General features: G+C 46.7%; 2 protein-coding genes and 1 long non-coding RNA gene across 4 annotated transcripts in view; all 3 read right to left on the bottom strand.

The window, feature by feature from the left end:
• Positions 1 to 12,055: 12,055 nt before the first annotated feature.
• LOC142591020 (uncharacterized) lies at positions 12,056 to 15,317 on the bottom strand. The gene is made up of 3 exons (XR_012830304.1): positions 14,989 to 15,317; positions 12,981 to 13,190; positions 12,056 to 12,147 (listed from the first exon to the last, which is right to left on the bottom strand). It is a non-coding gene; the product is annotated as an uncharacterized LOC142591020 (long non-coding RNA).
• Positions 15,318 to 22,951: 7,634 nt separating this feature from the next.
• Positions 22,952 to 41,500, bottom strand: LOC142590204 (uncharacterized). 2 transcript variants are annotated; one of them, XM_075702115.1, is made up of 10 exons: positions 41,316 to 41,500; positions 40,644 to 40,690; positions 39,881 to 39,919; positions 35,024 to 35,062; positions 33,627 to 33,723; positions 30,092 to 30,258; positions 29,554 to 29,601; positions 28,250 to 28,285; positions 25,708 to 25,870; positions 22,952 to 23,093 (listed from the first exon to the last, which is right to left on the bottom strand). In XM_075702115.1, exons 1-10 carry the CDS (start codon positions 41,386 to 41,388, stop codon positions 23,062 to 23,064), a joined length of 741 nt encoding a protein of 246 aa, XP_075558230.1. In that variant the 5' UTR covers positions 41,389 to 41,500; the 3' UTR covers positions 22,952 to 23,061. The 2 variants fall into 2 exon arrangements, with proteins under 2 accessions (XP_075558230.1, XP_075558231.1); XM_075702116.1 differs by having other exon boundaries at positions 30,092 to 30,225; positions 41,316 to 41,499.
• Positions 41,501 to 55,969: 14,469 nt separating this feature from the next.
• LOC142590203 (uncharacterized) overlaps positions 55,970 to 71,852 on the bottom strand; it is a 43,930-nt gene continuing 28,047 nt past the window's right edge. The window contains exons 2-6 of the mRNA XM_075702114.1: positions 69,568 to 69,786; positions 64,778 to 65,031; positions 62,496 to 62,663; positions 60,596 to 60,791; positions 55,970 to 59,745 (exon numbers count right to left, since the gene is read on the bottom strand). Coding sequence (XP_075558229.1) covers positions 59,289 to 59,745; positions 60,596 to 60,791; positions 62,496 to 62,663; positions 64,778 to 65,031; positions 69,568 to 69,786 — 1,294 coding nt within the window. The 3' untranslated portion in view covers positions 55,970 to 59,288. The remainder of the gene's footprint in view (positions 59,746 to 60,595; positions 60,792 to 62,495; positions 62,664 to 64,777; positions 65,032 to 69,567; positions 69,787 to 71,852) is intronic.

The following is a 71,852-nucleotide window of genomic DNA, read 5'->3' as shown; positions in this document are numbered from 1 at the left end:
TGGCCGCTCATAGAGAGTCAAAAATAAAGCCATCCGCTCAAAAGTAACCCGAATAATGACTATATACTATAGCAATCGTGTCTTCGGAATGCAATTGTGGGGTTTTCTCTATATTCTTCGATTTTTATTCTGTATCCCTTTAAGGCCTACCCGTTCGTCGCTTTGTGCAACACCTTTGTGTCTACACGACTAGCCCACTGCGGAATTTTCCTTGATGAAACCGAACGCTTCATTCATGTTGGCGAATACAATGCGCCTTTGAACGCAACCAGCGTTAGAGGGGTTGAAAGAGGCAAGCTGACTTTCTGTACCATTTGTTTGGAGCACCCGACCTCCCCTTGGAGGCGCAGACGCGAGCGTCCACCAGGTTGTCAAGTGGCAATCCATTTTCTCCGGGGCCGTTTCTCCCTTATCATCGCGGATCTCCGCGTTGCGGCCCCCACGCCCTGTCTACCAGCGTGCGCAGACCGGCTCCCCGATTCTACTGGCTTGAACTGCTGCGGACGTGGCCTCCGAGATCACACGCGAGCGGGCGTGATCTCTGAGGCCATGCTGCATGCGAGGTAGTGCGAGCTATCTTTCCTGGATGGCGCCGCCGTCTCGACCCCCCCCCCCCCCCGAGTGTGAGCTATTTGGCGACAATGCACGAGCAGCAGCAGTAGCAGGCAGCCGCGGCCAACAAGAAAGACACGGGGGCAGGGGGCTCGCAAAGAAAACTTCGCTTTAATAAACGAAAGAGGAATGGTAGGAGGAAAGAAGCCGAAGAAAAAAATTCACCCACGATTACGGTACTCCCTAATGCGAAATTTGAGAGCAGCACTATACGTGTTTTCATTTCGCAATGTATTAGTGTGTTCGGACAACCTGTATCGTGAGTCACGTTGCAAACGGAGCGAAGTGAGGCTCGACTGCCTCGCACATCGGGAGATCGCGACACGCAGCGCGGAGGTGACGCGTACGTGGGCGCGATTCGCATGAACCGCCGCAGAGAGACCTCCGCTCATGCAGTGCTTTGTTTCCATATGTCTGACGCGCGCTACTCTGGCGCCACCTCGTAGCCATCGTCGCCGCGGAGCCCGTCTTGGGCGGCGCTACGCTTTCCTTCTCATTCTTTCGCCTTACCCCCCTTCCTCCGCTTTCCGCATCGTGGTTCCGCTGCACCCTGCTCTTCCGGTTTCCTCCTCGCGCTCCCTTCGCTATAGCCGTCGTTCATCTTCCGCTGCGTTCCGCGCTCGCTTTTCATCCTTCGCTGTGCTCGTTCGCTCGGTTAAGAGGGACGACGCTAACGCTCGCCGCAGGAACGGGTACCTAAGAGCTGCGTCCTAAAAGCTTACCGACAGAGCATTTGGAACATCTGGGCGCTGCCCCTTTGCCTTGGCTGTGAAAATTCTCCGCAAAACGCGAAATAAGAAGCCAATGCGCACGTTAAGGCCTCGCGCGGTCTGCCTTCTGCCGCGGTCTCCGATGGCGCCGTATGGATAGATGGATGGATGTTATGAGCGTCCCCTTTGGAAGGGGGCGGTTTTTTGCGGCACCACCCTCTTGTTATTTTATTGAATAATGTCTGATCTATGTTAAAAAAGACAAAAGAAAAAAAGAACATCCGGTGCACACCCAAGCCAAAGATTCTGAACCCCTATTGTGAACTTTGTTTTTGTGTGCCTCCATTGTTTGTCGTTTCCCTACTTTCACCAACCTTCCAATCGCCTCTTACTAATCTCTATTGCGAGCATGTTTACTTTCCCCCTGCTCTCGCTGAAACAAAGTGCTTATAGGAGGCCAGTGATTCCTAAATCGATCACTGGGCAGATATCTTCAAGTTCTAATAAAACATGCTCCATCGTTTCCCTAGCTTTACCGCAACAAGCACATGCTTCTTTTTCCTTTTCATACCTCGCTTTGTAATTGCCTGTTCTAAAACATTCTGATCTCGCTTCGAAAAGTAATGAGCTTCCCTTTGAGTTATCATAAATTGTTTTTTTTTTCCTGATTTCGTTTGTCCTCTTAAGTAGCTACTCATGGCAGGTTTCTTTTCCGTTGCCGCCACGCATGAGATTATCTCACCCTCTCTGACTTTGCGCTTGACGTTCTTTGTTGCTGTGTTGCTCACCTTACAGGCCGCATACTTGCTGGTAAGCTTCCCAGTTCTTTTCCTCCTCTGGGAATCAATGTTGTTCCGGTACAGATACGTCAACACTCTCCCAGCCCATTTACTTTCTTCTATATTACTTAGTCGTTCTTCATAATCAATTTTACTGTGAGCTTCCGTCCCTTCAAAGCTTGTCCAGCCAATATCACCCTGCACAGCTTCATTTGCAGTCTTCCCGTGTGCGCCCAACGCGAGGCGTCCCACTGATTTTTAGTTGTCATCGAGTCCTGATTGTAGCCCTCATTTCAAGCAAACGACCGCATTTCCAAAAGTAAGTGCTGGAACCATTACACCTTTCCTCATACCCAGGAGCACCTCGTACCTATTGTATCCCCATAGCTCTCTGTGTTTCATCATGGCCACATTTCTCTTCGCCTTTACTGTTACTGGCTTTTTTCCCTGTGTTTCCATATATCTATTGGTTTCGTTTAACCATATACCAAGGTATTTATATTCTTTTACGCGAGGTATTTCCTTGCCGTGTATATTCAATGTCTATTGGCGCTGTTTTCATTGAATACCATAACACCTGATTTTTTAACGCTGAATTTCATACCTACCTTATCGCCTTCCTGTCCACAGACGTTGAATATCACGTTGACTGCTGGCTAGCAATAAAATGTCGTCCGCATAAAACAAACCTGGAAGCTGCTGCTCCACTGATGTGCCAACCTGTTTGTAGGAGAGATTAAACCCGATATTACTTCCTTCTAGCGCCTTCTCAATCTCCACTATGTACATCATAAACAGCAGTGGGGATGAAGGGCACCCCTGCCTCAGTCCCTCGTTGAGATCAACTTTATCCTCGCTGCTCATCCCTTCCCATTCAACGCAAACGGTATTTTCTATGAAAATCTCTCTCAAGAGTTGTAGACAATCGTCGCCTAAGCCTCCCCTTTGCAGAATATCCAACAAAATGTTGCGGTCTACGTTGTCATACGCTCCTGTAATGTCTAAAAAGTTGTAATGTTAGCCTTACTTCTCGGCTAACAGCGCCCTCTAGGGGTAGCCGGGCGCGCGCGCCGCATTTACACTTTTTGGCTGTGGAGCGCGGCGAATGGGACAGCTGGAGCAAAACCACTCCGAGCGCGCAAATCTCGGAGGCCATGGCCGTGTTTGTCTGGTCGAGCTCGGTGCCACCAGGTGGCGCCACCAATCCCACCGCTCACTCTTACGCCTCCTGCAGCCCGGTACCTCGCAAGTGGTAAGAAAAGTTTGCGGACAAACTAAAGCTCCCCATTACGCCCTGCCCATGGTATTTGGCTGGCATATTCCCTCTTACAAACAACTCTGTAACGTCGCAACCTTTTTTTTGTTGTTTTTAGAAAACGGGCCCGGTGTGCCTGCCGCCTCCGTTTGCCGATTTGCACAGCTCGCGACACTCCCCCCACGCAGGGCGAGTTCTGGTTCTGCGTCTGGTGGTGGTGCCTTATCGCCGTGCCCTGCGCTCTCGCTGCCCTGGCTCTCTCCACGTACTACGGCAGAACGTCGCCACACGTGACCAGCAGAGAGTGAGCGCGCTGGGCGTTCACAGGGGAGGGGGGGAGGGGCTGCCATGTTACGTCTCTGTGAACCCGTAACTTATATCCTCCTAAGACCACTTGTACACTGTTTCACACATCGTCTTCAATAGAGGGTTTTAGGTTAGGGGCCGCAAGCGGCTTGCGTACGCAGGAACTAGGGGCGACTGTACTGCGCATGCGCACACCGCTGACGCAAGGGCATGCGCATGCGCACTACCGCGGCCCCTAGTTCTTGCGTACGCAAACTACTTGCGTCCCCTAATCTAAAACTCTCTAATCTTGCTTTTTTTTTGCCAGATTTTCTGAGCAGCGATTTCTGAAAATATGCATCCAGGTTATAAATTGCGCTGCTTGTGGAACTAACCGCACGGAAGTGGTTTACTCATATTCTTCTCCTCCGTCCTGAAAAAAAAAAATGGCACTTAATCGATTACGCTTCTGTGTTGCTACAGACGGCGGAAAGCAACCTTGAAGTATTGTTTCGAATTCCAGGAGATCGCTTAAAAAATCCGCGGTGTAGCATCAATGTGGCAGTGAACTGCACATAGTTTCATCTTCATCTCTGCTTTTCGGCAATCAAATACAGCTTTTTTAACATGTCAAACATGACGAGATGGTTACTTCTTCAAGGTAAACGAAGATGCACATCTTGCTGTATAACTGCGGAACTTAAATAGAATAGAGAACACCTTTCACGTTCGTAAAAAGAAAAAAGCTTGAAAAGCGATTATGTCCCATAGCTGTATTCGGGTCTCAGGAGGATATATATATCGAAGTGGTCGAAACGGTAACGTCACCGCAATCCGTAATGCTAAAGGAAGACAGCTGGGCCGTAGTTTGTAGGAATATCTATGGCACTGAAGGACAAGCATGTTTCCTATTTCTGTGTGTGATTGTTTACCGCTTCGATACCAAGAATTCCTTCATTCCAACACTCTGTGGTAAACTCGTGATCAGTGAGTATATAGACTCTGGCATAACACTCGTGAACGTTTCAATGATTTCGCGTAAGCTCTGAACTCATTAGTCATGTTGGTCGCGTCCGCGACAGATGCTGTAACAGATAAGATTGACGCAGCTCCCCGGTATCTCATTTTTTTCGTGTAGTGACAAATTTTCAAACTGTGTGCTTTAGTTTTTCTAAATTTGTCAAATTGTGGCAATTTTTGTTAAACGTTCGAGGCCCTAAATGAAACGTGTGCTGCCACAGTTGGTATTCAAGCAGAACTTTTTGTCGGGCTAGTTGGTGCATGTTACTTAAGTACTAAAGTGCCTAATAGACGACACAAGAAGAGACACGGGCGAGTGCTTCGTCCGTGTCTCTTCTTGTGTCGTCTGTTTGGCGCATTAGTACTTCAGTACAGTTAGTATGACTGCGATTTCTCTCTTAAATGCGACAAATTTCATTCGAATAGGTACAGTGATAATTACAGCATTCCTGCGTCTTGCGCGTAATTGAATAGGCATTGACTCCAAGATAGTTTCCTCATAACCGCAACCGCTGAACTTTCCAATTACGGTTTCGGAAAAAGAGAAACTTCTGTAACGCATATAAAACGTATAAGGTAGGACGCCCGAAGCGGAGACAACTCACAGAAGATGCAGCTACTGGAAATATATGATTAATGTGTAGCGTTGACATATGCAAGACTTACGTAAGTAACTAAATATCTGGTTTATACTCTGTGATAATATTTAATATTTTCACTTGTAGGCACTCTGATGAGTGGGCTCTGCAGAATGTTTTTAGTTGGAGTTCAGGTGTAAATCAGGTGTAAAAGACTTGACTACCAGTCAAACATTTCATGCGAGCTGCTGGTCGAGCTTCTTTTGTTCTCGTAGCTAGAACACGTTTAACTACAATCACATCAATGGCTGCACAATAAGATCATTTATGAGTGTTACGTGTGGAATGAAATCAAACGGGCTCCGAGCTAAACATTTATTTAAGATGGCGCTTTAGTTAGAGGCAAACACGGATGTGCCTTCTTAAACAAATGTGAAAACAAAAACAAGAATGCTCTTATGGGACAGGCGCTGGGCCGATTTGAATGACACCTCTTGCATTTGAGACATAGTTAAATTCAAGCACCTGTAGGAAGCAGACACATGGTTGAAGACCTCATTGGTTTTGCAAAGATTGCCGGTAACCCGCACGTTGAAAAAAAATGGAAGAGCGAATTCACATTTCCGCGACTCTGCGCTAAACACAGATATTACACTTCTGTATACACTGGTATGGTAACAAATACTTCCTTCTTCCTTCTCAGTGGCGTCAACGAGGGTGATGCGTGAAGACCGTGTCGACTCCGACTTCGCCGTCGAAGGACGTCGCTCGTAGTCCTCATTTTCAGCGACGTCAGGAGTCCTGCCGAGACCTACTCTGGCAGATACCTGACGCTGCAAGGATGCGACGGCGTGGGGAGACCGATGACGCGTTTTGTCATGTTAATGGTTATTCTGTTGTGTGGTTATTAGTTAAAGACGACACGCACGCATCTGTTTCTATATACTTAAGTGCCCTCCGAACTGCCAGTGGTCTTTCAACATCCGTTTCCGGCGAGGACAGTGCGAAACGCACCGTATAGTATATTTACTCGTGTTTTATCCAGTGTAGTAGCTGCGATGCGTCCCGTATTTTTTTTTATTTAGTTCATATAGTGAGTTCTCCCTGGGGATAGAGCTTGTATTTATCGCGTTCGAGCTATGACGAGACGGTACGTCTGGACGCTATGGTGTTACGAAGACTGTGCAGGTACTTCCCTGCTTACACGCTGTAATTATCAAGCGATACGCGTGTACATTGGACCGTTCACAATACATGACGATCGTTTTGAAACCACGTTTTCTTTTTCTTTTCCTCCGCGTAGCAATGTGCGAACGAGTGGACTTTATGAAATATCTGGGGCAAGTATGCGGCGAGTCAACTGTTCTTTTAGTATGCAGCTGCGTTTCAGAATAGGAAATATTGTGTGTGTGTTCTTTTCTTGCCCGTACCGGTGTTTAATGGTCGCTCAGTGAGGATAAATAAATAAGTATATAAACGAGATTCCCCTGTTTTGAATTCGTCAGTTAAGTTGGATGAAGGTTGTACAAGATGGACATGCTCGAATCTTCAGTCTCATATTATCATGGCCAGAGCTTGAAGTAGAAAGAAAGAAAAAAAAAGGGGGGGGTGCAGGAAACACACTAGCTGGAACCGGCAACCAGCGAAGCTTTCGGGAAACGTTTCATTAAACTGCTCTGCAAATTGAGACGCACGACGTTCGCCGTTGTAGTTAATCTCCAGCTGCCCGCAAGGGGCACTGTTTACATTCTTTTTCCAGTCGCACAAGTCCCGTGTCACTTCGCTATGCGGTAACGCGCATGTTAGTGTTCTGCACCGCGTTTTTTTGCAGCATAGCGATTACTTAGTGTGAAGTGCACATGTCCAGAGTGGTCGAGCGAGCGCCTGCGATCTGCGCCATCACCACCTAGCGGTATAGCTTCTGGGTTTGAAACCTGTTTACGCTACCCGCTCTGTTTACGCTACTGACCCTGTTTACGCTGCTAACCCTGTTTACGCTACCAACCCAGTTTACGCTACTATGTTTAGGCTACTAACCCTGTTTACGGTACCCACCCTGTTTACGCTCTAACGCTGTTTACGCTCTAACACTGTTTACGCTACTAACACTGTTTACGCTACTAGCCCAGTTTACGCTACTAACCCTGTTTACGCAAGTAACCATGTTTACGCTACTAACCCTGTTTACGGTACCCACCCTGTTTACACTCTAACGCTGTTTACGCTACCCACTCTGTTTACGCTACCAACACTCTTTACGCTACTAACCCTGTTTACGCTATATCCCAGCCAAGCACCCACTCAACCGCAGAGACTCTCACCACGTGGCCAACCCTACCGCGGGTCTACGAGATACAGTCTCCGAGATCGACAGAACTTCCTGTATCACGGTATAAGGAAACAACTCAGCTTTTCTTTCACCACCTTTATGATAGGTCTAGCTTATTTGGCTTGAAATCAACCCAGCAGCCCCGCCAGAACCCGGGGAGGTGTGTTTCTTTCTTTCTGGTGTGTGTCTATATAGCAGTGTTGTAGCCTCAAATGTAACTTTTTATTTTTTATTGGGCCTGGTTGGACTACAGGTCTCGCGCGTAATTGTAAGGTTTAAGAAAATATGCGCTCGAAGGATGATATTCGTTGTACAGGAAATTTTTGGTGCCGTTAATTGGTTGTTTCAGCGCATAATTACATGAAGTGTAGAACCCGGCACGTCTGGAGGGCCAGCATAGCTGGATGTACAAGTCTCAATTCGTCAGTCTCTCCACCGCTCCGGCGTCTGTTCGGCGGCTAACACCACCACTGGGACGGCTGGCGCTGCCGTCGTCGTGACGTCGTATGAAGGATCACGTGGTTAGAGCTGCCGCGCGGTCCACATAGACGTGAATTAGGGTTGTGGACCCGCGAATTAAGGTTTTAAACCCCGCCGTGTGACCCTAGCGTTGCCGTGGTTCTCCGCGCAGCTCTGGCCGGATGGACGCTTTCGCTAAACGATCAACTATTATGTCCAGTCAAACGCTCGTATGCGGTCACCTAAAACACAGATAATGGCGTATATACGCATAGTACCGCGTGTTAGTGCCAGGTGCAGCCTTTAAGCCCTTGCGGCTTTGGCTGGTCTCATATCTGTACCGCTGCCCCAATTGGAAATAAGGATGTGTCTATGCAATGTATATATGTAATGACGAAAAAGGAAACTGCGCAAAATACTGGACAAGAGTGGACAAAATTGCGCTTCGTTTTCTCGGCTTCCTATTTTGCCAATGTTGTGTCTCATTTTTCGGAAAGAGGTTGTGCCAGCGATACCTAATTTAAAACAATTGTTAATTATGACAAGTTCTTAATGTCATCTTAAAACGTCTTTGTCGAGCTTCTTCAGGTCGGTTATTTGAAGATGCCGGCACGACTGCCACGAAAAATGGCACTGTACTAGTATCTAATAAAAATGTTCAAAGAACTTTTCATTGCTGTAATCGTGTTACGAATTGGAAAAGAAAAAGAAATCCGACAGAACACATCTCACGATGGCTGCCGACGGTAATGCGATGTTAGCATTTGAGTGATGTAGAGGCACAACGGATTGATGATTCTGAGACTTTATTTGCTTAGCGTATATGCGCATAAACATTTCCCAGGTTTCGGCCAACAAGCTGTGGCAATCGCTAGCCAATGTCGGCCGGGAACGTGTGGCTTAACGGCGACGATTTAACGATGAGAGTAGAATGACGAAGACGGAATGATGTCGATGGAACGACGAAGGCGCTATGACGGTGACAGCGTGAGAACAATGACATGAGGGTATGACGACGATGGAGGGAAGACGACTTTATCACGGATGCTGACTTGAAGACGTCACAGCGACGTCATTGTGACAATGGTACGACGAATGTGTGATGGCGATAGCGGACGGCGACGGTATGGCGAGAGTTGGATGACGAAGCTAGAACGATGATTGTGGAGCGACCAGGATGGCAGCATGACGGCAGTATCACAACGAATGCACGACGATGACTGTATGACGATGGCGCATTTACGACGATGGTATGAAAACGGTATCAGGTCAAAAAGATGGTAAGGATATGAGGATAATGTGACGACGACTGTAAAGACCATGACGTGACGATAACGACATGACGGGAATCGGATGATGCAGCTAGAGTTATGTCGATGGAACGACCACGATAGCATGACAACGACGGTAAGGCAGCACATGCATGGCTACGGCGATGGCGTGACGACGGCGAGACGAGAACTTGATGACAAAACTGGAGTGACGATGACGTAGTGGCGGAGAGAATGGCCATGACGCCATCACGAGGATGCCATGACAATAAATGCATGACGACGGGGGCATGGCGACGACGACATGAGAATAATCGGATGGCAAAGCTGGAGTGACGATGCCGCGACGACGATGTAACAACCACGATGGTATTCTACAAAGGTATGACACGGAATGTATCGTGACTGTGGCGATGGTGTGACGAAGACGGTATGAGGAGATGAGGAAGGTTTTATGACGAAGATGGAATGACCCCGATGCAGCCACGACGGCATCACAAGAAGCCCCCACCCCATGCCCCTAGAAGTGCTGGCATTAAGTCAAGTTGGTTCATTGTGTGGGCGTGAACAGTTTGACGTCGACGTGACGAAAGCCACGACGAAGCTATAATGAGACGAGTGAAATGACCGCGAGGTTATAAAATCCGCGAGCAGATACTTATTGGCCCAAGCTGTCAGACAACTTGTTTCACTGGGTCGGCGTGGAAGACTTGAAGACTGCATAAGGAAAGAGAGACAACGAAGCTAGAATGAAGATGACAGAATGACCACGGCGCCATCGTCACCGAGAGCACATGCCTATAGGGGTGCAAGCTGGTTGACAACTTGGGTCACTGGGTCGGCATAAGAGGGTAAATGGGCTCAAAGCACCTGGAGTAGACAAAGAATACTAATGAAATATTGAAATTGAGTAGCAGTCAAGGCAATGCTGCTTAGCTGGAATCAGAAGACGAGCGACACTTCTGTCGCATCTATCCCTAAAGGAACTGACTATAATGAGGGGGCCCTTCAATACCATTATATCGTCGGGTAGCGGCAACCGATGCAGCAACTGTGTAATGTTATAGTGTACTAGGATATACTAGTAATCTCTCAGTATACTTAATATTTTTCTAAGTAGTACACTAGTATTCTTTTAGTGCACTTAGTACACTCATATCTGATGCTATAACTTCTTCAACCTGTAATGTTTTGTGCCTAAAAAAGCATTCATCTCCCCTAAACCCATGGCTAACTCCAGATCTTATACGTTTACGAAAAAAAAAAAGACAACCAGTACAGAAAATCGAAGAAAAAGCCTTTTAATCTGTGTTTAAAAGAGCGATGCAAAAAATATACCAATACGTTAACCCTACTATTAAGAAAAGTGAAACGGGATTACTAGGGACAAGTAATAATTAAAGCCCGCAAGAATACAGGAAAGCAGGGGCGTATAGTAAATTCATTTCTAAATAAAGCTAGCTCTGTAACTCGTACTGCTGAAATTTGTCATCATGGAAACAACTTTCGCACTGCTGATAGCATTGCAAGTGCCTTCAGCGAATATTTTTCTAGTCTCGCAACACAATCTAGGCACTGTTACTCTAGTGACAGTCGTCGTTCTTTGCAATCGTTTCATCTTTTCCCAACGACTCCCACTGATGTTCGCAATACGTTCTTGAATCTTAAGACAACTGGCGCTGTACTTGACAATATACTCGCTAGGCAAATAAAAGAAATTGTCAATGTCATCGCTCCTATCTTTACTCATATCGTCAATTTAATATTTAAGCACTCTACTGAAGAAAAAGAAGAAAATACCTATTTTTTAGAAAAAGCGATAGATCAGCCATAAATAATTATAGGCCTATCGCTATTCCTTATTTTTTTAGAAAGGTTCTTGAAAGGTTACTCTCCACACGTCTTTAGAGAGCATTTAAACTACTATCGCCACATCAGTTTGGATTTCGCCAGCAGCTATCCACTAATCTCGCGTTGGGTGCACTTGCAGAAAACATCGGAAACACAATTGACGACAGCAAGTTCCTTGGATCAGTCTTCATTGACTTTCGCGTCCTCCCCGTTAAGACGGCTGAACAGAAACGAAATTTTACGCTGGAATGATGAGCGGTGTAACGGAGCCACCTGTAGACCCTTACAAAAATTTTTAGTAACATTTTATAAACAGTCTTTAGACAAATGTTACTAGAACCTATCGACATTCTATAAACCGTCTTTAGACACCGTAACAACTTCCTAGTAACCTCCTACCGACTATTGGCCACCGATATTGAATTGAAAGTATAGATATAAAATGTCGATAGAATTCTTATCGACTGCTTATTATCTTACGTCGGTAGAAAGTGTCAACTGTGAAGCGACTATTTATTGACTACCTTTATACATCCTAACAACATGCTAGTAACATCCTGTCGACTATTCGCCACAGACAAATAGTTGACAGGATGTTAGTAGGAAGTCGTTAGGATGTATAAATGTGGTTAATAAACAGTCGCTTCACAATTTTTAGGAAGTACATAAAATTTTATTCAGAGGTAATTACTTTTGCAATTATATATTGCAAAAATAAGCTTTCATTATCTCTGAATAAAATTTTTATGTACTTCCTAAAAACTGTGAAGCGACTGTTTATTAACCACCTTTATACATCCTAACGACTTCCTAGTAACATCCTGTCAACTATCTGTCCGTGGCGAATAGTGATTTCCAAGTGCCTAGGTGTGACATGCAACAGAAGAAGACAGGTTTACATTTGTGCTTGAACACATCCATTTAATATCCCCGGGCTAGTAATGAGGACGAGTTCTCCAGCTGCCCTGAAAGTAGGCTGAAATGTTGCGTTGTGTAGTCTAGAAAAGAGAAGAAAAAAGGCAATATATTAGTTTTGCTGCAGTGACATTGCAACACACCATGCATCTGATTCTTAAAAAGGAAAGGCACAAGACACAAGTTTTCAACCCTGTGATCTCTAAACATCTCCACCTGTTTTGTGCAAAGTCCTAAAATGCATGAAATGACTGAATTAGTGCATTAGAGCTGGGAGCGTGATGGATGTGCGTAACACCAACAGATGCATGACACATAAGCTCTATCATACCAATTGTCATCTACAAACAAAAGCTGTAAATCAACTTCAGTTTAATGAACTTCGATATTCGTATTGTGACCAGTACATGGAAGTTTCATGTGTGAATTATCTTAGGAAAGGCAAGGTGCCAGTCAGAACTGTGCTGCAGCTTTGCTTGGGCACAGGTACATAGAAGAGTTGACTTTTGTGTTGCACTTAAGAACCACGAAATGATACAAGCAACATGTAAGCAGTTGAACAGGCATTATGGACGTTCTACAGCAAGATTAGAAAATGCCTTTGCTGTGCAGGCAGACATTGTCAAAGCGAGCTTGTTACTAAACATGTTAGCTTTCCACAAGAAAGGATATTATATTATCAGGGCATTCATATGACCAGGGCCTCTATCACAAAAATACATATGCCAACAGTAATGACAATTTTCTAGTTATGGTGGCAAAGCTTGCATTATAATATGCTATTATAATCAGGTTAATAGCTATTTTAGCAGGAAAGAAAGGAGTATACCCTAAAATAGCACTGAAATTGCCATGAAAGGAGTTTTGTTGAAAACTGCACAAAGAATATCAAGATGCTTTTTTGTGACATACACACCTAGTATGGTGTTGACCTTCTTGGAATCCAACGGATCCTTCTGTGGAAGGCATTTGACAGTTGCCCAAAGAAGGACCTCCCTTCAATGTCTTCTATTGAAAAAGGGGCTTTAAGGAGGCGCTCCGCGAAGTGAAAGGCTGAGTTGTTAGCATCCAGGCACAGCCTCTTCAGCAGACCCTTTTCAACATATACACCGCCACCAATGTCTACCTGTGAAACAATACAACAAGCACAGATTCATTTTATACACGTATGATCAAGGAATGGTTAGGAAATAGGGTAAGGTTTGCAAAAACAGAAGTAGCTGCTCTTGTTGATTGGGTTTAAAGAACAAAGCAGCCTTACGTATACCATACATGCATTGTACTGAGCTATGTACTTTTACGTAAGACTAGAAAGTACTGCGAACTTCAATGCGAAAGAAAGACATGCATCTGCCTAGAACTAAGCAAATGTGTGCCACCCCTTGACACAGAGTGAGATCTGGTGCTGTTTTAGTGATTAGCAGACATTGAAAGCTTCAAGCCTCATCGAGTATTGGGCCAAGCTGTGCTCGATTAGTGACACACAAGTACTCGAGAACTATCAAACAAGATGCAATTGTCTTCAAATACAATTCTGACTTCCCCTTGCAGACATGCAGTTCTCAATTTACTGACTGCACTTAGGTGTAAAGATTTTGTCTGACAGAGTGAATAAACCACATACACAAGCAGCATTTTCATAGTTAGCATAGTCTTTAATAGGTACTGATACCTTCAATTTAGAAAGCCCTCTATATTGGGCCTCATCAAAGTAATTTCATAAAAGGTTTGTCAAGGTAGAAGCATAGAACTTTAGTCATTAGAAGACAGGTGAAAGGAGTTAATTATTGCAATGATTACTGAAAATTAAATTTTAGACAGCTCATCCCTATGAGAAATTGATGCAAGCAGTTTGTACATGTCACATAAGCATTTAGATATCAAAAATAGGGATTAGAGAAAACCCTCCCTTGGAGGTTCATTAGTGCAAGCAGCCATGCCCTCGAAGAGACATAACTTCTTTTTCTGTAGGCAGAAAGAGGCTTGAGTATTTTATTGACACATATATGTGCCCATGCATATATGTTGTCTCTGTTGTAAACTTTTTTTTTCATGTACATGCAAGGTGTGTTTATAACATCTCATTGTGCACAAAATTTGCGTAATAATTTAAAGACCGCGATTTTGTAGCGATGCTATTCCTTTTCGCTATTCGTTAGTGGGCTGACCGACGCCCCGGCCCGTGCTACGTACTGCAGCTGCCGGCCGTTAGCGGTGGGCGAGAAGAGTGATACAGAATCGAGGGGTAAGTAACGCTACAAAATCGCAGTCTTTAAACTATTACGCACTGCCGTAACCTACGATTGCAAGAGCTGACATCTCGTTATTAAGATTTGGTTGGTCTGTGTTTCTTAAAGGCCGGCGTTTGATTGAAATGTCTAGATTAAAAATAAACCTCGTTATTGTAATATCGGCCTATATCCGCTCTGTAACATAGAAGACAAATACGCGAAGACACTCAAGAACATAAACAATACACACAGGTTCTCGCGACGCGGACCTCCAAACCGAACTGTATACATACAAAAACCTTCATACAAGCTTCTATCTGCTTAAGCGTCAAACATAGCAATCGTGTGTCAACGCGCAAAGCCCATGATACATCGACGTATACATTACACATGTACTGTACTTGCGGGAATGCCTATATAGCGAATAACTTCTTGCCAGGAAACTACCGAACGAACACCACCTTTCAATGTGTTTTCATAATTGTGTGCCCATTCAGGCATTGCAATCAAGGCGGGTAGCAGAATGCAAGTACGCTGTAACATCAGAGGAAGCTTTCGTGAAATTGCTTGCTAAATGTGCACAGCAACATGGCTAACATACGATAGGAAAGCGCTTTGCTCTAGCTAGTTACACAACGCTCATTACGTAAATCATAAGCTTCAAGAATGCGCGCAAGCGCCAAACTTGCTTACCTTTCAAGACTTGGCAAACGCTCCTTCGTCTAACAGGTACAGAGGCACCGACGTTTCTCTGGCGCAAGCACTGTAGAACTTGCGATGAACTCCAGCTCCACAAAAGCACAACCTTCAACAGTCTTCCATACACTACGATTCGAAGCCCCAGTGCCAGACTTTTTCACGAGAGCGCGGGCAGGCAGCTCGGCAGAACAAAGGCAGCTCGGACGGGCGCTGTACTAGGGCACTCATTGTCGACACTGGTGGATCGCTCGAAACACACGGCGAACTAATGGCGTTACACGAGTCCGGAGGGTTTGGGATGGTTACTGCACACGACAAGGAGCACATTTCGTCTAGGCACTTCTAAAATATAACTCAAATACCACCTAAATGCAAGGAGCATTCACTACAACTCTGCTACAACCAACGTGGTGTGTCGACCAAACAAATACTGCCGTAGCGCCACTCTGCGGTTTTTAGAAAAATGTATATTAAATAAAAAAATTGCGTGTTTTTTCCTAATAACATTTCGTAGGGTCTTTTAATAGATTTTTTGGGTCCAAAAGTGTGTATATTGTACTTTGTGATACGAAGTTTAAGGAAATGTATATATAATAAAAACGAAGCGGATGTTGCCTTCAAGATTCGCAATTGCTTCAGGTGCATGCAGCTTGCAAAAGCACGGCCTTCGAGATCAGACTGTCACTCAACGGAAGCCGTAGCTGGGAGGCGGACAGGCATTTAGGCCCCAATCGTTGGGTTTACAGTGTCTAGGTAGGCTTCCTTATTTATAAAGAATATACAGGGACTTAAGCCGAACCATGAGCGAGCTATACAGACACACGCGGTACGATTCGGTGTCTGATCCGACGTGCGGCGCTGCATGCTCCGGCGATTCGGGGGGGCACACGGTGCGTGCACATGTGCGCATGGCGTGCATCCAAAAGATTGAGCGGCGCGTAAGCTCCGCCCACATCCAGCTCCCCAGCTTGAGCTCATATCCACGTCGAGAAACGCAATATAAACAGCTCTGCACAACACTGCTTCGCTTTACGCGAACACTGTCGATAAAATTATCCCCCTGCGAGTAACAGAACACTTCACGACGGCGCGTTGTCCACTGACGGCTCTACTAAAGCCAGCGATAGGGCCGGTAGGCATAGCTAGGCGGACGCTGCGGCCGACGGCGCTTGCGATCCAGCCCGAGCTCGTCGAGGAGTGCTTATTTTTGCCAAAACAATTAACACTGTACACATTTGGTCGGTCGTAATTAAATACAATTGGTTTACTCGACGCAGTCGTTACGAAGGGCAAACGTGCAAGCGAAGCGAGCGGCCTCGCTCAGACGGTCGGTGTGTGATGTCTGCCCGCGAAATGCCCTCGCGTCGCGGCTCCCGATCTCGCCAGTAGCTTAGTGCTAGTGTACTAGGCGCTGGTTTGCATAACAGGCACACGTTCGATATAATTTTACTGAACTGGTAACTATTTCATGTCGGAAACAAACTGCAGCAGGCAAAGAAAAAAAAACTGCGAGAAACCGGCCAGCCAGCACCGCCTCCGTTGGACGATGAAAATCTGCCCGGTTTGTCGCACGCCGGACGTCCGATCCGGCGCTTCGGCACGGCAAAACACCTCGATTCGGGCTGCCGTTTCGGCGCGTCGGACGCCGGGTCGGACACCGAATCGGACCGTGTGTCTCCCGTTTTGGTTGGCGAACACGAGCCGATCAGCGGCGCGTCCGTGCAGCTCCGTCTGCTTGCAATGGTGCATGGCCTACGGACTTCTTTGACACCTACTGAGCACGAATTCATGATCACCGCTCACATGCACGCTTCCCATGGCGCTAGCTGTCGTGTTTTCGAGAATACGTGCCCTCATGTTGAATTGGTGCGACCATATTTCCTCTTAGCGTCCGGTATTAGAAGCAATTTTTTTCTATGAACATTCTACTATCATCTGTTACTAGGAAGTTGATTAAAAATTAGGAAAACAGTTACTGTGCAAAAAAGCATTTTTTTTAAAGCAGCCAGTCTGCATATTCATTTATAGTTGAGATTACGTTATCTGTTCATTTTTCACTAAATAATTTTTAACAACTTTCTAGTAACCAGTGTTACTAGAAAGTTGATTGAAAATTGAGGAAATTTACACCTGTGCATGAAACAAGACTGTCTTGCACCAGCCATGTCCACTGAATAATTATAACCTTATTTAATAATATTCATGCATGTTTTGTAACTTGGGTTATGTACTTTAAGAACATAATTATTTTTATTGACTTCCTATTGAATGGTGTTTCTAAAAAGTTAAAATAGTGTGTCTTAACTTTCTAGTAACTTTCTTTTTACATACTGAAGTTAGAAAAGAAGCAACCAACTTTCTTTTGACAAACGTTACTAAAAAGTAAAAGTCAATAGGATGTTACTAAAGTTGATAGGAAGTTGATAAAAGTTCTAAAGAAAGTAAGGAAGCATTTTTGTATGGGGAAGAAGACAATGACGACGAACGCTGCAGCAGAAACACGAGCGCGTTCGCGCCGAAGGGCGCCAACTAGTCAGCTGTACATGAAGACGACACTCGAGCCATTGCTGGTGATGATAGCTTTAGCGAACTCCTACAACGACAGCACAGAGTTCGTATAAACAGCTTCACTGTAAAATATTATTCTGTGTAAACAGTATTTTGGCCGGCTTCATTGTTTCAACATGCTTACAGAGTACTGGCTGCACTTAAAATTAACATGATTGGGGACATTAAGCGGAAGTTGCAAGAACGACGACGAAGAAGAAAGAGCGCAGCTTTCGTGGCGGTTCGGGTTACCCGTAGGTCGTAACTACTCAACGCCCTGGCGCTTCTTCGCCGCAGATTTAGCCATTACCCTCGAGCAGGTCTACAGGTGGAGTGGGCCGCTCAAGCAACGACCGAGCTGTACCTCAGCGTCTGGGAGCACTGTTGTACAAAAGGGTACGCGCAACCATCGCTGCAATGCCTCCTCGGGACTGGGAGATATATCGTGGTCATGTACACCCTGTAGTCGGGGCGGCCGAGATCGAGCTTGCTTGGATCCATGCTTCGAATCAGTCGGCCGAAGTGAACGGACGTGTCGTCGGCGCGCTCCGCAACCACCGAGACTGCGCGACCTTCACCGACCGCCCTTGACCGCCCTTGCCCGGGCCGCTTTCGCCGGGAGTCATATGGGTAGCGGCTTTCTCGCCGTTTCCCACCGACCGCCTTTTCTTCCCGGGACTTTTTTTGCCGCTCCCCGCGCCCCTACAGCACTGAAGCAGTTCGAACGCGGCTGCCCCTGCCGGGGCCATAGCTGCCTTGGCGTGTTTTCTACACCAGGAACCAAGAGCGCCAAGCGACCAGCTCTTCCAAGGCCCATGTTCTAAACGGGCGTGCAAAGGGCTTTCGACCAATTCACCGCTCTGTTTCGATGGAGCATTTATCTACCGCAACGTCATTTTCTAACGAGCAGAAGACGCAATCGGCGACGGAGACCACCGCGCGTTCCTCGACAACAACGAAGACGCCCGAGGTGGATACCGCGGGAGTGGCCGCCGATCCCCATCGTCGCCAATTTTCCCTCCCAACAACGAGAGGTAGACCCTCCGACCGGGGAAAGGATGGAGCAAGATGCTACCCCGAACATTTACGACTACAAAACTGACGACGACATAGGCGGCTGTTGGCAGTCATACATAAGCGACGCATCCGTGAAACGCACGCTAAGACGCAACCCTTCGAGAACATCTTGGGCATTCCGGACGCCTCCCAGCCTACCGTACGCAAGCGCAGTCGGAATCAGAACCTGCCTCAACTTCCTTTGCACGATGAAAAGATGTTTCTGCGGCCTCACGGAGGACTTTGCCTCGATAAGTGGACGCGCCCAGAACTCGCCAGTGCTATATGGAGTGCAGCCGGCTTGACCACCGACGATCGTCAGGACATCATATTCCGACTGCGACCTCAGCAGAACTTGGCAATCATCAGCACACCCCAGTCACACGTAGCCGGCGCATTGTACAAGGTGAGGGAGCTGAACCTTGGTTAGCGGGTCTATCCCATCACAACATATTTTGCGGCCCCAGACAACTCATGCAAGGGAATTGTTCCTGGTCTTTTGCCCGGTACACAGTCTTCCAAGCTAGTGGATGAGCTTTTGGCTCCTGGAACTCAAATACTTCAAGCACGAATGATGGGTCAAACCAACGTTGCGTTGGTAACATTTGAAGGACTTAAAGTGCCTCGCTATGTGCGTTTCTATGGTGCAGAACTCCGCTGCTAGCCCCATCGACTCCGCCAACTGGTCTGCAAGATATGTCACAAGCTCGAGATCCCGTCGAGATCCCGTCGCAAGTTCTGGACCCGCTCCAAGTCTCGGTCCCGATCCCGCGAGGCATCGGTGTGCCTCCCAGAGAGGCGCCCTCCTTCCCCATCTTCCCACAACCCTCCAAGAAGGCCCTGCAGACCAACGCCCCAGCCAAGGCGACCCTGGTTCCTTCAGGGGTGCAGGGGACCCCGGAGAAGAAAACAGCAATGGAGGCGCCTCGGGAGGTATAGGTCGGGCGGAGGGTCCCCCACGGCTCGCTCTGCCCCGTACATCTCTCTCTACCCCTTCCCCTATTACCAATTCGTTATCAAATCCCGATCCTCTAATAGAAATAACCCGCCTACGTCGTGACATGGAGGTGCGCTCTGAGCGCCTGCAAAAACAAATGGACGCGCTAGTGGCAGACATGAGCACTAGTATGAAGGCGGCTCTGGACAGGATGGAACGCCAAATGGAGGCCCTCCAAATAGGGATTACGGAGCAAGTGAAATCATGTATAGAGCGCACTTTCGCACGCATGCAAGTTCATGAGCTTAGCGGTAACAACGAAAGCGCGCTTTCCGACCAAGGCTCTCGGCCGCAACCTTCATATGTGGGCACCCGGCGCCCGCATCCCTATGCACGACCGCCTGCTTCCTCTCGCGATGATGATGGCGCCGCGTAACGCGGAGCAACTAGTGGTGTGGCAGTGGAATTGTAGGGGATTCCGCCGAAAACCAGGTTCCCTACAGCAGTATGTCGCCACATCCACGAACCCTACCGATGCCATCCTCTTACAGGAAGTCAATTGCACCCTTTTTTTATCCGGCTACAGCACGCTCTCGGGTATCTCTCCTCTTGTGGGAGCCTTAGTTTCGAAACATGTTACATGTCGCATGCATACCACTAACATTGACATTACTCACCAAATATTGGAAATAATTACGCAAGGTAAACGCAGCGAGAGTCTATTTATACTCAATGCATACAGTTCCCCCCGCTCGCGAACGCACTGTTTTCAGCACCTACTAACAGAATTTGGTAGGTTTGGACGGGTTTGTGTGGTGGCCGGCGACTTTAACGCTCCGCATACTGCATGGGGTTACGTTAAATCGCAGGCTAAAGGGACCCACTTATGGAATGATGCCATCTGTAACATGAGATACACACTACTTACCGACCTAGAGCACCCCACTCGGATAGGCAACAGCGTATCTCGTGACACCTGCCCTGACCTTAACTTCGTGCGCAATACTGGCCCAGTCATTGCGCACGGGCTTTTAGAGGAGCACCTTGGTAGTGACCACTACATTGTGACGACCACCTTGTCATTACGGGGTGCGCGCAGGCCCGAGCGAAATGTGCGTATAACGGACTGGGCGAAATTCAGGGAACGTCGCCAGGACCCACCTGAGCGCCAAGAGTACGAACGCTGGCTTGACTCTCTCGCACAAGATCTAGACGCCACCACGAGCACACTGCGCACCACAACCGAGACACCAGACATAGAGCCGCATTTACTTCATCTTTGGAACGCCCGCAGAGGGTTGACACGACGATGGAAACGACAACGCCTCAACCGCAAACTTAGGAAACGTATAGATCAAATTACACGGGAATCCCAGGAGTATGCAGAGATCCTTACGAGGAATAACTGGCGAGGATTTTGCGATCGCATCTCAGGCACATTGAGCACAGCAAAAACGTGGTCGATTCTTCGCTCACTCACAGATCCCACCACAACAAAGGAAAAAAAAAACATTTCAACAGCTGCACATCCTAATGCACGAGTACAGGGACGATGTCTCGACACTCCTCAGAGAGCTAGAGAAGCATTTCATATCCACAGGCCCGCCGCCGCAGTACTCTGACTATGCGCTCTGGTTCAGATTCCTCGGCGTCGGCTCGGTGGGTCAAATTTCGAGGCACCTGATTGGCGACCTCGTTGCCAGGAATGCCGTGTTCAGCTGGCGCCCAGGTGACCATGACTGATCTCGTTGGCGGCTTTTGATTGATGATCTTGAGCGTAGAGGTATGAATTCTGCCGCCAGCAAAGTTGCATCACGCCTGTTGGGAGTCGGTCACGATGACTTCAGCCTCTGTTTGGGAGAGCGCGACGGCTATGGCCGCTTCCTCAGCTTGGAGGGGATTGTTTCGGTTGAGCGAAATGCTGCTCCGATGTTTTTTGTTGACGACTACGGTGGCTGTTGTGGCTGCGCGTCTGCGGTAAGACCCTCCATCCGTGTATGCTGTAGAGGGTAAAGTTCCGTATCGCTTGTGTATGGCCAAGGCGCGGGCCTCCCTTCGCTGTGCGTGGTGCACTGGGTGCATGTTGCGAGGTAGAGGATGTACGGTGATGTTGCTCCGGATGGCATGATGACTGTTTCACAGTCTGAGGCGGCGGTTGGCTGAGAAGGGCAGGGAGCCCCACGCGTAAGAGGATGGACCTCACCGCTTCCGTAACCGTCAGCCTTGTTCACTGACTGGATAAATGTGCCTCGATCAGCTCCTCGGCCATGTTGTGCACTCCTAGTCGTAGTAGGCGTTCTGTGGACGTACGGGTCAGCAGGCCTATCGCCTGCTTATATGCCCTTCTGATCATTGTGTTGATTTTCTTGAATTCCGTCGCGTTGAGTAGTGCGTATGGAATAGCGTAAGTTATTCGAGACACGACGAAGGCTTGGACAAGCCGAAGCGTGTCCACCTCCCCCATGCCTTGGTTGTTATTCGCCGGATCATGTGGGTAACTTGTCCTGTTGTGTTCTTAAGCTTGTGAATTAATATTGCAATGGTGCGATCCGACTGGAAAACCAGACCCATTATCTTTACGCTCTGAGACGGGACGATGGTGCGTCCTTCCAGTTGTATATTGATTGTGGGTGAGTCGGATGCGTGCTTCTTTCGAGGTTGAGACCATAAGTAGCTCCGACTTTGGGGTCGGGAAGCGTACTGTCTTCCGCTTCGGGTACGAGCATTAAGCGCACAAGTATAAAGAAGACCTAACGAAAACCTTCTTGCACAAACACAAACGTTCCCCCTATTCCATTGTGCGCACAGCATGTAGTTGCGCGCATATATTATGGCACTTTAACTTAAAGCTATTGCAATCTGTTTCTATACGGTTTCAGTCATTAGCCCTCAGAAACTGGTTCAAAATTTTCGCTCCATGCCCACTTCGACCGTCGGTCACGCCACGTCACCAAAAAACATGAAAGCTCTCCATTTGGAAATTACTTGAACGCAATGAATTTCCACGAAGAAACCGAACAAAAGATGCGAAAAAAATGGATTTACGATTCTACACCTTTGTCGCCATTAGCCCTCCGCTATTATTGATCATACTTTTTCGGGCCGTGCCTACTTCGTCTGCCTGTCACGCAACGTCACAATTCTGCCAAAACTAACCACGTAAAAGTGACGTGTACGCACTAAAGATGTATTACTATTGCAAACGAGACTGGATTTTTTTTATAGCCGGAGACTGTGCAATTACGAAAGGAATAGCAGACTGCTTCCAGGCGATCCCTATTGTCCTGGATACTCGGAGCCGGCTATGCTCATGTCCACTGCGCAGAAAAAAAAACGGTACACAATGATGTGAGTGTGCTCAGGGGGTCTTGTACAGGTAGTGGCGTACTTATGACTGCTGAATAAATAAACAACAAATTGAGAGAGATGTTGAATTTTTATTACTAAGACAAAAAAAAGGTGCTTCATTTCCCATGATCGTCGTGCGTGTCCTGTCGTGTGTTGATTGTTGTTTCTGAAGCGTGTCATCAGCCAATGGGCAGGCTCGGAAGCGTAGGGCCTGGAAACGGAAGGAAGCAAAACATCGATTCACGCAAAACATTTGCTAGTCAGTTGGGTTAGATGCAAGAGTTTCTGCTGGGCGTGCTGTAACACGAAATTTACGGAGAGCTAGACGACATTCTTTTTAGCATTCATTGCAGAAAACATCCGTCCGATTCTTAGCTGATATAACCTAGTGGGTAACGCGCCACAGTTTTTGAAGTCCTCATTGTCATGATCATCAGCAGCAGCCGCAAGAAATAATATGTAACCCTCACCCTCTGCGTGAATAGCGTGGTGACGCTGAGACTAATGGTCAGTGTTATTTCGTCGTTGTTTTTTGTATCGAGAGGAAGCCTTAGCTCGAGGGTTCCGATCTGAATGCAAGGAAAAGGAGAAATCGTTTTTCTCGGCAACCACTGCATCAATTTTTCTTTAGATTTGTTGTATTTAAAGAAAAGTAGAAACCCAGTGACTGTTGGAAGCGGATTCTTTTTATTTAGGCCGTTAATTTTTTTAGAAACATTGTCGGAAATCGCGTATTTTCAGAAAACGAAACTACAATGTTTACAACTCTAACTCGGCAATGAGAAATGATATCAAAATTCTGTCAATTGTATTGAATAGTACATCTAAAGCGGACAGAATGAAGATGTTACACACGGCTTGGGAGCATACCATGGTTATGTGAGTATGCCTTTTGCAGAACCCTGGTAAACTTTGTAACAAATTCACGTAAGCGCTATATTTATATATCAAATTATCCGCTTTAGATTCTCTAGCGGATGTAATTGACAGTACAACGATAAATTTTTTGATGCGGAGGAACAGAGTTATAAGCTTCGGGCTTCCATTGTTCTTTAAGTTTTTTCTACGATGCAACACATTTCAACAAAAGGGGCCCAGGGGCCATCCCAGAAACACATTCCTGCGTTTTTCATGTATTTGAATAGGCGGCATCGGAGTTGGACCCGAGCTCAGGCTTCCTCTTAAAGAATATTTTGAAAGTTCCCATTTGTTGGGAATAGGTTGAACGTTTTTAATCGTGACATTCTTTCCGTGGTAACCCACCGCTAAATTTCATAGGGATGCTATCAGGGAACGTCCATGTTTCAGGGTGGTTTCTTTGCTAAAATTCAGTACATTGTGTTATGTTCCATTGATTTATTGCTTTTCATATCTTACCTAAGTATTTAGCTGGCCTTCAAGACAGGAACATTTGTTTTTTCCCTCTAATTTTATCGGAATCCAGGCCAATTCCACACTGTAGGTGCGCGCCATGTTTTAGCGGAAAACGAAATCAAATAGATTACGCGAACTACGTCTTCGAGTGTGACTGTGTGCTGGGATATAGACTATAGTGGGCGGGCTGACACCTTCGCAACCTTATCGCCCGTTCGACTGCTTCCTGCCGCTGTTCCAGCTTTGTTCACTGATCGATGGGGGAAGGTCTCTCTCGAGACTGGAGCCAGAAGAAGCCTACTCCAGCCGAACGTTCAGCAGCTCCCGCAGAGCATTCGAGGAGCCACGTGATCTAGATTCTGTCACATGTTGGTTGTATTCCCAGCTCGAAGGTTAGTGCGCCTCCGAGTACTCTGAGTTGGTGGGTGGCGCTCAGAACGAAGCAGGCGAAGGGGTTCCGAGCGCCGAATTTCCTTCCAGCCGAAGGCAAACCACGGCGCGATCGAGAGCGTGCCAGAGTGCTCGAAGGCGACGAGTCGATTGGACCATTAGGGATACACACAGAAAGGCCACGTCATGATTGATTGATTGATTGATTGATCGATTGATTGATTGATATCTGGGTTTGAACGCCGGAACGCAACAGTTGTGTTTACGAGAGACATTCACCCTGGTGTCTCAGGGGCCACGACGTTCTACTACTCAGAACGAGGTCGCTGGTTCGAATGGCGGCCGCCGCCGCCACATTGCGATGGGGGCCGAATGCAGAAAGGTGTAGTTTTGTGTACTTAGATTCAGATTCACGCAAAGCAACCCCGGGTGGCCTAAATTAATCCAGTATGCTATGTCTCGCATTTCAGCGTGCTGAATTTGGGCGTTAAACACAGTAATTTAACGCCGTAATTAACACCGTCCTCCTGCATTTCTTATGTGTTTGCTATTTCTACACATGTTACTTCCGTATATATTTATTGGCTGTTTGTTTATATGTGCCTTCTCGTAACAATGATATTGCTTTTTCCCCTGCGATTCTAAGTGTGTATCTTTATTATCTCTTGTGTTCTTTGATTTGACACTCTTGTATGCAATCTTTATTATCACTGCTCTCAAGCAGATGGTCAGTGGACGCAGTTAAGCCCTATCTTGAGGCTTTTTGTCCGCTGTCCGCAGTATCACTGCCTGTAGACGTTGATGTTGTAATAAACCGAACTTCAACTTGAATTCGATTACGACAGGCACTCAAACTCACGCGCCTTTAGATACATACTCAAAGAAACACACACACACACGCACGCGAACTGGGTCTCATTGGTATGAGGTTTAGGCGATAAACTCAGCACTGAAATGAAAAGCAAAAAAAAAAAGAAAACATTAGTTGCGCACAGAAGAGCTGTAACGCGGGCAAGACCAAGGCTCTAAGTTTTGCCTCTGTCTCGACAGAGCAGACTCACACTGAATGTCGAGCGTCGACTGGAACGTGGACCGAATGCCCATCAGAGCCACTTGAAGCGCCAGGTTGCCCTGTGCAGCCGTGTTCACGGCTTGCAGCAGAAGGCAGCCGATGCCCTGGAATGCTGTGACGAGCTGGCTCCCGGGAAGTTGACGCAGGAGGCACTGGGGCGTACGAAGGTGGCGAAATGGTTAACATCGTATTCGTAACTGCTACAGCTATTGGGGATTTCGTCGCTCTCCGGCAATGCTGGTTACCTTGCTTTTATCGAGCGTGACTTCTCATGCATGCGGCTTTAATAGCATCTTCCCCCATGATTCTGTCTCTCTCTCTCTCTCTCTCTTTCTCGCTTTATGCTGTCTGCTTAGACCCTTGTACCCTCTCCGTTTCTCCCTCTCTTTCTCCCTCTTTTTTCCCTACCAGAACGTTTTATTCTATTGTCACTAATAGGAAATATGACGCTTTATTCGTTAAACAAGCGTCGAATCGATGGAGAATGCATACATTTCTCTGCAATATGTAATTGCAGAGAAATTTAGAGAAAGCTTTATCTTGGGGGTTCCAACCTAAATATACGGGAAAGCAAAAATCGTTTTTGTCGGCAATCGCGGTGCCGAATTCAGTGAGGTTTGTTGCACTTGAATGACAAAGTTAATATCTAGTGACTGTTGGTGGCGAATGTTTTATTTAGGCCGTCAATATATTGATAAACATTGTTGAAAATTGTAAATTTTTCAGAAAACGAAAATATCAAGTTTACATCTCTGTCACTCCGCAAGAAAAAAAGTATCACAATTCTGTAAATTGCATCTAATAGTACATCTAAAGCGGACGAAAGTGATGTATTGTACATGGCTGCCAAATAGCACTAATGTCGAAGAGCACTAATGTGTGAGTAAAACCTTTACAAAACGCTTCCAAACAACCTAACAAATTGACGTAAGATATAAATTGATATGCGATGTCTTAGTGCAGAACTACGAACTTATAAACGTCGTGGTTCTATTAACGCGATAGCGTTGAGGGCCCCGTGTCCCGGAAAATACGGCGTTGGTGACGCCGTCGGCGCCGGTGGCGATGTCCGTATGCGAAAAGTGATCCTGAACCGCGCATACCGATTCACGCGGGCCCTCCGTGTGGAGCAGAGTCGTTACTGAACTAATTGAATCTCTGGAAGTAAAATTCGTCAGATGATTCGTAAAGTACGACTTTCACACGACGTACACGCATGACAGCGTCGGACTGTAATTTGAGTATACGAGAAAACATAATTTTGTCACTCGGGAACTCAAGCACAAACCCCTTTTCTTAGTAGGAGCGGCGTGCTTCGCTCAGTTCCTTGCAATCCCATCCAGATGGCGCTCGCTTACGCACGTCCGCGGCAGCGGCGGCGCCCGCCGTGGGGGTGGAGGAAACAAAGAAAGGAACCAGAAAGCTCGCCTTCGTGCATAGCGTTCGCCGCCAGCGTTTCCAGGAGAACATTACGGTTACATAAGCTGCAGTTGCCGGTAAGCATGAGAAGCAGTCAGGGATCGTCGAATGCTATCGTGTTCCACTCATAAATGCTAAGCTTAAGCGCCCTCCAAATATTTCTTTAAAAGTTACCGATATTTGAAAGCTGCTTTTAAAGACGTCTGGCCTTCAGTCACCATTCCGCTTCCAACCGTCAGTAGAATTTACCTTCCTATCTCAAGTGCAACAAATTACATTAACATCAGTCGAGTGGTTATTTCAGAAAAGCGTTTCTGCGTTATACATGCATTTGAACACGCGGCATCGGCTTAGGGACTGAGCTACAGCTTTCTCTTAAGAGTAACTGTCAAAAAACCTTCTCTCACTTTTTTTTTAAAGGAAGCTATCTCTTGCCCCTTCCCCCAACTTTCCGGATTCTGGCTTCTTCTGCGTTGTCGAGAAGACAACTTGTGCAACCGGCTGTGTGCCTATTCTTGATCAGTGCCCGAGAAAGGGTATGTGCTGCTGAGAAACGAGGGGTATGTAGACTTAAGTGTAATTAGATTAGCGTCGGACTTCTCAGAGCGTACGCCTCTCATTAACATCCTTCCTTCAACAATCATCGTACATCTCGTTCGTCTACGTGGCGTAAACAGCCAACAACTGCAGGAGACGAGGATCGCGCCACCGGTCAACTGCTGCTAGCTTGCTAAATCAAAGAAGTTCGCGGCATTTGCATTCCAACATTACGTTAGATCTGCGTGATTTTTGTAAAAAAAAAAGATGTTTGTTGCCTTCTGGGGCAGCCGTTTACTCCGAACTTACTGCATGAAGCCGTAAAGTCCTTCGAGGGAACAACAAAAAAATTATTTCGCGTTATTTCGCGCGCTTTAAAATCCGCGCCAAGTGCAGCGCGGTTTCGAACATTAAGCTCGAGACTAACATACTTCGCGTAAACACAAAGTTGACGCGTGAACAGCAGTTACGTTTTATGCGTTGCAAACAGCAACAATAGTGCTGTGAGCGGGTATAAGAGGCTGTGAGCTTTGAGAGCAGTCTGAAGGGGTGCAATTGAAAACCAGTTCACTTACAGCGAGGACTTGGAACTCGGACAGCATCATGTTTGTCTGCAAGAGAAACCGTTTAGCATGAATACATACACTGTAAGTTGGAGTGTACTAAAAAAACAACAAACGAAGTGACGTCAGCGCTGATTTGTATTGACTGCGACGCAAGGTAGCTCGCACGTGCGGGCAGCCCATGAATGGCCATTTGCATATGTGGTGGAGCTCCCACAGTAGCCAACGGTTACGCAATAGCCTCAATGCGCAACGAACCGATCTTAGAACAAACACGGAAACACGTGGCATCAACAACGTCACGCGTGTTTTTGGAGAAGTGTGTTACTCAAAAACAGCGCAACCGAAAGGGGACAATGAGACCTGGAACACAAACGGTGCTGTGTGTCCCCGTGCTGTTTGTGCTGTGCGAGGGACTCTGTCTTTAAGTAATATGGAAAACCATGAAATCGCCCAATCCTCCGCTCTTCAGTCCACGTAAATATAGGTGTTGGTTGCTGCTAAAATATTTTTACTCGCCCTCGACCTGGTACACATGGCGTTACTTTGTGCCTTCAACAGTGTGCTACATATGTATCCTCTTTTTTTTTTACAAATGACAACAGGTAATTTAATGGAGGACGGAGGCTCGTTATGCAACACAAAAGTGGCACGGCAAAGAGAACGAATGGGTGGATGGGGAGGGAGGGGCGAGGCCACTTCTTATGTGCCCACGTTGCGTCATCATGACGTCATGGCTGCAGCAACGTCCAGCCTGCGGGGTAGCCAGCTCTCGACAATTGGGCCTTACACTTAATTTGCAGACTTCTTTTTTAATGCACACTGGTGGACCGATACTCGCGAGCCATGAGCATGGAACGGAATCCGCGGTTTCCACACAATGGAATCAGCTGCGCGGATGTTTCTGCACGAGAGACAAATATGAAGTTCCACTTTGACTTTCTGTGTCCTTTTTTGTTTCTGTTCTTTTTTTCCCTTCAGCGAGCAAACAGTGGTTATCGTTTAGCAGCGGCATGGGAACACGACAGATTTAAAAATAAATAAATAATAAAAAGGGACAGCACTCAGTGCTGTGTGTTTTGCCTTCACTTTCTGTGTTGTGGACCCATCGCGGTGCTGCAATTATACACGTACGCTAGTTGGTATTCTTTTACATTGCCTCGCTGTAACCGACGTTGATCGGAACATGTGCGGAGAAAACTTGCTAAGAGTTCACTTGCATAGCGAGCCCCCGTCCCCCCTTGGCAGTACTGCATCAGTAAACCTAAAATTTCGTCACGACACGTGATCCATGTAGAACAAGCTCGGCAGCTTACCGTAGTCGGCGATCCAGCCGTGCACATCATCAACACGTCTCCAGAGCACTGGAAACATCAGAAGCAAGAGAGAAAAGTTCGCGTGAGTAATATTCTAAATTTACCGATTTATTCTGACACAAGCACTCACGCACTTGGTCTTCTCGAGTGACCATCGAAGGAAGAATAGAACTGTAGCTGACACCTATGAAAAATTTGGCTATAAATGTTTTAGGACGACTGAGTTAAGCATTTATGTCGAAATAATGTGCCAGCTGCGGCCGTCTATATCCTATAACCTTCTTCTTTTTTTTTTTTTTTACAGTGTGTGCGCATATGGGCAAACACGCTATTGCACTGCGTAACCCGGAGTGTCAAAATCTTTGTCGTCTGCACTCCGTTTGAGAGCGCATAAGTGTGGAAAGCAACGTTTTCCCACCGTTTTCTCAGCTAAATTGAAGGAATATTAGAGCAGTTTTAAGGCTATGCAACATGTCTCTCTGTTTAGAGCCACTTTACGTCGAAAGGTAACCACTGTACGTATCTCGCCGAGACCTACGTTGCCTATGTTGCCCATGGCAGGCAGGCCGATGTTGATGGAGCCATTGCAGGAGTCGTTCCTGATGAGGGAAGCCATGTTCAGCCCGCCCATGTTGAGGCCACCGAGGTTCAAAGCACCAAGGTTCAGCCCACCTAGGAAAGGAATGTTTAAGCCTGATGACATGTCTGTCATAAAAGAAAAAAAAAGAAGGAAAGGGGAAGGAAGGTGTCGTACAGATAATAATTTACATTAAAGACATTAAAAGCCATTTGTCTAACGGACAACAAGCCAACTACAGTAATCCAGCGCTCTCTGACATGGTTACAACCAACAAAGGAGCGCCTCAAGATTCAATACTCGGCCCTCTATTATTCTTACTTTATATACGTGGCCTCCCTAGCTGCCTTACTGACACTGAAGCTTTCTCATACGCAGACGACACATCACAATCCTTGCTACCGACTATCTATTATTTGACTACTAAATTAAAAGGTGTAAATAATATTTAAACTGGTGCCGACGTAACTCTCTTGATATTTACCCTTCTGAAACGTCATTCATGTGGTTTATTCCAGCCAAAATCCCCGCGATCCACTCCATCAAATAATTTCAACCACCACGTTGTTTAGGCTGTTTCTGAATGCTAATTTCTGGAGGTAACATTGGGCTCGAACTTAGCATACGCAAGTCATATCAGTAATTTAAAACGTATACCTTAGTCCCTGGCATCGGAATATTACTGGTTTGATAGCGTTTTAATACATCAACTTTCTTTACACTCTACTACGCATTTATTCAAACCCTCGTTAATTACTGTATAACAACATGGGGGAATACTTATCTGATACTTTTAACTCTACTACAACCTTTACGAAAGCAAGCTGATAAAATCTTAACCCATTACGTAGTTATGTTTCTGGGCTGCTTCGTGAACAGAGACTATGGTGTTAAGCTCGTAAATTAACCACGTAAATTATAATCTTTTGATAACCTTGGTCAAGGCACTTGGCGACCACTTTCCTGTAAATATCTTCTACAAGACATCTCTCGTTAATACAAATCATACTGGATTCGCTGCTCATAACAATTATTTTACTGATGATTGAAACTAATTACAAAAAACACTGCATACCTTGCAGCATTATCCTTTTGAAATAACCTACCGTTAAATATTAGGTTGTCCCCATCGTTACGGGCTTTTAAACAAGAAATATTTCTTTCTTTTCTGTTATATAGCTAGCCTGCGATATATGGTGCGTTAGATACTAATTCTATTTGCCAGCATTGCCATTTGTTGGGCGTGTTGGTAAACTGAAAGCATATTTAGCGCGAGCAAACAAGGACGGAAGGGAGACGACATTGTGGTGTCGTCTCCCTTCCGTCCTTGTTTGCTCGCGCTAAATATGCTTTCTATTTGCCAGATTCACGCTTGTAAGCTGTTGGTTTAGGTTGATTTTACAGCTTGTACTTTGCGGGTTACTTATGCATGAAGGGTTGCATTCTTTTTTTTTTAATGTATTACTTGTGGTTGAAAACCTAGTTGCTATTGTTGCTTTTCGTGTTGTGTGTTTTTGTGCATTATCTGCGTAGCTTTCATGCTGTCGCGGCTATGGAGCCTAGAACGTCTTGTAAAAAGGGTCAATGCGCTAGTCAGGGGCCATGAGACACTTTACTCCTGCACCCGTTGGTGTTCCTTGGAGGCAGGAAGACCAAGAACTGTGGCAAAAAAAAAAAAAGAAACAGAGTTGCAAAGCCGGCCCTTGTCAGACTTCCAAAGGGTGTGAGTTGTCCCTTATACAGAGCTGCTGTCTTCGAAGTGCGAGTTGCTCTAACTGGCGTGCATTTTGCGAATCTGTGTGCTGCTTTTCTTTTGCAGCGTCAGCTGTTCCTTTCAATTTTCACGCGTCTGTGTCTGACATAACCAAAAGATTCAAGGAATTTGAAGAGTTAAAGAAATTTCGGCGATGTATTGGAATTGAGACGGAAGTAGGATATCAAAAAGGGGGCGGGTACGCAAGTTAACCAAAAAAAGAGTCCCGTTGGCTACCCTACATACGAGCAGTGTTGTTAAAGAAGGAGCATCCATCACGAAAGAGCTTAACAGGGTACCGAGCTGAAAGCTCGGAGCAGATACCGCAGCAAAGGAAAGCGCAAAGTTGGAAGCGGATTAGGTGGGCTGACAAAATTAGGAAATTTGCGGGCACCAGGTGGGGTCATCTGGCGCCCGCAGGGTCAGTTTGAGATCGCTGTGAGAAGCCTTCTTCTTGCAGTGAACATAACTAGGATGATGATTAAAAAAGTGCCAAAGGAATGTCCTTCTATGTAACAAAACAAGAAAATAACACGGTAATGTTGATGCGAATTCTTGAATTGATTGGCACTAGGCCAAGAACGGGCGCCCTAGACTTGAGCCGCTTCAACAAGGGGTATTCTTTCCTGATGAAGACAAACTCCTTGCCTTGCGAATTCCTGGCGTCCCTTTGCGATCTCCAGTTACCCCTGTTTTGTGTCAGCTGACCCCATCATGTGCCCGCAATTCATCACGCCACCTAATTCTCTGCAGTTCTTGATTCGCTTCTTTTCCCTTGGTACTGATTCTGTACCTCTAATCGACCACCAATTATCTTCAGTAACAATTACGTGTCCCGCCCACTTCATTTCTTCTCATGAGCATGTTTTTTTTGCGAGTAATCAGCCGCGATAAGCGTAATCTTGTACAGACTCTAAAGCTGAGTGAAAATTATGAATCCTCTTTTCCTTGACGATATATTGACGATTACCTTTGCCTTCTATATGTGATTCTTCGGCCCTACTCTTGGACTTTGTCGGCGAAAGCTCTGAATTCTTTGTTCCAATCCAAATCTTTCAGACATGGTAGTATAAAATTTTTATAGCTTGACGGAGTAATTTTGCGCATAACTTAGTGACCCGATAAGGCAGGGTGGCAATCACATCACAACTCAATGTTGAAATAACGGAGTGTCCTACAAAAATTACAAGAGAAAACTGGTGCAGCGAATGTTCATCTACCATGGGAATGATTGTTAGTATATGTGTTTGCCTAATCTTAGTTCTTATGGCTTCAACTGTTCTCGTGTTATTCCGACTTATCTTCCTGAAATTACTAAGCATGGATAGCTGGAAAATTATGAATACCTTGGATCCGACGAATATGCGAGACTTGTGGTTATCCTTCATATGTTACCCCACCCTTATGTAATACCTCGAAAGGGGTTCTTTAAGGAAATAAAACGAAACGAAACGAAATTCAGTCACTGCCGGCCTGCGTAATCATTGTTAAGTTTGTTGCAACTTTAACACAATATTTCGTTATAAATTATGAATTTATAACGTCACAAAGTCACAAAGGTGTTTGAAGCCAGAAAGACGAAGCCTAGGCAAATTCAACCATGCCTGCTGGCGGGAGCGCCATAGTTTCAGTTCCCCGGACATTAAATTGCCAGGTCTTCTTCTACACTGTTCTTTTGCAATAAACTCTTTTCTTGAAATGACTTAACGGCAGGACTCAGACGCAAGTCTGGCCCAAGCTTACTCGGAATCTCACGAGACACTGGTATCAGGAGCAGAGGCAACAGGGCAGCGATGATTCCTTGAGGCGACCCATTCCTGTAGATGCCTTGGATGGCACACTGCGTAGTAGACACTGTCAGTATCATAGGCGCTATAACCCGCAACAACCTAAAAATTTGGCAACGAGCACCACGCACAATACCTTGCTGTAACTATTCTTTCTGCCTTTCCGTGCTTGAAACATAGTTGCACAGGGGTGTCTCCAATAATGAAAATTAAAAAAAATACGTCCACCTCTGCTATGATGACACCGAAATCAGCAAAATAATTCGTTATAGCGGATCGTGGGTATGGATTAAGGGCGAATATCGAAAGTTGTGATAAAATTTAAGATGATGTCTTCTACTACTTTGTCTTGTAAGTTTACCATCCGACCGACCGACCGACTGACTTCCTAGGCTTTTCACTTCTGAAAGCAGCGCCTCTCTATGGGAAATGCCGAAGTGTGATTGATGTTCGAGTTGGGAAAGGGGTTGTCCGCTGTTGTATAAAAGCTCGCTATAAATGACGTTCATACATAATGTCACTCTCAGTAGACGAAGACTATCCAAAACATCGCAATATGGTAGCGTTATAAAAAAATATTATTGGTTGCCGAAGTTGTGCACTGCAATTTTCGCATGACGTCATAGCTGTGCTTTAGTTCCTTGACGCTTCACCATTCCCCCCCCCCTTCCCCCCTTCGGCGCGTCTTTCAGTATAGCATCTCCTCGTTCACTTCGAGCGGGTTAGGCTTCCTAGCCTTGTTCCGATGTGTAAGTGCCTTGAAGCGAGTAGGGGGCGCCCAGTCATCGATGACGTCACATTGGGACAGTGGAGTCGCATGGTGTTGCGTTTCATACGAAAATAAGAAAATTAGAGTGTTTTAATAGTCTCTGGTCATCCCGCGACGCCTGAAGGATGACTTGCCCGTTTTGGTTCACATCTGAAAGAACGCGACAGCCTTTATATCTCGTAGGATTTAGAGTACCGACTAACCACCCGTTTGTGGTGTACCTAAATCTCAATACACATGCGTTGTATTTATTCATTTTTTTCACTCAGCCTCCCTTCGAATGAAATCGACGCGGCCGGGTATTGAACACGTGGCCTCATGTCTAGTGGCGTTGGGCTGTTGGATAATATCGGGTGGGTGCAGTGAGAGGGGAAGCAGAAAGTCGATATATGTAGGTAGAACTAACTGGAGTTTTTATAACTTGCGCTGAAAGTGCGCGATATAAACAGTAATGAGAAATAGCCCCCCTACAAAAAGAAAAGCTTTTGCATGCAGTGAAGTTCGCCAAGTCGTCTGTAGTAATGTGAAAAAAGCAAGAAACGTAACAAAGTGTCAGTAAGAAGGAGCGTAGTTGCAGGACTTACTCTGGTTATGGTCGTGATGCCTTGGGTTGTAGAACTTGTCTGAAGCGCAAAAAACATGGCAACAAGAAAATCGAGAACCCATTTGCGGATGTTCAGCGTTTTTGAGATCGTAAGTATAAGACAAAGTTAATACGGAAACGCCGCAACTGAGCAGTGGAGAATGAAAAAAAAATTTCATTCCTGCCTAAGTTTTGACGAATGTGGGAAATACACCACTACATAGATACCGACGTTACCCTGGCTGTCTTTCAAGCCCGAGGTCTTGGGACAGGAAACCCCGTCCAGATTTAGTTACGTGCGATAACTTGCGGCAGTTTCACAAAAGATGATCAATATATTTCCCAGGCTATTCCTGAACTCTACGTGCGCGGACCTTCGTCGTCAGCGAGCTCTCTCATGTGGTTACGAGTTCCCAGACAAGCTGATCTCGCTTCGAGCAGGTTGACATTGCTCTCGAAATTGTCGTAAAATAATGAAATTGTGATTGTCGAACTTTTCTGTTTGACAAACTTTCATAGGTCGCTTCGAACTGCATCGTACGTATCGAGTTAGTGGTCTTGAACTGTCTGACATTTCGTCTTAACAGGAAGCTTTAGCTCGGGTGCTCCTATATAAGTACGTGTAAAACGAGAATTCGCTTTTCTCGGCAACAATAGCACCAAATTTGACGAGCTTTGTTGCATTTAAAAGGAAAACATAAAATCTAGTGACTTTCGGTTTCCAATTTTCGATTTAGATCGTGAATTTTATAAAAAAATTACAAAAATCGAAAATTTTCAGAATACGAAACTATCAAGCTTACAACTCTCTAACTCAGCAAGGAAAAACGATTTCACAATTCTGTGAAGTGCGTCTGATGTACATCTAAAGCGCACAAAATTGATATGTTACACATCCATCTGCGAAAGTTCAGTAATATGAAAACGCAGCTTTCGCCGAAGCTTCGTGCGCGAAGTAATATATTCAGGTAAGATAATGATTGACACATTGAATTTGTCCTCTTTGAATGATCTAATGAATGCGGTTTATAGAACCGTGATATCTGTTTTTGACGCAGAGCTATGAATATCTATTCTTTTTCAAACTATCGAATTTTCGTAACTACTTCTCACAAAATTCAGGCCCTAAATTGAAATTCCGCTTCCAACAGTCACTAGCATTTAACTTTCACTCCCAAATGCAACAAATTTAATTAAGATCGGTTTAGCGGTTACATCAGAAAAAGAGTTTTTGCCTTTTACATGTATTTCAATAGGCCATGTCGGAGTTGGGCCCGAGCTAAAGCTTCTTCTTTACTCCCGCTTCCGTTGCCTCCATACAGTATGGCGCACCGCTTCAGTTCGGAACAGAACACCTCTGGCATGATGCCGCCGTGGGCTTGCAATACGTTACTAGGTTAACAGAATGGGCACCGACAGAAGATCAACACATTCGAAAACGGCACATGCTGAAGTTGTGCGATGAGCATGTATCTGCTTACCAAACAAATGAGTACATATTTACCGTAGAACGAACTTCGCCAAGAGTCCGACAAGCCGTTGAAATATTAACCTATGCGTTTTCAACGTCTGCTCGGACAGACGAAAACGTCTGATGCATCAGATTCGCTTTCAAAGGGTAAAATTTGGAAGAGCCTTCCAGGTAGCATTGTTAATGCAGTAGGTGACCGAATAATTTTCAGACAATTGCTGCAGACACTGTAAACCGATTTACAGCCTAAAGGTGTACATCGTGAAACAACTTAAGGCGTGCAAACGTGGACACAAGCATACGCAAGGACAGCCGTACTTCCTTTCACTAGACGACAGCTGAATAATTTCCAACTTACGCTTAATGGGCAAACTTTGATGTTTGTGAAAGAGCATAAATTCCTTGGAGTGATTCTTGGCCGCCAACTAACATGGGCATCACACATCCGCGCAATTGAAAAGCAGACCAATGCAGTAATAAACGTATTTCGGCGACTCACTGGCACAACGTGGGGGTGGATCAGTCCCTTCACTACAACAAGTTCATAACGCACTCATCAACCAAAGAATTGCTTACTCGGCACCTATTATCCATGGCTTATCACACACTTCTGAGGAACGTCTTCAAAGTTTACTAGCAAGTGGGTTACGAGTGTGTCTTGGGGTCCCGCAGGCTACCTCGAGTTCTTTAGTGATTCCCGAAGCTCGTCACCCACCATTTCCAGTCATACGAACGGTTGAAAAATGCGGACATATTTATCGCATCTTAACCCAACACGAGAAGCATCCATTAAACCTCGCGCTTAGCGAAAGAAACAAAAGCAAAATTCACGATGTGGTGCAAGAACATAAAGCATTATTACCAAGATTTGAATTATGCCAAGTGGATGTTAGTTACCCTCCTTGGATGTTAACAATTCCTAAAATAGAATTATCGGTCGACGGGATTATATCTAAGAGAGACATGTTCATTGTAGCCGCACAGCAACTGGCACTCTTCCAAATTTACTCATTATATCCCCAGTACATCCACGTTTATACAGATGGTTCGTCTCATAAAAATTCCTCGACTTCAGCATTCGTCATTCCACATTTAGCGCTAGAGCAAACATTTAAATTATCCCGAGAGACATCTTCCACCGTTGCCAAACTCTTTGCAATCCTGTGTGCTTTGCGTTTCATAACATCAGAAAAGCATTCGAAAAAATGGGTTATCTTTAGCGATTCGCAAGCCGCTCTCAAATTACTACAGAACAATAGGAAAAATTCTTTGAACACATTTCTATTGTATGAGACGCTCAAAGAACTTACAAAAGCAAGCGCAATGAAGCACGTAATTGCATTTCGGTGGATACCTGGCATCTGCAATATTCCTGGTAATACTGCAGCGGACGCAGCTGCGAATAGGGCACACAATAACACAGAGACAACCAATCCTCTCCTATTGCGTAGTGAAATCTGTCTGATCCTGAGACAGATTCCCTGTCGCCTCATCAAAACTACCTTGTTTGATCAGCAAACTAAAAACTCGGAGTTATACTTTATAGACCCATGTATAAACTTATCAGTGCCGGAAAATCTAAGAGACAACAGAAATTTTGAAACATTGGTACACCGCCTGCGTCTTGGTACCGGCCGTGGTTGCTCAGTGGCTATGGTGTTGGGCTGCTGAGCACGAGGTCGCGGGATCGAATCCCGGCCACGGCGGCCGCATTTCGATGGCGGCGAAATGCGAAAACACCCGTGTGCTTAGATTTAGGTGCACGTTAAAGAACCCCAGGTGGTCAAAATTTCCGGAGTCCTCCACTACGGCGTGCCTCATAATCAGAAAGTGGTTTTGGCACGTAAAACCCCAAATATTATTATTATTATGCGTCTTGGTACTGCATTTACGAAACACTTCTTGTACAGGATAAAACGTGTCTCTAGTCCGCAGTGTTCTTGTGGCCATACAGACGAAGATGTTCATCATCTTCTCCTCGAGTGCACGAAGTACGATCCACAAAGGAGGGTACTGCAAGCAAATTTGTTATATTAAACAGAAGACCATTCACTCTAAAAAAGATACTTGGGCCATGGCCAACGGCGGGCCTCCAGAAAAGAGCACTTCTTGCTCTGAAAATGTTTTAGAGGACACCAACATTTTGGGAAAATATAGTGTGACATTTTGTGTCAGGTGACCCGAATACGCTAAATGAGTAACATAAATGTTGTTCGTGGTTCATAACTGGTTTATGTCGTGATCGCAACTGTTACACAATATGTATAATTATGTTCTGTACTTGCAATGTATTAGATGTTTTGTGTGTTTTGGCTGTTCGAAATATCCGACTTTATATGTGCGTACGTGTGCTGAACTCATGCACAAAACTTTGCGATCCATGTACTGATGGACTGTATATTTTTTTATTCATCCAGTGTTCTACTGAGTGTCATATTTTGTGTCGTTATTCTCCCTTTTTACGCAAATTTTTGTCCTTTGCCAAGTGACAAGGAGTAGCCGGTGCCACCATAAAGGCGCCAACCTCTCCTAGTATTCATTTCAATAAAAAAAAGAGAAGAGAACCAGACAACACAAACGCCGGCGTTTGTGCTGTCTGGTTCTCTTCTCTCGCGTCCGTGTCTGCATGCCTTACCTTCTTTTACGAGGAGTCTTTGCCAACTAGCTTTACTTTCTGTAGTTCTAAGCTTAAGGTGTAATTTGCACCATTAATGGTGCTAATTGGTGTATAATTAGCACCCTTACATCCTTATGGATGTACGGTTGTGGGTCTAGACAGAAAACAACCTCAAGGGTGTTACCCCGTGAACGGTATATTTTGAATTCCATAGCTGGCACTGATGCAGTGGATAAGAAAAACCATGCGTGAGTTCCAAAGGAGTTGTTCTCGGGGCGAGGACCGTGTCAACTCCTATAGCCCACAGCTGTGTCGTACAGCGTGGGTTCATAGTCTGCGGGATCGCTGAGATCTGTTGAAGACTTGCTCATGCACCGATTCCTCCTCGTTTGTAAGCTCTCTGAGCTCGTGCGAGGTTTGTTCATCTGAAATTTACGAACTCTGCTTGATGTTTCTAAGACAAGGAGAGCTTCAGGGAAGTGAGGACCTGCATGGATTTACCGCACAGTGAGCATAGTCTATTCTGCTCAAGGGTTTCTTTCTTATTGTTATTGCGCGCCGTCATTCGTCACGCGAGTAACTTGAGCCTCCTCAAGTAATCCAACGAAAGTAGCTAAATTAACACAGGCGCTCGATGTTCTGGTGTTCGTTAAGTTACACTGCATTTAGCTGAATAATAGAGAGCAAGCTACGAATGGCGTATGAATGATACCCATAGCGTTTGCCTGAGCAAAAACAAAAAACAAAACAAGAAAGAATATAATACTAACATTGGCACTGCCGCAGAAGTTTGTAGAACCGCCAACACACTGCAAAAAAAAAAAAAAAGGAAGGAGAAGGAAAAGGAAGCGTTGCTTTGCTTCAGAGGCTGCAAGAATTTCGAGTATTCTCCAGAACCGCAAAGTGAAACATTAGTAAAATGACATGCCACAGTTGTCCATTTCCATTGGTGTAAACGTAGGTTCTAGATTTCTCATATTTCGATTCTCAGGCTGTCATTTCTGGTGAAGACGTTCGTATTCGATAGCAACAGCCAGTGTACCGGGTGTTTCTATGAAGTCTTTAAGTAATATTTAAAGATGGCCGTTCTAAAATAAAAGGACGGTTCTTTGGGAGACATGCTGTCAGCGCTGCCGACAAAGGAGTGGTGGGTGGTACGTGGTAAGTCCGCTGAAAGAAAATGTTTAAAACTTAGTTATGTATATTCGCATCACCCGTCAACCCATGGTCGCCACCACTGACAGCACGTTTCCGAAGGAACCGTCCTTTTCTGTAGAAACGGCTTTATTTAACTATTACTGAAAATCATTGTATAAATACGCGGCATATCCACTTCACTTTCAGTACATCCTGTTGAAGATGGGCTCGTTCGTTGCTAAATTAGGGGATTTCAGCGTTTCACATCCATTTGAATACGGAAGGGGCTATCTGACGTTTCTTAATAACATGCTTCAGAGCTATATCAGTGTGTATAAACTCTGTCCAAGAGAACGCTAGAAGAATATGCTGACACAGTGTCAAGATAGGACTCACGTTGCCGATGCCCAGTATATTGCTGATAGTAATGTTGACACACGAGGCTGAAAAAGCACAGAAAGAACAATTAAGACCACCCGCGACAATGCCAGCGGTTTTCTTGGAAGCACTTTTTCTTTGTTCCTATCTCTCTAGAAAACAGCGCAAAATGCATTTATAGATATTAAACAATGGTATAGTGGGTGTACGGTAGGCAAACACGCATTGCAGAGAGCGAAGCTGACGGACTAAAAATGGGGCATGCGTCGGATGTGTAGCCTAGGGTAAACGGGTATACCAAGCTCAGATATAGTGAAACGCTTGAAAAATACTCGGATATAGCGTGGGAATCACACCGCATACAGTGGAGCGTTCGCTAAAATCTTGGGCAGATTTCGGGAGGTGGCCATACAGAGACCCCCTGGCACTTCAGGAAATTTTGGCGCATTATAGTCTGCACGGCTGCTGCGCCATAAAAATCCTAAATCATCACTTCAGGAAATCGAGAGAATCGTCTCGCATGCAGCGTCGCTGCTTTAGATGCATGAAATTTGATCGGATTCGGGTACGTTTGCGAGAGTTGTATTTACCAGGACTGGCCTCAAAGACTCTCTGCGGCTTGAGAAACACTGGCGTAAAAGGGTCGGTACAAGAAATCGAATCCGCCTATCGTCTATAGTGTGTACTCACTCGCCGACGCTGAGGCTCCCGATGTTGTGACGGCCAAGAGCACAACGACGGCCAGAATGTAGGTGCAGGTCATGCTTGATTCCTTGTTCGGACGGTCGGCCAAAGTGCAGCGTCGCTAACCTCTAAGCTCGTAGTTTCCAGACACGAGATCAGACGACACTGGGAAGCCCTTTAATACCGAATATGGACTCGGCTCTAAGCGGATATGATGACGAGAGGATGGAGAGCCTTGCGAGAACCGTACGGGCTCTTTGTTTCTTTCATTTTCTTTTTAAATCCGGGTTACACACGGATCCCGCGTTCAAACGCACGTTGACGACAGGTGTAGCGCGTCGTACGCCTTGTAATATACGAAGTCATTACACGTGTCCTTGTTTTTCAGTGAAATTTATAAACTTGGTGATGCGCAGACGCTCGACGTTCGTTGGGCGTTAGCGACAAAAAATCAACAGGCAGCGCAGCCGGTTGAGGAGTGGCGCGTTTGCGTGCATGAGAACTGTAGCACCGTAGAACATACCGCGTTCGCTCGCATCTTAGGCTGCCTGCGATTCCAGGCCGACCCCCGAAATTGGGAAGGTGAGAAAATTGAAAAAAAGAATGTTTCCTTGAATATATGGCAAACGAAAACAACAACAACAAGAAGAAGAAGAAGAAGAACAACTACAACAACAACAACAACGACGACGACGACGACGACGACGACAACAACAACAACAACAACAAAACCTATATTTCACCCCCTACACACACACCCAACACCCCTTATGTAATACCCCTGTCAAGGGATTTTTAAGGTAATGAAATGAAAAAGGAAAATATTTGACTGTAAAAGGAACAGAACGTTTCTTTCTGTTTTTGAGGCTCATCCCAAGCTTTTACAGCGTTGGCTCGTCTACTCTGACACCGCTGGCCTCTGTTTTGATCGGCCGTTCCATCCTCCCAGCGAGCCCGGGACACCGAGCCGGAGCTGAGCCTGCTGAGCGGCGAAGGCCTCTTCAAGGGGCACCGATGTGCTGCCCCCTTTCGAGCCCTTTTCCTGGCGCTGGACGGGCTTTTGTGATCGGCCCTTCAACTCGCGACAACCTCCGGCCGCGGCTGACGCGATTATGGGCAACGGGCGGACGGCCTCGTCAATATGGTTTTCAAAACGGATGATTTGTGGCCAACACGGGAGTACCTCGGTCAGGAGAGGTTTGGGCAATAAACAAGGATACGGCCATCACTTGTCAGCCGCCCAAATTGGCATGTCGGTGTACGATCGGAGTCAGCGTACGCTCCCCCTTTCCCTGTTCGTTCCCAGTGATGTGCATGCGTTTCCGACAAAGCTCCCTTCGGAGGGAAAGGGCAACCGACCTCCGGATTGGTGGGACCTGACGTCATCCGTCTCCTGACGCCGGATTGGGAGAAGTGAGTGAACAATGACCACGCAGGGCATAAAAGGAGCAACGGACGGCGGCAGCGATGGATTGCTACAACTTATTCAACGTTTCCTGTACTACCTTGAATTTCATTGAAAATATGTAAATATAATCTTGTTTGTAAAACGTCCCGGATGTCGGGCCGAGCCCCACGTTCACTTACTCCTCCACGAGCAAAATAGATTCGACATCTTCGAGCCCCCGGTCGCAACACCTCGTTGTCAGTGATTTCTTTCCACAGTGAATTGTCCTCGCTTGCGTCTGTAGCGCGTTCGAAACTGCTCCACACTGAGAACGCCAGCACGAATAGCTTGGCGTGAATTTCATTCCATGCAGCCGCAATGTAGTTCGCTACCGTACTGAGCGAAAAGTACAGGCATATCGAAGGCATGTCGACGTCAGACTGTACGTCTGAACTTGTTCCGAGCGATGCCTCGAACGTCAAAATGGCGTACACGAAAGCGTAACCTGCAGTCATGGCCTCCGAGATCGGAGGGGAGGGCGCCGCCGGGTCTCGGAAGCCGTGCTGCGAATAAAGTGTATCGACTATTGTGGCCGCGAAGAAATGACGCGTTAAGCTGGATTCACACGTCCGACCATATTCCGCAGGACAAGCATTACGTGACTGAGCCCGCTACGGATTGTACCACCAGCAGCTTATATCTGCTTTGTCCTCGTGGGCGGCGTTGATTGGACTGCACATGACCACAATTAAGGCCCATCCGCAGAATTTGGTCCGTCATCTGAATCCTGCTTTGACGGTTGGGGCAAAACCTTATTCCCAGATCTAGGCCGACTGCCAATTTTTCGTTGGGTATTTTTTCGTAGGAAAGAAAGTGTTGGCCTACATTTGGATAAATATGGTATAAGCAAACAAGTGACTAAGCTCAGGCGGGTCTATAAGTTATGTACTCACCAGGGTTAATTTTCTCCTGAACGGATACACGTCCTTTCAGTGCGCGAAGCCCTGTTAGAAACCACATGTTACTTCATTTTTTTTTAACGCAAAGCCGGCAATGCTATTGTATGTGTGGCAGTTGTCAGAGGACAGCTGTGGTAAAAACCGGATCTACAGGTTCCGTAATAAACGTTGCTGAGGCCTAATAAACGGACTAGCCGCCAAAGTAGTATACCTACGCAGATGTTTATCGCAGTGCACGTACAGAGGGGCCTTCTATCCGAAAAATAAATCCCTTTCAGTTGTTTACTCCCTGAATTTTGCAAAAAAGTAGCCTCTTAAGCAAAGTTATTGAGCCTCACGCTTGCAGTTTGTAAGCGATTCTCACATTAGCAAGCTATCAAGGATGACGTCGTTGTTTCCAAGTGAGGAGGGTTTTCAGTCGTACAACGCCTTAAGCAAGAAAAGAAAAAGAAGGTAAACTTACTGCGTCACGGGACATGTGACGCAGCCTATTGTCACGTCCGAGAAGGATCAAGGTGCGCCAAAGAAGGGACGCCACGCAACGCTAACACAAGGGACGAGGGACATTACTACTAGCGCTGGTCTGGCCACTGGTGTTCGGTGGGAACCATAGGCGCATGCGCAGCTGTCGGGACCTGGCATTCAAGAAAGCCGCAGAGGCAAAGAGCACCGTTGGGTTTCACTTCCTGTTCCGGTTACCGGGGGCACTTGCGCGTGTTCTGCAGTGTAGGGTTCGCTCGCATGTTCCAATTTAATCTTTCTTTGTTGCCGTCATAGGTGACAGACGGCAATTGTTGTTGTCGTCAGGCGACCTCGTAAGTCCCAGCTTCGCCATTGCCACAGCACCGACAGACGGACAGATAACTAACTTGATTTGATCCTGAGGAGCTACTCTCAGGACCCCCTAACGGGATGCCGTTGTAACCACTGGCCGCACCCACGTAGGGGACAGAACGCCGTGACGCTCCACCCTTTCCTGGGTCCTCTGGATTAGACTGGGCTTGCTTTCGGAGTACCGTGCTTCTGATGGCCTCCTCCCATTCGGCTTCGCTGGAGAGAAAGTCGTTAGGCAACGCAGGACGTCGTCAGAGCATGTGAGCCATAGAGCAAAAGGTTTAACTACAGTCGGGACAACTAGGGTCTACATCAGAGTACATACCCTACTGAGGTAGCCCCGCGACGGGAAAGGTCGCGTCTGCAACATTCTAAGAGTAGCTGCCTGACTTCTACTGAGCTTCGGGTAACGAAGAAATAAACTCCCCTCTCAAGATGGTAACATTTAGTAATTTCATGAAATGTGAGAAGTGGATCGGAAGCGTCGAGAAAAGAAATTACAGCTAAATCCATCTCACGATGGCTGTCGACTGTAATGCGATTAGCATACAAGCAACGCTGCCACGCACCGTGATGCTGAAGTCGCGTTTACTTAAAATATATCGCGCTGATTCTGAGACTTGCGTCGCGTCGTCGATATTCGACAAACACTGCATCAAATATCGGCCCGCTTTGCCATTACACTCGCTTTGCTTGCACTACGGCATGACGACGACGGAGTGATGACGATGGAATGACGAAGAAGTGAGGATGCCGATGGAACGAGAATGGCGCTTTGATGTCGATGGCCTGAAGCCAACGGGATGACGGCTATGAAACAGTGATTATGGTATAATGACGGTGGCAGTAGGAAAATGGGATGACGACGAGTGTACGACGATAATTTTGTGACGACGATGGTATGGCAGCAACCGGATGACGAAATTGTAGTGACGACGATGGAGCGGCCACTACAGCGTGATGACGGTGGATGCGTGGCAGCGACTGCCTGACGAGGACGGAATGGCAACGATGCCATGACAACGCCAGCATAATCGCTATTGAATGAAGACAGCTTGACTGCGTTATAATGACGAAGAATGAGCGAAGTTGATGGAACGACAAAGGCGGTATAATGAAAAGCACATGATGAGATTTGGGCGGCGTTTCCGAAGGAATGGCGGTGGTAAAACGACAGCGTTGCAGCGACGACATGACGACATTGGTATTATGACAACTCTGTGACGACCGTGTCATGACGAGTGTAGGATGACGAACTCAGACTGCCAGCGGTTAAACTATCCCATCGACATCACGAGGGTGATATGACAACAGATGCAGGACGACGACTGTATGACGCCGGCCCAATGACAACGATGGCATGACCACGGTTATGCGGAAAATGAGATGACAACGAATGTGTGACAACGGTGGCCTGACGGCGACTGTATCGGAAAGACTGTACGTAGGACAAAGATGGCGCAAAGACAATGGCGTTACTAGGACTGCTTCACGAGAGTCGCATCGCTAAGCTGAAATGACGACGATGGAAGTCACAATGGTATCACAGCGACGTTTAGACCATGAATGCACGACGATTGTATGACAACGATGCGGTGACGGCGTCAGCATGACGAGAGTCGGATCATGAGTCTGTAAAGATGACGATGAAACTACCCCGATGGCATCACGACGGTTGTATGAAAATGAATGCGTGACCCCTGTGTGATGACGTTGGTGTGATGATGATTGCATAACGAGAGTTAGAGGAAATAAGCTGGTGTGACGGCAATGCAACGAACACTACGGCATCGTCACCACGTACACAAATGCACAAGTAGTGATCCGAGTAATTAGACGACTTGGGCCGCTGAGTTTGCGTTGAAGGCATAGCGACGAAGACATGCCGAGGGTTATTTAACGAAGTACGAATGATGACGATGGAATGACTACGGTGGCATCACGACAGCAAGCACATACTTGGTGATCAAGGCTGGTGGAGAACTTGGATCACTGCGCTGTAGTGGGTGTATAGATAGGCCCAAAGCTCGTGAAGTAGGCTAATAATGCTAGTCGCATTAAAATAGAACTGCCTCAGAGCTGGTATTTGAGCCCATGCTAGTAAAACAATGTTGATTTGACAGTCGAGCAGGCTAACCATAGAGCTATCGTGCAACAACAACGTTGGGCAATTACTAGAATGCATTGCGCTGCACACAGACTGAGAATAGTGACGGCTGTGTATGTGTCTTGGAGGCCAGAAACAGAAACACTCTAGTGGGCGAGGATCACATTATGTGCACTGCTTCTAGATTGTTATTGACTTATGGTGGTGTGTCCACACGAAATAATTTGCTGTCGTGGGCGTAAAAACAGCATCGGTGGCACAAATGAGGCGCACAAGACAGTGAAGGTGATTACCCTCGAACGTAACACATACCCACAATAGAGGATGCGCGGAGAATGAGGTGGTTGGCGGAAAAAAGAAATCTTCGAAAGCACCGACAATGCCAATGCCAACAGCGACGACGGGGTGACAAAGTCACGTTTTTTACGCAGCAGCTTACAATATGCACAGCCGCCAAGTATTCTGTGTAGCAGCACGGTCAATGTACAGAGGAAATGAAATCGCTGAAATCTCGTAGGCGGCACTACATCATTCCGCTCGCATCAGTTGCAGAAATTTTCGCCGCGGAGTTGATTAGTCCTCAGGCGGGACCTTCAAAACGAGTCACCGAGCTAGAAAAGCACGAATTCTTCTCCTCACTTGCGGCTGATAATTGGTGTACAAAAAAACAAGAATTGAATTTCGAAAATGGTTTAACAGGACTGACAACCGGCCGGAACGTGTTGCGAGATGTTGATGGAACTAAAACAACAACATTATTTATAGTGATACAATAGAGTGTGTTGTTCGCGATTTAAATAAATTACAGCTTTAAATTGGCACAGAACGTCGACAAAATGTCGGTTAGTGGCGCGAACAAAAGCATTGGTACTTCGGAGTAGTACAAGCCGGTTGTTATTAGGTACCTCATAGTTATTGTTTATAACTGCAGTACTTATTAGGCGTTTGCGCTTTATTCTACGCGTATTACGAAGTGTAAAAAAAAGATACACGCTGACGAGTGGTGCTGCCTTCGTGGTAACAGGTGGAGCGGCAGAGCGGGCAGAGATGTCCAACGTTCACATGAGGGCTGTTTTACGCGCCCGAGTTTTCGTGTTAGTAGCCCGAGTTCTTTGGTCTCTGTGAGATAAATAATGCCGCGGACGAATTGTGCCGTGAATAGGTGCCAGCGCTGCAATAATATAGAACTACTGGCATATCCTACCATTTAGCTTGGTTTGGCTAAAAAAAAAAAGCCTTACGCATGCAGCCAGCAAAAGCATGGCCATCGAGATCAGTTTGTGTTACTTGGAGGCAGCCGTCGTGGGGGCATAAGATTCGGATACCACTTGCTTTTGTAAAAATAATCCAACGCTTCAGCAACCATGAACCGCAGGGACACCGACTTGATAAACAAAATGTCACTTTCTTACAGCCAGAGCAGCACTTGTCTATTTCTCGCCGATGCCGACGCATGATCGCTATCGCGTTCACTGGTTACCACTGTGTCGAGCATGTTTCTCGAGCACGTCTACATGCTCAATGCAGATCGGAAATGTCTGATAAAAAGAAAAGTTGTTTCACGTCATTTCCCACGTTACCACTTTGATTGGACACGAAGAGCAGTTAACTTTCCGTAGCGCAAAAAAAAAAAGAAAAGAAGAGACGGGTACAAAAAAAAATTAGATGTCAGCTTCTTTAATACCGATGTCACACGTACACTTCCGATCGCGATCGGGGCTGATCGCCATCGGATCGAAATTCTCGGTGGCGATCAACAATCAGTGGGCGTGGAAGTGCCGCAGTGATGCAGCCGCCTCACTCGCCACTCTGCTTTATCGGGCAGGCTTTGATAACTGTTATCACGTGTATCCAGCAAAGCAGCGCCGGAACCGAGCTACCGTCTCCCCGATGTGACGCCGCGTTCGCGCTTGGACTGCCATCAACACCTTTTGCCTGTTGGGATGGGCCCGCTTCACTTCTTCGCCAGTACCAGCCTGTACTCACCATAACCTGGTCTTCCACATCGCCGTATGCATCGCAAGAGGGCTTCTTAAGCAGCTGGCCTCCCCCACCCCCGCTCAGTGGGCATGGAAGTACTGCAGGGATGCAGCCGCTTCAATCGCCATTCTGCTTTATCGTGCAGGTTGGTTCTTCTCCTTCGCTGAACTGTAAAAGGTCTGACAATCGTTGTTTGCTAGTACTTCCATGCCCACAAGTCTCATTCTCTCTTTGTGGCGAGTGTGTATATGTAACTAGGTTATTGTTTCCTGCCCGTGATGTGGAGTTGAACTCTAGGCTGCCCAAGGAGGAGTCAAGAAAAGAGCACAAAGAACCTCTTTCTTTGATGAAATCCCTTCACAAGAACGTTGATACAAAGCACAATGAAGTTATGGCATCTCTAAACGCTGTCAAAGAAGCGCATAATTCACTTGAGGAAGAAATTTGCGACATTCACAACAGGCTTTACCTGGTAGAAGGCACTATGCACTTGACTGGGGAAAACGAGAGCTTCGGCGTGTCACCACAACTAGCGACTTTAACTGAACGTCTTAACGAGCTTGAAGATCGCTCCCACCGAGATAATCTTTTATTACATGGCATTGAAGACAGTGTTGCCGAAACATGGGCCCAGTGTGAAGAAGAGGTGTGTGAAATCCTTAATACAGCGTTGAAGCCTTAACCTGGCTACCGATGACGAACGCATATCTCGTGCGCCCAGGTTGGGGAAATTCACACCGTGGAAAGCGCCGGCCTGTCATAACTTGCTCCTTCCAAGTTACGCGAGGACATTCTGGCCGCAAGAGCCAAACTGAGGGCTTGTGACGTGTCTGTTAATGAAGACTTCAGCAAGGCTACAAGAAGTATGCGCAAAAATCTTTTTGAATACGGAAAAACTAGTAAGGAGTAGTTCGCGGTACGTTACAACAAACCATGTATACACAAAAAAGTGCTTTGTCTACTCGTAAGCAACCGATGGTATTTGTGAACCAGAATCTGGCAGCGCCGGAAGGTCAAACGATTTCTCGTCCGCTTCTACATCTGCAGGTCGTGCCACTTCCTTGTCCTAGCACAACAAACCTTACGCCCCCTGTTCCACAAAACATATCCTTGCTGCTTTCAAACGTGCGAAGCAGAAGCAAAAGAGGGACACTTTATCGGCTATCATTGACTCGTGGTCGGCTGAAGTTGTGGCGCTTACAAAAACGTGGCTTTCTCCCGAAGTAGCCAGTAGTGAACTATTTGACTGCGATAAAGAATGCACAAGAATACAGAATATGCAAAGGGGGAAGGCAGCTGGGGAGGATCAGGTAACAGCAGATTTGTTGAAGGATGGTGGACAGATTGTTCTAGAGAAACTGGCCACCCTGTATACGCAATGCCTCATGACCTCGAGCGTACCGGAATCTTGGAAGAACGCTACCATAATCCTAATCCATAAGAAAGGGGACGCCAAAGACTTGAAAAATTATAGACCGATCAGCTTACTGTCAGTTGCCTACAAACTATTTACTAAGGTAATCGCAAATAGAATTAATGACACCGTAGACTTCTTTCAAGCAAAGAACCACGGAGGATTTCGTAAAGGCTACTCAGCAATAGACCATATTCACACTATCAATCAGGGGATAGAGAAATGTGCGGAATATAACCAACCCTTATATATAGCTTTCATTGATTACGAGAAAGCGTTTGATTCTGTCGAAACCTCAGCAGTCATGGAGGCATTAAGGAATCAGGGTGTAGACGAGCGGTATGGAAAAATACTGAAAGATATCTATAGGGGCTCCACAGCCACCGTAGTACTCCATAAAGAAAGCAACAAAATCCCAATAAAGAAAGGCGTCAGGCAGCTAGATACGATCTCTCCAATACTATTCACAGCGTGTTTACAGGAGGTATTCAGAGACCTGGAGTGGGAAGAATTGGGGATAAAAGTTAATGGAGAATACCTTAGTAATTTGCGATTCGCTGATGATCTTGCCTTGCTTAGTAACTCAGGGGACCAATTGCAATGCATGCTCACTGACCTGGAGAGGCAAAGCAGAAGAGTGGGTCTAAAAATTAATCTGCAGAAAACTAAAGTAATGTTTAACAGTCTCGGAAGAGAACAGCAATTTAATATAGGTATCGAGGCACTGGATGTGGTAAGGGAATACATCTACTTAGGGCAGGTAGTGACGGCGGATCCGGATAATGAGACGGAAATAATCAGAAGAATAAGAATGGGCTGGGGTGCGTTTGGCAGGCATTCTCAGATCATGAACAGCAGGTTGCCATTATCCCTCAAGAGAAAAGTCTATAATAGCTGTGTCTTACCAGTACTCACCTACGAGGCAGAAATCTGGAGGCTTAGGAAAAGGGTTCTGCTTAAATTGAGGACGACGCAATGAATGAAGAAGAATGATGGGTGTAACGTTAAGGGACAAGAAAAGAGCAGATGTGGTGAGGGAACAAACGCGAGTTAATGACATCTTAGTTGAAATCAAGAAAAAAAATGGGCATGGGCAGGACATGTAATGAGGAGGGAAGATAACCGATAGTCATTAAGGGTTACGGATTGGATTCCAAGGGAAGGGAAGCGTAGCAGGGAGCGGCAGAAAGTTAGGTGGGCGGATTAGATTAAGAAGTTTGCAGGGACGACATGGCCACAATTAGTACATGACCGGGGTTGTTGGAGAAGTATGGAAGAGGCCTTTGCCCTGCAGTGGGCGTAACCAGGCTGATGATGAGGATGATGATGATGAAAGAATACACCATCTATCGATGTGATCGTCACACCGGAAAAGGGGAGGTGTACTTATAGCAGTAGCCGATAACCTAGTGCCACATATGATACCACTGAATTCTTCCTTGGAGCTTGTTTGCGCGAACATCCCTTTTCGTCATCAAAGCGCTCTTATTTTGTGCGTGTTACAGCCGCCCAACGCGACACCTGATTTTTATGAATTATTGCATGACGTGGACTCATTAGTTATGCAATTCCCGCGTGCTCCTTTGTTTCTGTTAGGAGACTTTAACTTTCCTAAGATTGATTGGTCAGGTACCGGCCCTATGAACACTGAGACGACCGTCGAGAATAATTTATTTGTTAATTTATGTTCACATTTCAATTTCACACAACTAGTGACCAAACCAACAAGAGTAGGCCTTACGTCTGCTAACGTGTTGGATTTGATCCTGACCACGACAACAAACTTAGTGCACTCACTGACTGATTTGCCTGGTCGTAGCGACCCTTGCGGCCTTGCATTTACTTTAAACGTCGATATTTCACCCCGAACTACTATTACCAAGACAATAAGAAACTACAAGAAAGGGGACTATGCAGCAATAAATGAGGAACTGGAACAGTTCATCGATAGTTATATGCCTGGCTTTTGTGACAGGTCAATCCAGCAGGATTGGAGCCTCTTTAGAGACGAAGTCGCTTCATTGATCGACAGGCACGTACCCACTACAAGCTATACCCAAAAAGCAGCGAGCACCATGGTTTACAACAAACCTGAAAAGGCTTCTTAATAAGAAGTAGCGCCTCTTCCGTTCTGCAAAGCTCGGCAGCAGCACTTGTCGTTGGAACGCTTATCTCGAGGCTCTTTCCGCATGTCGCTCTTCCATCAAAAACGCCAGGAGTGACTGTGTCAGCATTACGCTTCCCTCGCTATTGTCTGGTGACACATCAAAGTTTTGGAAAAGCGTTAAACCAGTGACGGACACTGTAATGACACTTACCGATTCCAATGGGCGTGCACTACGCAACGAGGAATGCTGTTCTATTCTTAAGGACGTTTTTTTTTTCGCAATGTTCTTCCGATGCGATTTCGGTGCCGCAGCTATGCGACAGCAGGTTTTTCTCCAGTGGATTTTCTCGTGAAGGAATTTGAAGGAGTCATTAACTTAATCCGGAAGCGTAGGCTGTCGTCTGCCTGCGGCACTGATGAGATAAACGCGAAATTTCTGAAAAACACTGAAGTGTACTCTTCCATAATTTTGTCGCACATTTTCATGCAGTCTCCCCAGTGCTTTATTTTGCCACCTGATTGGAAGATGGGGAAGGTGATTCCCTTCTTTAAATCCGGTAACCACCACTCTAATTTAAACTACCTATCAATATACTTAACAAGTATTCGCTGTAAAATGCTTGAGCAAGTAATCCATTCTAACCATATAACATTTCTTGAAACCAACTCATTCCTCAGCAAGTTCCAACACGGCTTTCGTAAGCACCACTCTTGCGAAACGCAGCTTCTCTCTTTTACGCATGGCGTCATCTTAGCACTAGATAATAGAATTCAGGTTGATTGTTTCTAGACTTCACAAAAGCTCTTGATAAAGTGTCGCACCAACTATTACTACTGAAGCTCAGTACGCTGAACATCGACCTCAATATTCTCAAATGGATAGAATGCTTTCTGATTAACCGCACTTAGTACGTAACCGCTAATGATTGTTCTTCACATTCCTGTGCAGTTAAATCTGGCGTTCCGCAAGGTTCAGTTTTAGGTCCTTTGCTCTTTTTAATATGTATCAATGACCTTCCGCGTAACATCAAGTCATCCATAAAACTGTTTGCAGACGATTGTGTCATGTACCGTAGAATAACTAACGAAAACGACAACTACCTTCTTCAAGCTTACCTTAATCGCGTCTCTGACTGATGTAATACTTGGTTAACGACCCTTAACGTAAACAAATGTAAAAGTATGGCACTCTCGCGTTTTTCTAACACTTCTGAACCTTTTACCTACACCTTAAACGGAACTAAATTAGAGCAGGTTAGTACTTACAAATATCTTGGTGTTTACATATCGAATGATTTATCATGGCACTCTCACATTAACTGCATTACTAACAATGCTTGCAGTACTCTTGGTTACCTTCACCGAAACTTTCGCCAAGCGCCAGCACACCTTACACTACAGCTATATCAAACATTAATCCGTCCAGAGCTCGAGTACACTTCAGCCGTATGGGATCCAGCTCAATCAACGCTAACTGACACCTTAAAATCGGTCCGGAACCGTTCAGCTCGATGTATACTCAATATTTTTGCTCCTACTGCCAGTGTCACCTTGATGAAATACACTCTTAACCTTCCAGACCTGGCAATGAGAAGAACGATTTCCCGTCTCTTGCTTTTTCTTAAAATTTTCTTTCATAATCAGGTACTTCGACAGGAACTCATCTCAGAACCTGCTTACTTTTCATCACGTGTTGACCATCCAAATAAAGTAGCCGTCCCTTTGTGCTACACTAATCTTTTTACATTCCTTTCTTCCGAAGACAAGTAGAGAGTGGAATCACCTTCCCCCCCTCCATCGCTGTCACAGAGGACCAAGCGTTGTTCAGGTCTGCAGTTACTAAACACTTACTGGTGTAGCTGCAAACTGTTGTTTTTCCTGTAAATTCCTTTTTATTGCTTTGTCTTGTATTTGCATTGTACCCACCCCCTCCGTAACGCCCTCTGGGTATTGAGGGTATACTAATAAATAAATAAATAAATAAATGAATGAATGAATGAATGAATGAATGAATGAATGAATGAATGAATGAATGAATAAATAAATAAATAAATAAATGGTCGCTGCTACGCGGTCCAACGATCCGGGTCCAGTTATTATCGTCTGCTGATCGTCAGAAACTCTCAGAACTGCATAATCTATTAACTACAAATTCAGATTTGCAAATTATGTTTAAATTAGGACAATAGTTCAATTTTACAGCATATTCTTGCTGGTAAAAAATTTTTAAACGTTTTTTATTGAGCTGGCTTCACTTTTTGTTTGAACGTTTTCAGAATACTGCTCTAGAGGGCGCAGACGTCAGCCCGCGATCGCGATCAAGGGGCCTGATCGCGATTCTCGGATCGCAATCAGGCCCCTTGATCGCGATCAGACCCAGATCAGGATCCCGCAGGATCGACGATCGCAAATGACCGTGTAGCAACACCCTATCCGGATCAAGCTCGATCCGGATCGGCCCCGATCGCGATCACAAGTGTACGTGTAACACCGGTACTTCAAATTTAAAGTCAAGTTCCACGCTGCTGTTACATTCGGCGGGTAGGCGCTTGGTCGTTGTCTACTGAGTGATGAAATCAAAGCCATGCTAGTGCTTTACCCCAGTTATTACGCAGGAATCTACAGCGAGCCATGTATAAATAGCTAACACCCTTGTTACATCGAAGTATACTTCGATGATCGTCGACTGCTTACCATTATGGTTGGGCTTAAGTGCAACTTGCAGTTATTTGATTTTCTTTCTAGTTTTTTTTTTCTTGAGGGGCCGGAGAGGTGCAGAAGTTCGCTCAATAAACAGTTTCGTTGCTCGCTGTTATGCCACTCTGGTTCTTCACCGTCACTACTATGTGGCATCTGGTGGAAGTGTTTCGTCGTGTACTGCAAGTGCAAGCCTTGTCACTGTTATCTCACAATAGGCGTATTTAAATATTTAAATTGGTAAATGTAGAACCACTTCGACCAAAAAAAGAAGAAGAAAAACTGTCACGGTGAGTTCGTGTGTGGCGTAGTTCGAGTTCGTCTGCTTGCATTACTATGCCATACAGAAAGGAAGTGTCGTAAATCACAAAGAAAAAAAAGTCAGAACTTCTGTATCTAATCCACACTATTCTCTCTGCACTGTGACGCAACGATACAAACCCTTTAAATACTATCATGCATATTTTTTTTCATATTGCTACAATGAATTAGGAACATTTTATGTGACCATATCGATCCTTTCTACATACCCGGCGACCGCCCTCTACCTGGTGGGTTCTTGTCCTGTTCCCCATAGTCGGTGAAACCAGTTATTTGTAGACGAAGAAAGCAAACGAAAATAAGATGGTCGTCTTCAATGTGGGAGACGAGCTTCTCTAGCATATATATTGACATGTGTACTTATATTTAACGGGCGCCCATGTTTCGCCGCCTAACAAATGTTATCGCACAGCGCGGGACGCGTCTGCATGTAACCGAAGTTTCTGGAAAGTTATCGATGCTTCTATCCGCTGTCTGTTGTCGCCGAACCTTGTGTTACCTGATTTCATCGCGTGACTCGAATGTTGTAGAACTTTGTGGAAGGCATGCGGGTCCCAACGATTAGTCTGGAACATTCGATGACTGCCGTATAAAAGCCGACGCACTTCACACGCTGATCAGATTTTCGACGATCGCCTACCGTGTTCGCCGCTATCGTTGTGCTATAAGTGTAGCTTGTTTTTGTAGGCACAGGTTCGCCCAATAAAAGTTAGTTTTGTCTTTCACAGTATTTGCTACTGTGTTCTTCAACGTCACCATCACGTGACTATATATATATATATATATATATATATGTCAGGTTCAATGAGGTCGTTCTACATCTTTGAAGCGGCAGAGAGTCACGACAGCAGGTACACATATTTCACCAGGGCTTTAATGAACTGTGGCGATGTCATATGGCGCTGTTTATTGGAGGGAAAGAGAAGGAGAGATCGCCGCTGCGCAGTCAACAGTACTTCACAACAGTCCAGTAACGGAGGCTGTCGCCAAAAAAAGAAATGAAGAAAACGAACGAAAACAAAATTCTAAGGTGAATCTTTGGTTTCAGCAGACGGCACACCAAAAACACGGTACTGAGTCGCTCACAGAACGTCCAGCGCATGTTGAACACCGCAGAGTCTTTCAAAGTTCTCAATCTGCAGGAATCTTCTGTTCATGTTTTTGTGCGTTAAAGCGAATGTGCTCGCTGTGCTGCCCAGAAGCGAGCGAGGCTTAGCGAGAACGGGATGCGCTTCGACGAGCCATGCCATGTCACGTGAACCGCACTTACGTCAATCGATGATATGCGTCACTGCTAATCTGCCTCACAATGACTTCGAGACGTTTACGCAAACGTAGCGCAACTGCCCTTTGCCCGTTACTCCAAGGATAAGCATTGTATGATAGTGGAAGTCAGTGCATAGACCAAGTCAAGGCTGCCGAGGGTCACATGCAGAAAGATATCATATATTCAGAAGGCACGGTATGCAGATCACACAGCACGCGTTGCGATTAGTCATTTGCAGTGCATGACCAGCTAGCTTACGTAGTGATACGTCTTGGTTGTAAGGTGTGTTGTAGTCGTCGTTTGCGTAGAGCCATCACAGTCCTATTCATGTGTCGCGGTATGGCCGTCTCATGACGTGCGCTTATGAAATACTCCACCACTCATGCCAAAAGTTTGCGTTTGCATCGGATCATAAACACAATGCGGGGATTATGCACAGTTTCTTCGGGAAGATTTTCGAAATCTCAAATTTACAAGTAAGTACAGTGAGGTCTGATTCCATCTGTAAAGTTGCGGAGCATCATATGTACACTTATTTGCAGGGAGTAGACATTCGAATGCGACGAAATTTCGTCCCCGTCTTTCAGCGTTATCACTCGACGACTCCTCCCTCTCTCGTGGCAATACAATTGGGAGGTCGCGTTGAGCCAAACTTGGCGCCATTGTCGTCTTACACTCTTCGGCTTCCAATTGTGCTCATCATGCCAACGTCATGATGTTGTCGTCGTTATACGACCGTTATTATTTCGAATATCCATCCCGCTGGCGTCATATCGCATTAGCTGTTCTGTCGATATCACTGCACTGTCGTCATATGGTCGTCTTCATGATGTCATGGTCGTGGTGTACCCTGGCGAGCGAGTGCCATCGAAAAGTCGGCCCGGTCTAAGAGAGTGTGCTTCGAGCATCTATGTGCAGAGTACGCCAAAGGACGCGTCACTGGTGGTGGCGTTGCGAAGTGTGCTCGGGAAGGAAGCAGCCGACCACCAGTGACGACAACCAGCAGCCTTCGGGGTCGCTGCTTGTGCGTCTCTGCTTCATTCACGTTTTCGGTGGTTTGGCAGCAGCGCAAACAAAGTTTGGCTGCTACCAAACTGCCAAATTTTGTTTGCGCAGCAGCCATTCTGTTGCTCAACGGACATCAGAACACACTGAAATAGCACGTTTAACGCTTGATAAAAGTAGAGACCGTTCCCTGTAACAATCTGTAACCAACCTCGTCACAGGCACCAGCAGTCGCGTTGCGCGCTATACTAGCGAAGTAACTGTGATTGCAAACAGCATTCTCACGTTGTGGGCCTCAGCAGCATGTTTTTCGGGTGTCCATTACGTCGCACCGTACAGTCTTACGTCATTCTCGCAAAAAGTAAATCCATCTATAGGAGACGCAAGACGAGTTCACTGAGCATTCTTGCGGCCAAAACTTGCGGCCAGCCCTGACACACAGTTTGAACGGATAAGTTCAACAAAGAATAAGGGGGAAACAAGGCACTGAGAGTCGCTTGTAGTTACCCAGTGTGCAGGCACTCAAGACTCCTAGTTTACAGAAGCTCGCAGTCCATACTACAGACGCACAATACTGAAGAACAGTGTATCATTATTGGCGCACTATAGGCACGAACAGTCTTTTGTGAGATTGTCGGCAAGGAAATGCAGCGCGTGTGGGCAGAAGCATTACCGGCGAAGCCTTCTGTGAGCTGTCAAATAAGCTGACCTCAGGCCGCTGCACATAATAGTGATATCGCATCACTCACTGTGCTTGTAAATGGAGCAGGGGCTGTGTGAGTTCTTATAGACTTTTCATTATAAGGTTGCCGGAGGAGATGTAGAGTCCAGCGTTTCCTTGATTAGCCCACCATCCAGCGAGAACAGCTGTACTTTGACTTGACGTGAAACTCTTAAAAGACACACAAAGTAATGTTGTACGGTCAACCGCAGGGTCTGACTCCACCATCCAAGCGTATAGCTTGAAGTAGGTGATCTGCTCGTCTGCACACATCGTTCATGCGATTCCTCGAACACTGCGGGAGTAAATCGTCATCTCAAGGTTGTTCACAACGCGCTGCGCAGCTGTCTGGATTTGTGCATTCCACGTAGTATCAAAGAACAAAATTGCTGTCTCTCGAAGCACTTGTATATGTCACTTAACGATGCCCTCCACACGTATCCACGCCCGCCGTCATTGTTCAACGAAATTGTCCAGATTTCTTAAGACGGCTGAAATGCTGCGCTGTACTACCGACGTCCTAAGGCGTTGCATTTTGCGTCGAGTTGCATATCATTTCCGGACGACTTTGCTGAAGCCCATTACAAGCCGCCGCCAAACTTCATCATCTGGAAGCGGGATGTACTGATGATAGGTCATAAGGACTTGAAGACCCGATGCCTTGCGCCGACAACAGAACGTCGTAACGAACTTTCTTGAAGTAGAACGTAGAGACAAGCGCAGTTTGAAAACCACGGCAACGACCTGCACGCCGAGTTTCGAAAAGGCACACTGCATGACATTGTCCAGGTGGCCTTCACGGCGTTCACTTGCCCCCGTGGTTGTTGCACTGCGTACACCTCAGTTGAAACAGTGGGACACTCTGATAGCCTTCAAGCGGCGTTCTTTAATGCCGGGGTCCTTTCCTAGTTTATCACCATGCATCCGACCGCGACTCAAGTCTTCCTAAACACTTCAAGAGCTACGTTCCGTAGAAGAAAAGCCGCAGTCGGCTTCCGCCAGGGCTATTCTGGTCCAGGTGTTCGGACCATCCGGAACTCCAGCACATCGTCGCTTCCCCTCGGTAAGGACTGCAAGCGTTCGTCGTGAACTCGTCTCACTGCACACAGATCAGAACGCATCACCCATGCATGACGCGGCTGCGCACGTACGCACACGCACCACACATTCTTTTACGACGCTATCGGGGCGACAGGAAGTGTCCAGCCAGAGCCTGTGCCGTCCCGTACGCGCAAGCGCCGGAAGAAGCGTCCATCATCTGCGTCCTGCCGTCCGTGCCGAACAGCCCTTGGTCCTGGGCCGTGGTCTGCACGACGTGCGTGAAGACTGGACAGTTCTGGACACCCAGAACGCCGCGGGTGGAACAGTACCCGTCGGCGTCGACGAAGCCGGCGGGCGCCGACCTCCGGAAGTCGGCCGCAGCCGCGGCTGCCGCCGCGGTGCCGTAGTTGTGGTTCCGGTACAGGTGGTGGTGGTCCACGACGCCCGCATTGGTCGACATGGCGCCGGAGTTCGCCGGGTGCGAGCGGTCGACCGCCGCCGCGGCCATGGGACCGGCAGAGCCGTCCAGTGGGTGGTCTTCGCGGCCGAAACAGGAGCCCATACGGAACCGGTCTTGGCCGAACTGGTCGGCAAACCTGCACCAAGAGCAAGATTAGTGCGCGTCTTCGAAACGGTTGGGGAAAAAAGAAATGAAAGGCAGAGAGGTTATAAGCAATGTGACTGTTCCTTTGGTTACTCGGCACTGGAAGGAAAGGGGCAGAGAAGGAACGTGCGTAGGTCCAACTAACAGAGAAGGATGAGTCAGTTTGTGGTCACATTTCCCGACAGTAGTTGTCAAAGGCAAAATGATCGTTTGTCTCCTAAACGTTTATTGCTGTGCGCATTCCTTAATAAAGAAAAAAAACGAAAAGTTTAACCATCGAGAGAGAGAGAGAGAGAAAATTTATTTGAAAGAAGGCAGAGATATCGGTCTGAGCTAACGCGCTCTAGCCTGCTACTCTGCACAGGGGGAGGGGGAACGGGGACACAAAGGTGTGATGAGGGATGACGATGACATAGAAGGAGGGAGGCGCAACGATGAAAGCAAGTTCAACATTCTGATGACAAACATTGAGAAATCTCATCATTTTTGCTTTGCCATGTTTTGGTTCTGTCCTATTTTTCCAATGCTACATCTGTTTCCTTATGCGATTACAATTATAAGAATTTTGGCAGTTAGAGACAGAGATTTGTTTTCCAATTCCTTTGTCTGCTTCTCACATATCCAAGTGAAATTGTGATATATCCCATAAACTACCTATCTAACACAGTTCCTATATCATACGGAATCTCACATAAGAGCAACTTGACTTTAGCAAATTATGCTGGATTTTCGGCACATGAGGCACTTGTGAATGGACAATGCGCTTACGCGCTGAGTATTTCTTCTGATTTAGCCCAACTCAGGAAAGAAATAATTCTTCGACAACGACAGGCGCATCTCACCTGTGTGCATTCCAGGGTCCGGGACAAGGTCCGTACTGTCCCCCACCGGCCGGGTTGAGCCCCAAGTGGACGTACGAGTCGACGGTCGTCATGGCAACAGCGTGAGCTGACGCCTGGGCGGCCGTGCCCGTGGCGTCTACGCCACCGCCGTACTTGCACGTGGCCAGAGACCGACTGGTGGCGCCACCTTCGTGACCTGCGCATTTTTTTTTTGCGTGCAAGACGGAGTGCAGGCAATTAGACACGAATTTTCAAGGAACCAGTCCAGCAATCTGAATCGGGAAATGTTTGCCCACACAGAAGAGGTAAGTTCCAGCCAATCCAGAGTCGCAGGAGAGCTGATTATTTAACGCGACAGCGTTAAGGAGCTCGTGTCGCAGAAAAGCCGGTGTCGTCGGCGTCGGCGGCGTCGGCCGTGAGCGATAAATCCCAGCAGGCACTTCATGAATAAAAAAACAACTTGCAAGATGGGCTGGGTGGGAATCGAACCAGGGTCTCCGGAGTGTGAGACGGAGACGTTACCACTGAGCCACGAGTTCGATGCTTCAAAGCGGTACAAAAGCGCCTCTAGCGAACTCGGTGTTGCCTTAAAAACGAGCTTTTTCTAAGGCTCAGGCGTGCGTCGCTTTTTTTTTTCCTTTTTGAAACATTGTGGAGAAGTTGTTGGGGAACGCTCATCTAGTTTCTTTCCATTGCGTGGCTGTGGCCAATCAGTTTACTTCCTCTCGTCCTTCGTCCGGGTTGCGCTGCCCACCCATAGGAACATGTTCAATCGCCAACTCGCCCAGCTTGCCGTGTTAATTCAGGGTAAAAGAAAAAGATGGAAATGTGAATGGGAGAGCGTTGTTAGTATTCATCGTGGAAAGCCCATATTTAACCGGGAGCAGTAAACACGCCACTTGCAGCACAACTCATAGAACCTTCTCGTGTGCGATTTCGAAAGTACCGTGAGGATATCTGCCCATGGCGACAACGCAATCATTCCTGGCATAGAGTTTCATTCGCCTAGAGTGAGGAGTTTTAGAAACGACATCGCCAATGTCAACGTACGTTCCAAAAGTTAGCGTAGTTTGGCAGCTGCGCGTGCACTGTACATTTGGTGATATATACTTCGAGATTACGCTACGCAATTTGCATTCCTTAATTATAATGCTACCGACGTCCTGGTTCATGTGTGGGTACCACGACAGCAGTGATAACAGTATAACTTGGTTAAGAAGTATTCGTTGCCACCCAGCTTTCAAGTTTAGTTGAGGCTGTCATGCGGGGCGGCGAAGATGTGCGGCACAGTTCCGGGAATTGCGTAAAATGACACGGTCGCTGAATTGACGTCCGAGAAAGCTGCCGTAGAATTTTCTCAGACGCGTCTAAGGTATCCAAGGCCGGAATCCAAGATATCGTTCTTCTGTTGTTACAACAAGGGATTGTGATACAATTTGGGTATTATTACATGCGCCCGCATTTATGTTTGTTCATGGTTGCGTTACGGCAATTCCTATTTTTGTCAGTTCTCACTCTTCTTACTTACACATATATAGGGACAATCTTTATGATGATTGAGCAGATGGACATCATTTAAGGCAGAAAGTTGGACTAGTTATAATTTAGACTATGCCGTGTTCCATTGCGTAAGGGGGGAAAAATGCCGGAAAAAGGTCGCAAAGAAAAACAAACAAGAAGGGAGTGGACAGGTAGAAAGCGGGACACCACTGCCGCTGTTACCCGAGTCAGGTAATTTGTTATCCGAGTGTGATTGGTAAACGTGTATAGGTAAATGACATGGGCGTATATGAGTGGCTGTCACAATATTTGCAAATTTGCAGAGCACAATGACAAAGCGCATTCTGTGCGAGAAAAAAAAAGAGAAATGCTGTCGTTTCGTGGCTGCTACAACGCTCACCTCGTAGCTGAGGCGCGCAGTCGATGCCCCCAGTCTGCGTCACTGAGCTGAGTGCGTCGTGAGCCAATGTAGCCGCAGTCGTGGCACCCAGGAAGCGACCCGTGGCAGCGGCGGCCATTGCCACGTGCTGCGGTGTCGTTGGAGGCGTCGGTGGCGAAGCGCACTGGCCTGCGTTGAAACAAGGGAGCAGTCTATTCAGTCAATCCATCCATCCATCCATCCATCCATCCAAAAATCAATCAATCAATTAATCAATCAATCAATCAATCAATCAAAGATGTGAGACCCATGTCAAGTAACTGTTTTTGGCTTTGAGGTATCGTCCTTCAATCGCCCTGTACTGAAGCGAAATATTATGGGTATATTATTACAACTATTCGATATTTCATATTATCCCAGTTTCTGGCACAGAAGACTTCGGTCTACACACACAAAAAATAAAGCTGCACTAACGATCAGATTGCTCGCCACTCCCAGGTGTCGACAGTGGGCTGGAAGAAAAAAAGAACAACAAACTGCAGTACTTCGCTGAAGAATAGATTCCACAAATTTATAAAGAAAAACAATAATGTGTGTGTGCGTGTGTGTGTGTGTGTGTGTGTGTTGGTGTGTTTTATTTGGTGGAATCTAGGAAAAGTAACACGTTGACACACGTTCGTGAACACGCAGATTAGTTAGCCTTTGTGTGCCCGACTACTTGATGCTGTTGCAACCTGACCCCTACGCATGAGCATGCTACGAGCTCCGATTTCGTGATTGGTCGAGCACGTGTGACTTTGTAACAGTGCACAGCGATTCCTTAATATCAGTAGCCTACGCATGAAGGAGACGAAGTAACTGGGCTAACACGTAACAAAGAGCCAGCAATGTAAACCAAGAAAGTTCGCAGATTGACCTTGCGGCCCCCTACGTACAGAGGCAAGGAAAAAAAAAAACGACAAATAAGACTAACGTGCGCGTAACCACTAGAAGTTTATTGCGCTCGCTGACTGACCTAAGAATTCAGCACAAGCTCCACCTACGAAGCCACACAGCATCTGGCCTAGCTGTGCCTCCACAGTACAAGACCTACACCTCCCGCGAGGCGCCGTTGTGTTCACCTCCGCCATGACGTCACGGAAACGAAGGGGTGTAATTGGTTGGAGCATGCGTGCAGATGCTCTGCGAAATGCGCTGCGTCTTCAACAGCATTCTTAGGTCGTCATTTTCCTCGTATACTGAAGCAAACGCTAACGCGCGCGCGTGTCACCTACAGAGGATTCGGTCATGGCCTCTTCGTGCAACATTCCCCCAAACCAATCTTGCCTTCGCCGCATGATCTGTCCACGATAAAAGTCGGGATAACATCCGAAAGGGGAGGAGGGCGGTGCTTACAATGCGGGAGCAAATAAGACCCGAATACATTCCCTAATTGTGCACCGGGATCTTTAAATTATGGGGTTTTACGTGCCAAAACCACTTTCTGGTTATGAGGCACGCCGTAGTGGAGGACTCCGGAAATTTCGACCACCTGGGGATCTTTAACGTGCACCTAAATGCAAGTACATGGGTGTTTTCGCATTTAGCCCCCATCGAAATGCGGCCGCCGTGGCCGGCATTCGATCCCGCGACCTCGTGCTCTGCACCGAGATCTTTTAACATGCCGCTGAGACTAAGAACTGTCGGCAAAACTAAGACTATGGAACTCTAGCTCCAGCGCCTGCAGGAGCTGCGACGAGCACGGTGGTTGAGCCATTGCGGGAACGATAGGCATAGTACATGAATTCGGCTAAACTTCGTACCTCTGGCGTCAAAATACTTTGCGACTTTTGCAAATTATTGGTGTTCAAGAAAATGCATACCAGCAGGTATGTCTAAACTCACTTACCGCGAAGGTGAGAGAAATTCTTGCGTTAACTATTATTATACGGCAGCTGAAAAATCGTACCGCTAGAGCTGCCTCTATTAATTTTCTTGCATAAGACTCAATTCACTGGTGCAGAACGGCGCTGCATACATTTACGGCCACGCCCGGATGCCATGCCGATTTCCATCGTTGCGAGCTGTGCCTCGTTTCCGGCCAGCGGCAATGGCGGCATTTCCTATAGTTTCGTAATCAAGAACGTCTATTCTTTTCGCGAGCCTTTTGCGACGAATCGGCTCGGCATTTCGAGGGTTCGAATCTCGCACTGAGGCCGCTTTTTTTATACCTGCATTACGTAAACCATATGCTCGTCACGTGCTCCAAAGTTTCGTTGCAGTCGACCTTCGACCAACGTGTAGGTTTAGACGGCGACCCATACCTCGGTTGTAGGGCGACGTGGCAGGCGGGCATGGAGCCGAGTTGAGCATGACCGGCTGCAGGGCACCGGTTGTGGCGCAGATCATGTCCACCTGGTGCTGCGGCTGGTGTTGGTGGTGCTGGTGTTGCTGGTCAACCAGCGAGGATGGGACACACAGTTCCGCCGACGACGCGGATCCGTCGGGCGCGGAATTCGCGCGCTGCGATTGCTGTTGCTGCTGCTGCTGCTGACTCTGCTGGGATTGGCTGCTTGCCCTGCGCAGTTACCGGCATGCGTACGGGTTGGCAACTCACAGAAGTATATTGTTTTACTTAGAAGGATTCACTTCGACTGGATACTCGCCAAAATTCTACCGGACCAATTGGACGCTGTGGGATCACGGAAGATCATAGTCAGCAGAGCTCGCTCGGGCTACGACTTAGCCAGAGTTATGCTCGGGCCAGGCTCGCTCTAACTCAGACTCACGGGTTGGTCTCGATCTGAGTTAGTCTGAAGGCGACCTACGAGTCAGTTTTCCGACCTAGGCAGGCATGCGGTGGCAAGTTGTGCTGCAGCTCAACACGAAGGAAACGAAAATGGCTAGTCGTGCGACCATTTTCTCTGACAACCGGGCATATTTTTATCGTTGGCGCGATAGTATCGTACAGGTAAGACGTGGGTCGGCAACGTTGTGCCACAGGTTGATAACGCGGGCTGGTCGCGCAGGGTAGCGTAATCAAACGCGTAGATAAGCCGATCTTGATTTCTTTACCAGCGTATCCGAATTGATACTGAATGTGTATCTTCGAAAGCGTTTGACAGCGATAGCATTGCACAAAGCAAATGAGGGCAGCCGCAGTATATAGATTACGATGTGATAACTCACAGACGGCCATATAAGGCATAGAAAAGTCATGCGGCTGTCGAAGGATAATGGTCATGTTATAAGATCTCGCGTTATCGCATTACAACTACTCCACCGAAGCATGAACCTGTGAGTTTTCTTATCGGCAACTTGGGCTGCGAAAGACAAGGCATATGGGCTGCATCTGGCCGTGTATTGGATGATCTAAGTAACCTAACTCTGCCCGCCGCTGCTTCGTCTTGCGCAGCCTAACCTAGCGCGACCTTGACTCTGCTTTTGACTATCATTAAATTTTGACTATAATTAAATTTATATGAGCATACCATAGCCTGATGTAATCCGACTTTCTTTTAATTGCCTTTGTGATTTTTGTAATTCTGGCACATGTTGACTTGTCAGCGTTCGATAAATAAGCTTGTCATGTTACAGTGGTCGAAATGTTCCGCCGAGCGTGAGACACTAAGGCACACACACTGTCTTATAATGTGGTTGGATATCCTGGCTCGCTTTTATTATTTTGCGTTTTGTGCGAGCTTTAATTAAAACACATGTCATGGCGCATGTATGTTACCTCGTCGCTCAAAATAAATTTCGCTCACAAGAGGTTCACGGATGCATTTCGGGAAAATAGGCTACCGAAATGAAGCCAGTTCATGTGCGGCTACGGTCCAAGTGAAGAGTGTCGGCAGATGAACATCGATCGCTTAATTTATTGCGATAGCAACTATACGGACGCTTGAGGCGCATTCACGATGCCGGCGCCACAGTTGTCGCGCTGTCCCGCTGACGGCGCATGCGCGGCGAGTTCGGAAACGTGCATTGCGTCTGGCTGCAAAAACGACGAAGCGAAACGGGCGCACCGTCAACGCTACTCTCAATCGCAGCTGGGCTTGGCCTCCAAGATGGCATAGGCATCGGAGCGACTCTCGGAGGCCACGAGCCGGCGGAGCCAAGCCGGTGTGGCGATAGCATGAGCGTTGTTGGCACGCTCGGTATGAACGCGAAGGCAAAGATGGCGCAACGTGAAGTGGCAACGTTGCCTCATCTATCGCTGGGCGCTCACTCAACACCGGCGGCTTCCCGTCGGTCTCACTTCGTCCATCGCCGAGGTGATGATGATGATTTAATGGCACCCCCGTTGAAATGGGGCGGTGACAAATAGTCACCTAGGCTGCTTGATTTAATCAGGCATGCTATACATGTTTTTTGTCGAGTATGTTTTTATACATCTCCTTAATCCTCTTTTCCCCTTCAAAATCTACCTTGTACCACTAGCTATGACCGTAAGGCATCCGGTCCTACCAGTGTCTTTCCTGCATTTTTTCTACCAGTACTCTAAGCTCCTCTTACTTATCTCGACTGCTGACCGGTTGACGCTTCCGTCCACTTTAAACCCAGACGCTCCTGGAAGGTGTACGTTACCTATGGTTCTCACGGGATTAATTCCTTCGCATTCCATCAGGAGGTGCTGGGCGATCTCCTGAATTTCGCTGCAGCATACACATGCCTCATCTAGTTACGAATATTTGCTCCGGTACGTTTTTCTTCTTAGGCAACCGGCTCGACTCAAACAGCAAGGCACTGCCCTTTGTGTTATCGTACAGATTTTCCCTTCTAATTTCTTTCTTCTCATTCTAGTAAATCTGCATCGTCCTTTTTGTTTCCATTCTTTACACCAAATTAACTGTCTTTGTTTCTCTAACTTGCTTTTTGATTGCTCCTGAGTCTGTATTTACAGTATCCGTGACCTTATATTTGGTTTCCAAGTTTCTTGATCTCTTCCTCCATTCTCTATCCACCCGCCGTGGTTGCTCAGTGGCTATAGTGTTGGGCTGCTGAGCACGAGGTCGCGGGATCGAATCCCGGCCACGGCGGCCGCATTTCGATGGGGGCGAAATGCGAAAACACCCGTGTACTTACATTTAGGTGCACGTTAAAGAACCCCAGTTGGTCGCAATTAACGGAGTCCTCCACTACGGCGTGCCTCATAATCAGAAAGTGGTTTTCGCACGTAAAACACCATAATTTAATTTTTAATCCTGTGTCCATGTTTTTCAAGTACAAGTACTCGTGCACTTTAGCTGCCCACTTGTTTTTATCCATGTTCCTGAGTCTTTCTGCAAAAGTAATCTTGCTCTGTGCTTCTGTGCCTCCAAAGAGGCCTAACCTGTGTCACCCTGTACTGCATCATTTGTGGTTTTAAGGCTAACCGGCCTAGCGAGCTTCAGTGAACTTCGAAACCTGACAAGATATCCGAAGTTAAGCATAGAATGGCATTTGCGAATGTTAGTACTGGCACGAGTACTCCTTTCCAGAATCCACGGACCACCTCAGACTTATTGTGGCCCCACAGTGCTCTATGTTTCATTATTGCAGCATTCCGCTTCCCCTTTATTTTCAGATTATTTCGATCGGAGCTTGAGTAAGTCTTTCCTTCGTTTACGTATGCGCCGAGCTATTTATGTTGCTTGAATATCTGTATGACTTGCTGTTGAATTGAAACCACGTATTTACTCGTCTCTTCATTAAATATCACAATTACCGATTTCTCTGTGCTAAACACGAGGCCTAGATTTGTCGCCGCGTTGCCACAGATATTCGCAAGTGTCTGTAAATCTACTTCATTGTCCGCTAGTAGCACTACGTCGCCTGCGTACATCACTCCAGGGAGCTTATGTTGATTGTGAGGCGCGGCCTCTGCAGCGCCACCTGGCGACGCTCCTCGTCACGACATAGCGTCGTGAGACGCCTGGTAGCTGCCGGGGCGCTGTTTCTTTTGCCCGGCAGGAGTTGGTTTACCTACCGCGTCGCACCAACACGCCTCATCCGCGTGTTATTAGAACATCATCCGAGGACTTCAGGCGCAGCGTTAAATCTTGCAAATTAAAACAAAAAAATCTTGCATCCTTTGGGGTTTACGTTGTCCCACAACAATAACCGTCACCTGCCTGGCTCCGTCTTTGTTTTATTGAAAACTAAGCACCCGCTCCTTTCCTGTCGAGAATACTGTGTCACGATGAGAACGCGCAAGCCGTTCGTGACTTGGAAGTGCCGGGCTCACAGCGTTACACGAAAGAAATGCGGACGAGACCGATGACGATTATCGTTGTGGGAGAAGATAAGCCCTAAAGCGATGTACAGGTTTTTCAAACGCGTGAAATTTTTTGTCAGTGCTTCGATCATCGGGAGAAGCTGCCCATCTACAGTCGGCGACAAGCTGAGAATTCCAAGTTTATATGTGTACTGTCCAACTAAGAACAACATTTGCATAGACGCGCCAACCAATTGCATTCACTTATTGACCTGACGTCGGGTGGTTTCACGTGTTTGAAACAACTATTTTCTCCGTACAGATTAGTCACTCTGTCACTGGTTTCAATAAGCAACCTGGAAGTCTAGCGGCGTATTGTAGATATTGTAGAGAATGCTTACGTCACTGCTCAGCCAAAGGTAATATTTTAGCGCGAAACAACAAGGTTTATTTTATTTAATCTAGCACTTAGATTAGCCGACCAACGTCATTAAGCTTTGAGCGGACTGTACAACTGGTTCAGCTCTCTTTCAGGGATGAAGACCAGATGCCTTGCGCTTTTGTGGGGGGAGCTTCTTTGTAATTCTTAAGTTGTCGCCGACTATAGTTGGACGTTTTGCCATAGAACAGAGACAGAAAGAAAGTTAGGCGTTCACTAGGTCGATCTTAAGAGAAGTAAACAAGGACGGGCTTTCTGCAACGAGCAGCAATTTCATGACTGATCCGCCTTTGTCCGGGCTCCTGCACCCCTACGTAAGTCCAATGGACGTCGACACAGAGGCAGCTCCGTTAACACATGAGCTGGGAGTTTACATCGCGATTTAAAGGGCCTCTTGAAGACGGGAGCGATTTTGTTACGGAATATTCCTGTCTGTAACCGTATCTACCAAGGAAACACGGCGTGTCCTCTCTTACCTCGACGACGACGCCTGCGAAGCTGACGAGGATCGCCCTTTGGACCTGTGTTGTCCCGGCTGCTGTTGCTGCGGCGCTTGAGGGGGCGGCGGTTCGAATCCCTTCAGCGGTTTCCGGCGGCGCGGCTGGTACTTGTAATCCGGGTGGTCCTTTTTGTGCTTGCATCGAAGCCGCTCGGCCTCCTCCATGAACGGTCGTTTCTCGTCATCGCCGAGGACCCTGCAGCAAGCGGCAAGATAATGAAGCTTAATACCACTGTCAATATTTCTACGAGGAAGTAGAGTCAATACAAGAGAGAGAGAGAGATGGAGGGATGGAAAAGGCATTTATGTTAACCCCACATTGCCCAACCTGCAAGGCTACACGTGAGAGAGGATGGGGAAGTGGAAGTGGGAAGAACAAAGTTCAGATTGTAAACGCGCATTAGAAAAGGCACAGTGTTTCTACTGTCCAGCGCTTTCGACTGACAACAAAGTTTTATCGTAGTCACTTTTTCTTTCCTTTTTCTTTTAGTACAACGGAACGCTTACTGGTCAGAATTGGCCAATCTTGCAGCGGTAACACGAAAAACATCGTGGAACGCATTTTTTTTTTCAAAATCAGGATTTTTTTATATGCTGTTGAATTCGTACTTGTGAATTTCTTTAGGTTTGAAACAGGCTGGAAGTCGTGATAGGTGAGCGCCGTAGCACATCCACGGGGCACTGCTGGGAAGCAGGCAAGTGGGGCCCTGTAGTTGTAAAAAACTGGTACTTTATTTATCCAGCGAATGTTCGTACGATGGCATTTTGTATCCAGCTCACAGGGAGAGCACAGAATTCGAAATACTGCACTCGCAAACTCGCACGCATACAAAGCCTACTCACCTACACCGGCATGCATATATATATTGTTACGAAGAGTTGCGAAGAAATGATTTTATTTACAGGCGATGGATGATGATCGTCGCGTGATAGTAGCGCAGCTCGGCCTCTCCGACGCTTCGTCCTCTTCGTCTTCCCTTCTTTTCTCTTGTCCGTGCCTTTTGTATCTGTTACATTTCCCCGCAAGCAGACGAAGCCCGTGGGGCGAGTCAGGATGCGCAAGCAGGGTAGAAAGGCTTCAGGCGAGCAATGTGAGTCAGCTGAGTTCTGCTTGATCGCCGACCATTGCACAGTAGGCGAGCTATGACGTAAGTGAGTTCGCTCAGGCGGTCCACAACTACAAATGGGCCTGAATATGTTGACAATAACTTTTGGCACAATCCACGCTTGCGTTGCGGTGTCCAAAGAAGGACCAAGTCACCTTTTTCCAACGATGCTTGTACGTGACGGTTGTCGTATCGCTCTTTCGAACGACTTTGCGAGGCCAGAGTACGAAGACGAGCTATTCGACGCGCTTCTTCGGCGAGACACAAAGTCTTCGATACAGAATCGTCACTGTGCAGAACGAACGGTAAGAAAGTGTCCAGAGGGCTTCGCGGTAACCTGGCATAGAGGAGATAAAATGGGCTATAGTTCGTGGTTTCGTGTTTCGCCGTGTTGTATGCGTAAGTGATGAAGGGCAGCACGTCGTCCCAGTTCTTATGATTGGAGGAGACGTACATGGCAAGCATGTTGGTCAGCGTTCTGTTCGTCCTTTCAACGAGGCCATTGGTCTGTGGATGGTACGGCGTGGAATGACGGAACTGGGAAGTGCACAAACGAAGTAGCTCTTCAATGGCATCAGCAGTGAACTGGCGACCACGGTCGCTGATGATGACACGTGGTGGGCCATGACGAAGGACCACGGAACGCAACAGGAAGGCCGCCACGCAAGCGGCGGTGGAAGCGGCGTTTCACAACTAGCGACATAGCGCTTGATTGTTTCGTACATCTTGGGCCAGTAAAAGCGCTCCTGCGTGCGGTGTAGTGTTCGTACGAAACCGAAATGGCCGGATGTCACATCATCATGCATGGCGCGTAGAACGTCGGAGCGAAGGCTCTCCGGGACAACAAGCAGAAAACGCGCTCCATGCCCGGAATAATTAGTTTTGTAGAGTAATTTATCACGGACGGTAAAGCGACCACTGCCTTGAGAAGTACGGGCGGCAACAAAAAGCGGATCGAGGGTAACATCACTCCGTTGTTCTCGCTGAAAGTCTGCCGCGTCAGGGAACGTAGAAGTAACAGCAGCGAGACAGTCGTCAAAATTCTCAGCATCGCAGTCGGTAGCCGCAAGAGGAATCCGAGAGAGGCAGTCTGCGTCAGCGTGACGACGGCCACTCTTGTACGACACCACAAAGTCGTATTCCTGGAGGCGCAGTG

This window comes from Dermacentor variabilis, chromosome 8 (genome assembly GCF_050947875.1).
Source record: "Dermacentor variabilis isolate Ectoservices chromosome 8, ASM5094787v1, whole genome shotgun sequence".
Classification (NCBI taxonomy): Eukaryota; Metazoa; Arthropoda; class Arachnida; order Ixodida; family Ixodidae; genus Dermacentor; species Dermacentor variabilis.
This window is presented reverse-complemented; position numbering and strand designations above follow the sequence as displayed.

What these genes read in the sequence shown, in the direction of transcription:
- LOC142590204 (XM_075702115.1), bottom strand. Translation starts at nt 41,388, where the DNA reads ATGACCTGCACCTACATTCTGGCCGTCGTTGTGCTCTTGGCCGTCACA. An exon ending in CCATGGGCAACATAGGCAAC is followed by an intron (nt 29,602 to 30,091) that starts GTAGGTCTCGGC and finishes TGATGTTTCCAG; the next exon opens with TGCTCTGGAGACGTGTTGAT. An exon ending in GTCGACGCTCGACATTCAGT is followed by an intron (nt 23,094 to 25,707) that starts GTGAGTCTGCTC and finishes TTCCGTTTCCAG; the next exon opens with GCCCTACGCTTCCGAGCCTG.